The 72,089-nt window shown below is 37.7% G+C and overlaps 1 protein-coding gene across 1 annotated transcript; it reads left to right on the top strand.

Moving 5' to 3' along the window:
• Positions 1-44,530: 44,530 nt before the first annotated feature.
• LOC149408863 (uncharacterized) lies at positions 44,531-51,022 on the top strand. The gene is made up of 4 exons (XM_089650366.1): positions 44,531-44,871; positions 45,671-45,899; positions 45,950-46,970; positions 47,073-51,022. The coding sequence occupies exons 1-4, from the start codon at positions 44,531-44,533 to the stop codon at positions 51,020-51,022; spliced, it is 5,541 nt and encodes a 1,846-aa protein (XP_089506492.1).
• The last annotated feature ends 21,067 nt before the right edge of the window (positions 51,023-72,089 follow it).

Genomic DNA, 72,089 nt, shown 5'->3' with positions numbered 1-72,089 from the left:
ACCAAAACACCGTCTCGGAGAAAGATGTTGCAAAAAATATACATTAGCCCGGAGTGAAAGAGGTCGAAAAAAAATTTTCTTCGAATTTCAAAAACCCTATATCATTTAATGTTGCTGTAGATAAATAACTGTTGAAAAATATTTTTTATTTTTTTTTGACATATGATCTTCAGGTGGCGTAGAGGACCTGAAATTTTGAAAAAATGATCGATTCTAGAAATTTTTTAAAAATTTAAAACAAAATTATTATCATATTTAACTTTATTATTTGCATTAAAATATAAGGAACATTAAAAAAATATATATTTTTTTAATCATTTCAGCCTTCAGTCGTGTCATATGCGTATAGGGTAGCTCCCTGAATTCCAGAGGAAAAGTGTAATTTTGTTCCGAATTTCGGCATTTCTTTTCTCGATTTTATTCTTGCTCGAATATATCCATCGTGTGCTGTACTTCCGCAAACAGCCAAGCTAGCTTCAGTGACCAGCTTCACACCACTCTCCACAGCTTGTGTGTGACAGGGAAAATTTTCAATCCGGATATTTATATGTTCGCTCATAATTTTGTCCCATAATTCACTGTCACCGTATTTTTTTGTGAATGGTGGCTCGAATATTTTTTGTGTCTTCCAGTTTATCAAATCATAATAATCGTTGGCTTCGAAGTTTAGTTTTGGAGTCAAGAATTTCCTTACTTTTTTCTCCTTTGCATTTTGTCGGGCTTTAAGAATTCTTCTTACTGCTAATTCTTTTATATGCTGTCTTTCGTCTTGTAGCATCGCTTATAAAATATTTTCAGAATGAGCGAAGAAAGAGTTCCGCTCGATTATTCGAAAAACAATTGTTTTCAGCTCATATTTTAAATAGGAGCATCTTTTTATCATACGAAGGACATGTTTCGGACCATCTTTACATGAAGGTTTTGTTTTTATGGTGAACCATATTGGCGCATACACTTTTATCACAAACGTAGCAATCTCAACCAAACTATGAGTTGGAAACTTTGTTGCTACATATAGTCTCATTATTCTATTTGAACAGGTTAGCCAACGAGAGTGTGCCAGCTCTTCTGGTTGCTTATTAGCCAAATCAGTTTTTACGCTGCCTTGGGTTACAGCTTGACAAATTTCATAAATATATTTTTGATCATTGCTTAGAATTTTCACGTCGATATCGGGTAAGACTGTCGTAATTTTATCAAATTTCACCACAGGGAGGTCTTCACAGTGCTGTAACATCTTGCCAATGACTCCTGCGAACGTATTGGGACCTGAAGTACTGCCATCCAAAGTATTAAAAAGATGACGCAGTGGTAATTCGTTGGCATGCAACAAACATATAAACCAGTGTAATGGTCTATTTAAATGTCTTTCAATCAATGCGATTGCTCCATTATTGAAGCCCGTGTTTACAGCCGTTCCATCGCATCCAATGGCTACAATGGTTGATAAATCTCCGAAGTACAAATTTAAAAATTCTACAATTGAATCCTTAATAGAATTAGCGGTTCCAGAAGGAGGCGCGACATGGCCAATGTACTGAAAATCTGGCTCGGAGAGCAAAACAATATGTTCTTCAGTAATGGTTCTCCTGTGGTACCTACTTGTTATCATGTTTTTCCTGCACAATGGTCTTGTCTTTCCGACCATCAAAATATAACCCACTTATTTTACCGTCAGAACTCCCGAAGCTCGAAATCTGCCTTCTTTGCAACTCTTCTCGAACTTTTCGGCGCTCGGGTCATAATTTACTTCTATCTATTACTTTTGAGAAATCTTGTTTAGAAATAAAACCAATATCTTGAAGAACTGCACTGGCGATGGTTGATGCTGATCTGTCGGAGACACCAGTCCTGTCACAGGCAGTGGCAAGATTTTTTAATCGATGCCTCATCTGATTTGTTTGTGATTTCAATGTGGATGGCGTGGAGTATGCCGGAAAAAGTGTTTAAAAGTCTGGATCTTGATTGCTGTCTGATAATCTTACACTATCATCCGAGGTCTCTGGAGTCTCTGGAGAGGGGCTCAGAGGTTTCTCAACAGTCTGTTTTTGAAGTAATTTATTTTGCCTCATCAGTCGTAATTGCCTGCGCTCCAAAGCCTTGGTTGCCATTATATCTTTTCAGCCGATATACATTTTGCGGCTACTTCTCTGATCTTGCAGGAATTCTAGCTCCTTCTTGGGTATTTTCACTAAACATTTACAAAAATCGACACAAATGCACTTGCAAACAGCAATATCAAATAGTTTTTTTGTTGCATCTTCATAAAATTCAGTTTTCTTTTTAGGTACTCGACATTTCTTTAAGCATTTGTACTTGTGATAATACCGGGTTAGTTGAGTTACAATTTGACGTTCAGTTACAATAGAAATAGACGCTTTATTCCACAACGTAATTAGATCAATTGCAATTATTTCACATATATCTTTGAAAGAAGGATCTTTTCCATTTGATAACCACTGCAAGTCATTTCTAATACACAAATAATACTTTATTACATCCGAATAAGTTGGCAACACATTGTCTTTTAATTTTTCTGGGTCACCAAACATAGAACACATTGTATTTTTTCTTGTTTTAGGCTTATTACAAATAAATCACAATCAAGTTTTCGCAGCTGTTCCAACGAACGTGCACTCCGCGCTTATGTCTGTTAATTACTGATTGACTGCAGCTGTTGTTACGCAAAATAGTGTCAAAGGGTGAGGGGAAGAAGGGTAAGTTAGATGGCTAAAACTAAAATACATTTTGTGACGTTTAAGCTGGATTAGATGATGTGCTTGTTTACTAACAAAATCTGAAAAAACACTTTTTTGTAGAACTTTAGGGTCAGTGCGCCACCTGAAGATGAAGTTGGAATTTGATGATATTTTGTGTACTTTATAGGGTACTACCAAGGCACCCATTGGTAATATAGGAAACACGAAATTCGAAAAAAAGTTTTTTCACTCCGCCCTAATATACATGTCAATAATCTCAGCTATAACCCTTTTCACTTCACTCCCACCACTGAACTAGAAATAATAGAACTAATCTCATCTCTTAAAAACAGTAACTCTGCCGGGAAAGATCAAATTTCAACAAAAATTATTAAACACATTCAAAAATTTATAGCCCCACATCTTAAACACATTATCAACTTAAGCTTTAAAACTGGAATATTCCCTAACTCTTTAAAACAGGCCAAAATAATCCTTATCTTCAAAATAGGTAATAAATTATCTTTTTTTTATTTCTTTGGCATTCACTATGTAACAATTTCTAGACATTTTTTGTTTTTAATGAGTTTTTATTATTCACAATGTACTTTTGTTACGTATTAACTTTTTTTATAAAATTAGCGACCGGTTTCGACACGTCCGTGTCATTAACTAGCTATTTTAAAACTAAATTTTTAAGTAACCCCCTCCCCCTCCCTCAAATCCCTCCCACCAAAAAACCAAACTTAATAAAACCCCATATTTCTGCACTTAAAAATTTAGTTTTAAAATAGCTAGTTAATGACACGGACGTGTCGAAACCGGTCGCTAATTTTATAAAAAAAATTATACGTAACAAATGTACATTGTGAATAATAAAAACTCATTAAAAACAAAAAATAAATTATCTGTTAATAATTATCGACCGATATCATTACTCAGCACAATTTCTAAAATTGTAGAAAAGGCGGTGAAACATAGACTCTGTTAATTCCTTGAAAATAATAAAATATCATCGGATAACCAATATGGCTTCCGCAAAGGAAGGAATACCTCTGATGCAATAGCTGCTCTCACAAAAATTGTTTCCCAAAATCTTGACAAAGGTCGCAAACCACTTGCTGTTTTCCTTGACCTCGCAAAAGCATTTGATACGGTTTCCCATCCCTTACTACTTAAAAAACTTCAACAGATCAGCATTACAGGAATAGCCTACACATGGTTTAAAAACTACTTAGCAAATCGTACACAACAAACCCTTATCCACTCTGACAAAATATATATGAGCAAAAAATTATCCATGTCCTATGGGGTCCCTCAAGGTAGTGAACTAGGGCCAATTCTATTTCTCATATATATCAACACACTATGCACTATGAATATTGGAGGCGAGATAATTTCATTTGCCGATGAAACAGTCTTAATATATGAAGATGAAACATGGCAATAAGTTACAAACAAAACTAATATTGGCCTAACAAAAGTTAAGCATTGGCTAGACACAAACCTCTTCACATTGAATATTGACTAACTAACTAACTAACTACTAACTAACCATCACGCCGTTTCCCCGCAGGGGTAGGCAGAGAGGACGGACCGCCAAACAACTCGGTCTTGGCACACACTTCTTGCCTCATTCACATTCATACATCGTCTCATACATACTCTTCTATTATTCTGACTCTTGACATGGCCCGACTCGAGTACCTGATTCACTTGATCGTGCCATGTCTTCTTCGGGCGTCCCCGACTTCTGCTACCATTTGCATTCGCATCATATATCCTCCTTACACTCCTATCTTCGCTCATTCGCTCCACATGCCCAAACCATCTAAGCGTCCCTTTCTAATCTTACTCATTACGCTTACATCAGCCATGCACTCTTTGCGGATCTTCACATTCCTCACACTATCAAACATGGTTTTACTACACATTCGCCTCAGGGATCTCATTTCAACAGCATTCAATCTACTTTCATCCTTTATTTGCCAGTTCCATGCCTCACTTCCATACATCAAGGTAGGTACCAGCACTCCGTTGTGGACTGCTAACTTCACTTCTGTGGACAATTTTTTGCTAGCGCCAACGGCGTTCAGTCCTCCATTAACGTAATTAGCTGCATTTAACCTTCTTTCAATATCTCTGTCAGCCTTCCCATCTCTCGTAAACATACTTCCTAAATACACAAACTCATCCACCTGCTCCAAGTATTCCTCATTCACAATTATATTGCACACTGTTTTCGTACTCTCTTTTTCAAACACCATTACTTTAGACTTACTTACATTCATCATTAACTCATTATTCATGCATACTTCGTTCATCCTAGACACGAGAAACTGTAGATCTTCTATACTATTAGCAATTGAATATTGACAAAACACAATATATGACGTTTTCCATACCCAGACATAGCTTTCCCAATAACTGCCCCAAACCTACAATCCACTCGTGTTCACTCAACATACAGACTCCTGAAACCTCACCTAATATTAAATGCACGTGTTCAACTCTTAAATCTTCAAAGGAAGTTTAATACTTGGGAATAATAAAAATCACCAATATTAATTTCAACTGCGTGTACACGCTAAAAATCGCTATACATAAATAATCAATATTTACAGTTAGTTTATCGAATTAATCGAAAAATATAGTGAATTTATAACCGTGGAACAGTGGTGATCTTTTTATTGCTTACTCATATCAAAACGCCCTCGGATCAGTATCTTAAAGTGATTTTAAATTTGTGTAGTGCTTCAGTGAAAGTGTTGTCGCATTTAAACGCAAACAGAATACTGTACTGTCAGGCTGATATCATATATTATATATGATATTGTATTTCAGATCGAGCAGGAGTTGCAATTGTTTCCGCTGTATAACAAGATGTTGGCTTAATTTCACAGAACGATACATCTCGCGTTGTGGATAGGAGTAAAATTCGTCGAGCTCGAATGAAGAAAAGAACTGCCCTTAGGTACTAGTAAGAGTAGTAAGTCATTAGTAATCGATTCCAATCAATTTGGTTTAAACTTCGACGGACGGAAGGACAAAACTTTAAGCATGGAGGACAACCGGCGAAAAATAATAACTGAAGAACACGTTAGTTTAGTAAAAGAACCAGAACAGGAAAATCTGAAGCAATAAGTAATGGAATTATTTCATTACTGTCTTCGAAAGATATTTCTTTGGAAAAAATGTTGCAATTGGATGCGACGGAACTGCAGTTAATACGGGGTACAAAGGAGGTGTTATTCGGCGCCTTGAATCACATCTCAAACGGCCTTTACAGTGGATTGTCTGTCAATTAAAAAAAAAAAAAAAATAATAATAATTGGATAATTTTTATAGCGCCGTTTTTGTGAAAAATCACCTCAAGGGCGCTGTACAATTTATTTCCTAGGAACTACATTTGTTATTTATACCAACTGTGCCAGCACGAGGTTCGTCATCCGTTCAGGCATGTGTCTGCCGCTAATATAGCGCTGACATGTGTCTGCTGCCAATAAAGAGCGCTGACACAACATCCTCACATAGACAACAAACCTTGGCAGCACCGCTGTGACGCTCGACGAAGACAGAAGATGGAGACTCTGCTGCAAGAGTCCTAGGTAGCGAAGGAACTGTACCAGCTTCTGCAGGGAGAGAGACTACCCCGTCCACCAACTGTGCCAGCACGAGGCTCGTCATTCGTTCAGGCATGTTTCCGCCGCTAATATAGCGCTGACATGTGTCTGCTGTCAATAAAGAGCGCCGACACAACATCCTCACACAGATAACAGACCTTGGCAGCACCGCTGTGCAAAATCACCTCATCCTAGTTTACCTTAGTCTCTCCAGTCACCTCCCAGCCTTTCATGCCACCTAGTGCATCCTCTCGACCCTTTCAGACTCCTTCCTGGCTCCAATACATTCTTTCTATTGTCGTGATCCGATGATTTCACACCTCTGTCTCAGACCCTTAGGGCTCGCTTATCGCAGGCTATCATAAGCAAAATCTTGAACCAAAGTCAAAGTGAAGTTTATGTGTGTCATCTGTAACAAAATACATAAACAAAAACAGAAAATAAAAACAAAAACTTTAAACAAAATATGGCTTATCTGTCCTCCAGGCAGACATCCTCGGTTGAAAAGGTCCCGTAAATCCCGACACCACTTAACACTTGAGTCAGGTATAAAATCTTCGACTGCATTGAGAAATCTTTGTTCTAGCTTCACTTTTAAAATTAAATCGGTTTAAAATGCTATAATAATTGCAAATTCCGGCTAAACGGTAGAAGTTACGCGCATTTCGTGAAATAAGAAGGTAAGCACTATATAAAATACGGATGCTGAACAATTTTCAGCGATCTCTTAAGGGCGCGCAGGAGCGCCGAGAAATTTTAACGATAGGTATTTGTAAAAATTATTTCTATTTCGTTCATCTCAGCGGGGACAGCAAAAGCGCTATCGGTGTATTGGTGAACCCCAATGCGTGTGTGTGCGTGGCTGCAGGTGTTGGAAGCACGAATCGTCGCGCCGCGCCCGATAGCGACTTCGCGTCATATTATCGCGATCAGTTCTCATTATTTCATTTACTGTTATTCATTTATTCCAAAAATTAAGTAGGTGCCCAGGTACATATTCGTAATAAAATAGCGAGGTCTACATTATTTAATATTGTATTGTACTTAACTTTATTATTAATATTACTTACTACAAATATGTACGTAGATACATTTATTTTGCCTCCGTGGTTGAGGGGTAAGGCTCTCGACATCGAGTCCGGAGGTCTCGGATTCAAATCACGGCGTGCGCAAGTAAATTGATTTTAATTAATTTATGTTGTGTCACAATATTAAAAATAATATTCATTAAAAAGAATATTAATTAAATATAATATAAAATAATTGTCTGGAGAAATAATGATACACGCGGCGACTTAGTTACGTCCAAATCAGCTATCAGCTTACAGGGTTTTGTAATACTAGTCCAATTAAGTCGCCAATTGGGGAATCCACAGTCTCACTGGCTCCAGACGGGAGTAGTTTGGACTCTTGTGCGGTATTCACATAAAAAAGTCACGTCGCAACTCGCAACTAGAGCGCCTGCTGTTCGCTCATCACCTCAGTCACATCGCGACTTGTGCGTAGTTATATACATGTGACTGCCTGCTCCGAGCTCATCTTCTGCACACGCACAAGTCGATGAGACTTGTGGGTGCGTGTATACAGGTTGCTGCACACATAAAAAAATCATGTCGCAACTCGTAACTAGAGCGCCTGCTGTTGACTCATCATCTCAGTTACATCGCAACTTGTGCGTAGGTATATACATGTGACTGCCTGCTCCGAGCTCATTTTCTGCACACGCACAAGTCGATGAGACTTGTGCGTGCGTGTATACAGGTTGCTGCCTGCTGCAACAGATAAGTCAATACGCGTCGCGACTTGAGCGTGCGTATTCCTATATAATAGATATCTTCTGCGCTCATAGTTCATTCATCTTGTTACTATTAGTAAAGTAAGATGCACGCTGTTTTGGTTTAGTAATATCGGGAGATTCATACCATCTTTTTTTATAAAACGGCAGCATAGGCGCAGTAGGTCCTTTTTTAATTAAACATATAAATATCGCTAAAAATGATGTTGTTTTTTGGCTCTCCCTGAATAAAGTAAATTCATCAGTTTTGACTGTATGCATAAAGTGCATTAGTGCAAGTCGGTACATTAATTTGTTAACATATCTAGTAACCTATAATAAATATTATTCTACGTCTTAGGCTGCGTATACGCCAGCCGAACAACGGATTATGGGAAAGGAACGAAGCAAAAGCAAACTGCCCGAAACGCTGCGCCGCTTGCGGTTACTTCGTACCTTTACCATAATTCGTGGTTCGGCTCGCGTCTCTGTCCGCAAAGAGTGGCGTGCACTGATTTTTCAGTGGGCTAGAATCCTAAGATTGAAAATACGACATTAATGATGTTGTCGTAGCTGAAAATTATTTTTTTTCCGAAATTTCAATTTTCAAATTCTGTGCACGCCACTATTCGCAAATATATACGTAGCATAATATATGTGTATTTAGAAATTGAGTTACATAAAATCGACTACTATATTACCTACCTTCAACTAAATTTTTTTTTTCTTACAGATAAATAATGGGTAAAAGAAATGGAAACAAAGCGCGTTTGTTTTTATCTATTAGACGAAAAAAACCGATTATTAGTATCAAACGACAGATTCATGTTGCACCACGTTCGACATCTAGGTAAGTCGAAATATCGCTTTCCTGTTACTCTTACTACTGAACCTTCCTAAGGTTACCTTTACGTACGTAAAGTTTTTTTTCCCGTAAGTCGCTCACATAAGAGAGTTATGGCAAAATTACCAATGGGTATCGTTTACATTTGATAATTTTGCCATAACTCTCTTACGTGAGCGACTTACGAGAAAAACCTAAAGATTTATGCTATGAAAGCCGTGTATTATGTAGCATGTATAACGGGAAAATGGGATGGACAAATTTAAATAAATAAATTATTTGCATTTACAGGGATATGGATGTCATCGATACTACTTTTGGAAACTTAACTACATCTTCACTAATGCATGAAACTTCCATGGATGAATCATTTGCTCCAAATATAGACGAAAACGCAAGTTCATCATCATCAACAACGCTTGATGATTTGGTGATAGAACCAGACCATATTGATGAAACCCATAATTTCGAAGGTCGCAGAATTGTGGATATAAAATATTTGTTTTCGGAGATATCAAATATAAAGAACGAACACACCAACTGCACATTTTCCAATTTAAAATTTGTGAAGGAACGACGAAATGGTCTTCTAAGCCAGTATGTTTTCGAGTGCAAAATGTGCAAGAAAATAGAATACGTACACTCCGAAGACCCGAAACGGAAAATGTCTATAAATACTGCTGTCGTCGAAGGAGTGATGTGTACAGGAAATGGGTATTCACAATGGAATGAAATTTGTGGGTTTTTAAATATGCCAAATATGGATTGTAAGACTTACACGAACATAGAACAATGTTTAGCGCCAACAATTGAAGAATGTGCCTTAGAAGAAATGATCGCAGCTGGTGAAGAAGAAAAAAGGCTATCCATTTTAAACGGTGACGTAGACGAGGGTGGCTATCCTTTGGTAACGGTGGTTGCAGATGGCTCCTGGGCAAAGAGGTCGTACAAAAGTGGATTTAGCTCCTCATCTGGCGCAGGGTGCATAGTTGGACTACGAACTAAAAAGGTTTTATTTCTGGGAGTGCGAAACTCATACTGCTGCATATGTGCTAGAGCTACTAAACTACACATAGTTGCTTCTGAGCACAGGTGCTTCATAAACTGGCGTGACAGTGCTAATGCCATGGAAGCCCACATTATAGCAGAAGGGTTCTCGATAAGCAAGGAAATGCATGGATTGAAATTTAACAAACTAGTTGGTGATGGCGACTCCAGCATCATGAAAAAAATAATGCAACAAATGCCATATGGTCCTAACCTTATAGTACAAAAAATAGAGTGCAAAAATCACTTACTCCGCAACTTTTGCAACAAAATGAAAGCACTTGGAAAAAAAACCAACAACGCTAAAGGCTTTGTACCAGTTCATATAAGGAAAAAGGTTGAAGCAAACGTTTTACGCATGAGAAGAGCTGTAGTTGGAGCAGTAAATTACAGGAAAGAGCAAGAAAACACAGTACAAAGTGATAAAATAAAAAATTTGAAAATGGACATAAAAAATACCGCAAATCATGTGTTTGGTGATCATAAAAATTGTGCATCGTACTATTGCAAGCCGGAGAAGTATACTGATGATCCAAATTTAGTAAGCGATCTTCGAGATTGTGGAATATGGACTGATATCCAACAATTCTTATTGTCTCTAATAGCAAATGCAGAAAGTCTTATTATTGACGTGACAAATAACACTGTGGAGCAATTCAACAACGTGATACGTGACAAAGGTATTCACATTTTGGCGCTATCGGAGACTTGGCACGAAAATGCAGACTCACTTTCAATCAAAAACCTTCGATCAAGCGGGTTCTCGGTTTATGAAGCTGCAAGGCCCATTAAAGATGATACAACGAACATTAATTTTACAAATCATGGGGGAGTTGCAATTGTAGCGCAAAGTGGTATTCGTTTAGACAGTATAGGGATACGTCAGATTTATACTACTTTCGAGTTCGTCAGTTGCAAGGCTTCTGCCAATGGTGCATCCCTCGTCATAATCTCCATCTACCGTCCCGGGTCGTGCGCACCGACTGCAATTTTTTTTAATGAATTCAGGTCTCTCCTAGAATGCACCTCCAACTACAACTGTGATGTTATCATTTTAGGAGATGTAAATATTCACCTAGAAAAGAAAACTGATCTCATGTCCAAAAAATTCACCAAAATCCTGTGTGACTTCGGCTGCGAGCAGTGGGTAAACTCAGCTACTCATGATGCAGGAGGTACACTTGATGTAATCATTTCCCGAGTTGGGTCTCCCCCGAATAGAACTCACGTGACTGACATTGGACTATCGGATCATCGTCTTGTCACATCCGTGTTTGCCTTCGATCCTCCAAAATTGGAGTTTAAATCCGTTATCTCTAGAAATTGGAGAGAATTCGACTTCGAGGCATTTTGCAATGAACTGAAAATCTCACCGCTCTGTGATAAGGAAAATTTTTGTAAATACCAGGTAGAAGAGTTAGTAATTCTTTATAATTCTACGCTACTGGCATTACTTGACAAAAATGCGCCTTTCACAGAGAAGGTCTGCCGCATTCGAAATGGCTGCAAATGGTTCGATGCTGAATGTCTCAAGAAGAAAAGGGAAATGCGAAAATTCGAGAGGTTGTACAGACGAAACCCGACTTTCAGCAATCGGCAACTTTGGATTGCGAAACAAAATGCTTACAAGGAAGAAGTAACGCAGAAAAAATCTTACTTTTGGTGTGAACAAATTGAGGCAGAAAAGGACCCTCGAAAACTGTGGCAAAATATAAAAACTTTATGTGGAGAGAGCAACATCAAGATTGATTCCTCTCTTGAAGCGGATAGCCTTGCGACATATTTTAGGAGTAAAGTCGAAAAAATTCGGGCTCTCGGTGGGGTAGGATTGCCTTCTGTCGCAGCAACAACTCCGCTCACTGGTAACTTCACTACTTTTGCAGCAGTAACTGAAGAAGATGTCGTACGTGCTGTGAAGTCTTGCCCAAACAAGCAATGCGCTCAAGACCCCATACCGACCTGGCTCTTAAAGAAATGTCTCCCGGATATAGCACCTGTAATTACCGAAATTATCCGGAAGTCTCTTGTAAATTCACTTGTACCGGGATCACTTAAAAAATCAATTATAACTCTAATACTAAAAAAACAAAATCTTAATACTGATAATACAGATAATTACAGGCCAATATCCAACCTACCATTCCTATCAAAACTGCTTGAGAAAATCGTTGCCAAACAATTAGTGGGGTACTTGAACTCCGCTGGTCTGTTTGCCAAAAATCAATCCGCTTATCGACGGTTTCATTCAACGGAAACTGTTCTTTTGCGGGTTGTTTCAGACTTGATCATCGGGATGGAAGCAGGTAAGTTGGGTTTGATATCTGTTCTTGACATGAGTGCGGCATTTGACACAGTAGATCATAGTATTTTACTAAATGTGCTTGAAACCGAATTTGGCGTTCGAGGTGATGCACTCCAATGGATGACATCGTACCTGTCTGGACGAGTAGCCTCAGTAACTTTCAATAAATGTACATCACCTGAAACTCCCATAGAATTTGGAGTTCCCCAGGGTTCTGTCCTAGGCCCCATTCTCTTCATTCTCTATACGAATCGTCTTGAACGACTAATTCACTCAGCTGGCTTTGAATCACAAGGCTACGCAGATGATCGTTTGATTTTCAAGTTTTGTTCTCCGGACGAAAAAGACGTCCTTAAAAACCAGGTGGTTAGCCTCATTAACACAATCTCAAGTTGGATGTCTGTCAATAAACTTAAACTAAATCCCACAAAGACAGAATTTATGTGGATAGCTTCCCCTGGAAGGCAAGCTCTCCTTGACTTCAGTCCAATCCGTATTCAGGATACGGATATAATCCCTTCTGCAGAAATAAAATTTCTAGGTTTCACTATGGACAATATCCTTTCTCTTGAATCGCAAATTTCAAAAGCTGTGAGTTCTGGTTTTTTCCATTTAAGGCAGATAAAATCAATCAGGAGATGCCTTCCCTCTGATGGAGCAAAGTCACTCATAAATTCGTTCGTCGTCTCACGTATGGACTATTGCAATAGTGCATATGCCGGCCTACCTCAGAAACAAATCAATAGAATCCAGTCAGTTTTTAATGCTGCGGCAAGAATGATTTTTGGTGAATCTAAGTATTGCCGTATAACACCACTTCTAAGGGATCGCCTTCACTGGCTTCGATGCCCTGAAAGAATAGAGTTTAAGATCTGCTTAATGACCTTCAAAGCATTGCAAGGAATGGCGCCAGCATATATATCGGAACTATGTATCCGACAAAACTTAAGCAATAGACAGCTTACTCTAAGGTCAGCAGATCTAGATATTAGTAATCGTCTAATCGAACTTTCTAGGTCAAATCGAGCTGTTTACTATGATCGTTCTTTTAGTGTAACAGGCCCTCTCATCTGGAATAGACTTCCCTCAGCTCTTACTAATCTCCAGAATTTGGCTGAATTTAAACGAGCTTTAAGAACAAAATTATTTAAAAAATCTTACCATTTATAAATTTTAACTTCTTTTCAATATTTTATAATAAGCCATATTCTAAAACTTCCGGTAATTGTTTGGTTTCGGTTGTCTCCTTATTGTACCTTTTTAGTGTCTGCTCAGAAAATTCTCATTTCTGAGCACAAACTGCCTCCTGTTTTAAGTTATGTTTTAGTTTTAATATTCGTGTTTTGTCCTGTCCTACTGTTATTGTTATTCTAAGTTTTGTCATCACTTTGTATAAACAGTGTATTTAGTGTTATAATATTAGATCTGTATTGGGTAAGGCACACTGTAGGAATAATTTTAAGAACTATTAATACTGAATTACCATTTTTTTTTAAAGTTTGTTATACGAGTAGTTAAGCGCACTTGAAGTGAAATGACACTAAACTGCGCTATATAAATTCCATGTTATTATTATTATTATTAACGTTATCGCCAAATTTATAGGTGGAAAAAGGGTAAATTTTACTACAAGAGGATCTTACCTAGCAAGATGTTTTGGAGCAGTAGCTTAGTTTAACTCGTGGTATAGTGAATTGGCAACCCATTCAAGAATACAAAAGAAAATCCAAGGCCACAGTCCCGGCAAATACACGAAGCACTTTATAGAGAGAAAACGACGTTCGAAAGAGAATACACAAATGTGTCGAAAAAAAAAAACTAAAGTATAATGAAAATACGACAGAAAAAAGAAAAAAAGTTACAGGGCCCGATGAAAATTATGGTCAATTGGAATTAGAACCAGATATGCCACCTGAAATATTTGAAACGAAAAAAGAGGAATTTCTCAAAGAATTATCTTCAACGAATAAGGAAGAGCTCGAACGGAATACGGTAGGCCAAAGCAATAACAATCTGTGGGCAATTGAAAGACGTAAGCGGATAACGGCGTCTAACTTTTGAAAAATATATAAGCTTCGGCAAAAAACTTCAGTTACGGGAGTATTAAACTCTTTACTGTACTCACAATTCAAAGGAACTATGGCCACAAATTTTGGAAAAGAAAATGAAAGCCTAGCAATAGAGCAATTTTCAAAAAAAAACAAGTTTGCAGGTATCCGCTTGTGGGCTATTTATCGATAAAACCAAAAACTTTTTAGCGGCAAGTCCGGATGGCCTTATCGGTGAGGATTCTATACATGCAAACGAACTCATTTTGCGACCGCAAAGTATCACTGGAATTATTGGTAAATCTTTAAATATGTGTGAACAACTTCCTGTCGTAAAATTTAATATCATTCAATATTCATTACCATGTATGACAAATACACAGGATTTAAGTACAGATCAGCTGTATCTATTGAAAATGTGTAAAACTATTGACCATAAAAAAATATGGTAACTTTGTATTAACAGTTAACGACATTTGTATTAACGACATTTGTATTAACAGTTTACGCACCTATGTGGTTCAACATTAAGACCAAACCATTATGTATTTCCGGTGCAAGGCATTTACACGAAACAATAGTGCTTTCACGGTATTTGCCCAACGATTTAAAAGATATTATTGATCCAGTAATCCAGCGTAATGGCTTTTTTGGGCATCACGAAGTAGGTATATTGTTAGCCATGTTAAACGACAACCGATAATACGTAAGAGAGTTGGCGTTGAGAAAAATATTGAAAGCTCGGCAAATGGAAATGCAATCAGACTTTATTCGTACCTTCAAAGTGCCTGTTTTTGATTTTTCAGCAGATGGTTACATATTATATTGATGTTATAAAGTGGGAAAATATAATCGAGCCACCACTAACCAAATTTGTAAGTGACGAGACAATTTTACAAGCTCGGGTTCGAGTCCCAGATGTGACCGTTTCCTTTTCTGATTTTTCTGTTTCAGATTTTCGTTTAGAAATCACTAATATTGTCTTCAATATTTAAATTTTACAAGCCATTACCGATCACACGATAATTGACGATGTCATACTACCAATGATAAAGAATTTTCCTTTCCACACTCAAGCTACAGAGAGATGTGTAAAAATTGTAACAGAAGCCTCAGCCGTTGTTTGTGGACCCTTGAGGCGAGATGGATGAATAAAAACAAGGTTAGAGTCACGACACCTTATGCCTATTTTTAACACCAAAATGCAGTACCGTTCATGGTAACTTTTGTAATTTTCAAGTTTTTCAATGCGGTAAATAATATTTGTACATTTTTTTTTATTTTTAATATTTGTTCCATTCTAACAATCTACGAATGTATTACCTGTAAAATAAATGGTAAAATACAATTTTTTGTGTGTTTTATTTGGCGTAGGTATATGAGCTCTAAATACTTAGGTAAAGTCGTAAAAATGATAAAATATAAGGTTTTGGCGATGTCCAGGTATTGTGAATATATATTTTTTTATTATTTTTGTTGTAATTGTTAATATATGGAGCATCTTTCTCAACTATGCCGATTTCGAAATTCTCAATAAAAAAATTTCACTCCACGTTAATGTACATTGTTTCTTGTGCATGAATGTAGTGTTGACGTTAAATATTTACTATTATTTTTTGTCAGTTTTAATCTATTAATAATGTCATATTGTGAATATAGTGTTAAGTCATCGGAGAAGCGAAATTATTTATCTTTCACCGCGTGAATTTAATAAAACTTCCACGAAATTAATGTTTTTTAATAATTATCAACGTTCAGATTATGACAAAATGAATCAAAAATGTCCGATTTTTTTGGTTGTTTTCTGGGAAATATTATAATAATTTTTTATTTCTTTTCAGGGTAAAAGAAACTCTCATGAGCTCGCTGCAGGAATATAGAAATGTATGTTATATTCTTATGAATCAAAAATGTCCGATTTTTTGGGTTGTTTTCTGGGAAATATTATAATAATTTTTAATTGTATGAACGAGTTAAAAAGTGAAGTGACAGTTTTTTCATGTTTAGATTAAAATATTGCATTTTTTAAACATTAAAGTATATTTCAAATAGAAAAACCAAAAACGTAATTTTATCTAGTTTATAAATTGATATTTGTTTTAACGACATCTTCAAAATAAATAAAAATATATAAAATTTTAAATACCTTGGACAAATTCCGAAATCAGCAATTATTATTATTTCAAGTTTACACAACAGATAAACAACCCTCTTTGATGATGAATTGGTAAGTCTTATTATAAACTAATTACCAACCCTTATTTCTTGTGGATTTCTTAGAGAGGTAGATGCGTTCCAATGCGTGGTAAACAAAATAACACAATTATATTTTGAAGTAAGGGTATTTAACTTGAACACTATAGGTAATTGTAATTATTTTAAATTCTTCAGCAGAAGAAATTGTTGGAGTCCGGACCTTTTAAAAAAATATATATTTAAACATTAAAAACATTACAACCTATTATACAAGGAATCTAAATTATTTAATATTCGTAAATTATTTATATTACAAACTATGAAATATTTATTTAAAAACAAAAACAAAACAAAATAAACAAAAATAACAAAATTAACACAACACTAAACTAAACAAAATAACAAAATTATATTTTGAAGTAAGGGTATTTAACTTGAATACTTAATAATACATCCAAGTATTATTAATAATAAAATAATAATAATACTTGGATGACTTGTATAGCGCCGTTTTTGTGCAAAAACACCTCAAGGGCGCTATAGGTAATTATGTTAAATTCTTCAGCAGATGAAATTGGGACCCTTTAGCAAAAGAGGCCATAAATTATGAGACTTGACAATGTGTTCAAAAAATATATATATTTAAACATTAAAAACATTACAACCTATTATACAAGGAATCTAAATTATTTAACATTCGTAAATATTTATATTAAAAGCTATGAAATATTTATTTAACAACAAAAAACAAAACAAAATAAACAAAAATAACACAATTAACACAACACTAAACTTAACAAAATAACACAATTATATTTTATTTAATTATATTTAATGTTGACGAATGAGGAAAAAATAAAAGAGAGATGGATGAATTATTTCGAGGAAGTCTTCGAAAGCGAAGTGAGTGACAGTGATTCCAGTGGCAAATCAGATATGAATGACGATGGAGTGAATGTTACCGAAATTAGCATGGATGAGATAGAAAGCTCGATTAAATGTATGAAGAATGGTAAGGCTGTTGGGTTTGACAATATTGCTGCTGAATATTTTAAAGGAGGTAGCCGTGTAATTCTCACATGGTTGTGCAATCTTTTTAACCAATGTTTAAAGGAAGGTTACACGCCTTTAGATTGGAGAAGGGCTGTGATCATGCCATTATACAAAGGTAAAGGGTCACGTATGGAATGTGGGAATCATAGGGCTATTAGCCTGCTTAGTTCAGTTGGCAAGCTGTATGGTAGAATTTTGATTGAAAGAGTAAGAAAGGAAACAAAGGATAAAATATGGGATGTGCAAGGTGCTTTTATGAGTGGAAGGGGGTGCATGGACCAGATCTTCTCATTGCGTATGCTCACTGAGAAGTTTCTGGCAAAAAACCAGAAACTTTTCTGTGCCTTTGTAGATTTACAAAAAGCATACGACCGAGTCGACAGGAAAAAGCTATGGAAGGTGTTGTCCAAGTATGGAGTGAATACGAATCTGATTCAGGCAATTGCGTCTCTGTATGAGGGAAGCGTTGCATGTGTTAGGGTAAACGGTGGTTTTACGGGGTGGTTTAATATCACAAAAGGTGTTAAACAAGGCTGCGTAATGTCACCGTGGTTATTCAATCTATACATGGATAATTGTATGCAAGAATTGAAAGAGGTGGGATTGGGCGCGAATTTGAATAATTTGAAAGTATGTTGCCTGTTGTATGCTGATGATGCGGTGCTGATTGCTAATAGTATAGATGATCTACAGTCTCTCGTGTCTAGGATGAACGAAGTATGCATGAAGAATGAGTTAATGATGAATGTAAGTAAGTCTAAAGTAATGGTGTTTGAAAGAGAGAGTACGAAAACAGTGTGCAATATAATTGTGAATGGGGAATACTTGGAGCAGGTGGATGAGTTTGTGTATTTAGGAAGTATGTTTACGAGAGATGGGAAGGCTGACAGAGATATCGAAAGAAGGGTAAATGCAGGTAATTCCGTTAATGGAGGACTAAACGCCGTAGGCGCTAACGAAAAATTGTCCAAAGAAGCGAAGTTAGCAGTCCACAACGGAGTGCTGGTACCTACCTTGATGTATGGAAGTGAGGCATGGAACTGGCAAAGAAAGGATGAAAGTAGATTAAATGCTGTTGAAATGAGATCCCTGAGGCGTATGTGTGGTAAAACCATGTTTGATCGTGTGAGGAATGTGGAGATCCGCAAAGAGTGCAAGGCTGATGTAAGCGTAATGAGTAAGATTAAGAAAGGGACGCTTAGATGGTTTGGGCATGTAGAGCGAATGAGCGAAGATAGGAGTGTAAGGAGGATATACGATGCAAATGTGAATGGTAGCAGAAGTCGGGGACGCCCGAGGAAGACATGGCACGATCAAGTGAATCAGATACTCGAGTCGGGCCATGTCAAGAGTCAGAATAATGGAAGAGTATGTATGAGACGATGTATGAATGTGAATGAGGCAAGGAGTGTGTGCCAAGACCGAGTTGTTTGGCGGTCCGTCCTCTCTGCCTACCCCTGCGGGGAAACGGCGTGATGGTTAGTTAGTTAGTTAGGTATTTAACTTGAATACTATAGGTAATTATGTTGAATTCTTCAGCAGAAGAAATTGTTGGAGTCCGGACCCTTTCCAAAAGAGGCCATAAATTAGGAGACTTGACAATGTTTTCAAAAAAAAAAATTTAAACATTAAAAAAATTACAACATATTATACAAAGAATCTAAATTATTTAACATTCGTAAATTACTTATATTACAAACTGTGAAATATTTATTTAAAAACAAAAATAATTTCAAAATAAATTAAAACAGAATGAGCAAAAGAACAAATAATATATTTTACACCACCCAAACCAATACTAAATTAATGCAGACACATACCAGTTTCATTGGTCCTCGTACATTTAACCTTCTACCACTACAAACTCAAATGACAAATAAAAAGATAGAATATAATTTAAAGAGGTAAAATTATGGCTGATTGACGCAGATATTGAAACGCTCTTACTATAAATTTATTGATCCTTTCTATAATTATTATTATCACTTGCTGAAACTTTATAAACTATTGTACATAATGTTTTCTCTTTACTTTTTATAATAACTATAAACAAAAAAAAAACTTTTTCTACTAATGTATATTATACTTTAGGTACTTGAAATATAGTAATCGTTTTATATTACCCACACTCAGGCAGTGCCTTAGTGGGTTTTCATTTCTTGTGTGTACTATTTGGTATTATATATTGTGTCATTATATACTATCTATTAATATGTGGGAAAAATGGAGGAAGCGGTTGATCCGCATGCCTTCATAACAAAGGCGAAACAAAACATAAGTGACTTACATACAATCGTAGAAGAAAATAAACTTACCAAAGAAACCAAATCAAAAATGATTAAAGAAATAAATAACATCATGGAAATGATATCGCACATGGCAATAGAATTAGCTAAATGACAAGAAAAGTGTGATATTCAAGAAAAAAACCAAGCACAAAAATACCCATTTTCATACTCTTCTGCAGTAAAAAACTTAATATCACAAACGCAAGAAAAACGATTTCCTATAATAATTAAAAGCTTAAAAGAAGAAGACACTGAAAAAATGAAGAGAAAATATAAAAGATTAAAATATTGCAGTTGGGAATTCGAGTATGCGAAATTAAAAAAACAACAAAAAAAACCTTATAATAACATGCCCAGAAAAAGAAGACGCAAAAAAATTAAAAGATAAGATAAATGAAGTCGACAAAACCATAATAGTGGAGGTACTTCTGAAAACGGATCCATGCGTAATATTCAAAGGTCTTGACAAAGACTATACCGAAAAAGAATTCTTAAAAGACATCATTGAACAAAACAACGACATCAAAATGATATGTGAAAAATACCAAGACAAAGAAATATTACAAGTTAAGGCCATCATTACAAACAAAAAAACTAACAGCATAAAATAAAAGTGTCAGGCTTACAAAAACTCCATTAAAATTGAAAATCTCCTACTTACGAACCCATTTTCAGTTAGGGTTTTATTGTATAATGTAGCAAATTCAATTCTTTATAAAATTATCGTAAAACATTTAAATATTTGTTCCTGAACTTCGTAAAATAAAATTAAACACAATTTTTTCTTGCATAAATCAAAACAGGCGGCCGGTGGCAGGAATTTAAACCTTATCGCCATCTACATACACAAGGAGTGTTATTGTTAGCGGCCCGATTTCAAATGTTACACGACTTGGTGCATCGCCCTAACCACAAGCATTCTTGCAAATTAACTTAAAATGGCTTTAAAACTAAATTCTGAAGGTACTACTGCGTCATACTTTCAGTTTAATAATAATCATTGGATAATTTGTAGAGCGCCGTTTTTGTGAAAAATCACCTCAAGGGCGCTACACATAGTGGTATTGTTGAACAGATTGAAGGTGAGGGCGCTAACAAATACGGGAAAGGATTTCTGATGATGGAGATGAAGTTCCACAAGGTCCTTGAGCTGCGTGGAGTATTCCGTCTGTAACATCTCTATGCCTCCGTCAGGAGTCAGCCTAAAACTGAGGTATTCGTCCGGTGAGTCGGCATAGATGCTGAGTAATCTGGAAACATAATAAATGTCGACAAAAAAAATTTTATAAAATGAAATAATTTTTTTTCATTACTATGGTAACACCGATTTTAGAACTAGTATTTCTGCGAGCAGTAGACCTTGCGTACAAAAAAGTGTGTCTCTAATCTTCTTGTAAGGTTTGTAAGTAGGTACTTTAATATACTACCTAATTAATTATAAACCTTGTGTAACATTTTAAATAAGGAATTTGATTTTTCCAAAGAAACATCACAATCTCAATTACAAGTCTTTTTTCAAACTTTCTTCAGGCAGGTAAATTTTAAATGGTAGCAAGAATAAATGTCAGATTACGATTGATTTCTGAATCTGGCAGATTGACAACGGATAGGAAAAATGGCATAACTCAATTATTCACAATTTTTTTTAATCCTCAAGCTAATTTTTCCACTTTTGGGAACAACTCATATGGTCTCATAGAAATCGTTACTGTCATGCTGAGAAATATGATCTAAACGAGGTTAGAAAGAAAAAACTCCACACTTCCTATTTAAATCTGGAAGTTAACCACAGAAGAAATAAATTTGCACCTTTATGAAACCAAAGGTTCCGAATGTAATTTGAAAAAAAATTATGAAACTTTGTTAATTTTTTATTAATTATTTTTCTATGAAACTACAAAAAAGTGAGGTGACAGTAAATTTGTAACACATTTGTCTAATAAAATGCGTGTGTTTTTTTTCATTTTTCATTACCAGTAATTTTAGTTATTAAAAACGTAAGGTAAGCTTTAGATTTTAAAACAGCAAATGCTATTATGTAAATTTACATTTAACCATAACAATACTTTTTCATACTTTCAATTTCAACTTTTACAATTCATACTTTTAGTAAAGATACAGGGGTTAAAATTCTTCACCGTAGTAATAAAGGCAAACAATTAGATAATTTAGAAGCACTTGATATCAGAAAATCCCTCAATAATAACTTCAGTATAATAAATAACCAAATAAATCTGTCTTATAGTCCTATTCTAGACATATTTCCAGTTAACCGCTCTGTTCTTCCTGGAATTCCCGTAATTACCCCTTCCACTTTGTCCACCCCTCCCTCAAACACTTAACATTTTTGTGTTTATATGTCAATATTTTGTGTAGTAGATCAGATTTTAATATTCTCCTGACGAAGGAAGGGTTCTTCTGAAACCGGTAGAGTGAAAATAAAACTATAGTGGTCAAAAACAAATTTATATGTAAAATAATTAAAACACTTTGTTTTGACCACGATAATCTTTATTTTTTTATATAAAGTCAACATGTTTCAAGAACGATGTTCTCTTCATCAGGACAATTAATGTACTAAAAACTAAATTGTCAAGTATATAGAGACAGGTGTGGGTAGAAAAGGAAGTAGTGAGGGGGGGTGGGGTTTAGGGGTGGGGTGAGAGGTGGAAAGGGGAGGTGCTTAGAAAATCAAAGACAAAAAAATACAATGGAAATATGTTTAAGACAGGGTTATTCACAAAATTAGTTTGATTATTAATAATATTTTAACTTCTATTGACATTTTTCCTAATTTCTAATATTTCTAAAAGGTCTAACTGAAAACCACTAACATTAGTGTGTAAAATTTTAAAACCAGTATTTATGTCAAATGAATGGTTGAATTTAATTAGATGGTTAGCAAATTCCGAATAATTATTGCTATTTAGACATCTCAAATGTTCCTTAATCCTTGTTTCAAAATTTCTTATAATAAGCAGTTTTTAGTTTTCAGATACATTCAGAAATATTCTATTTATTTGGATTTTAGTGCAAAGCGGAAATACTTCGAGGCACGAGGAGTTGATGCTAAAAGTGTTTCGTCCACACAGTTTTTTTTTTATTTTGATTTAGCATCTAATAAATGGATGACATTATTTTGTGTGTAAAGCGTTCTTGTCCTTATTCTATCCGCCCATGTAGTGAAATGGCGCGATGGTTAGTTACTTTAATTGAAATACAGAGAAACAAATCATATTTACCTATAATTGTTGGGGCTAGTTCTGTCCAATTTATATCCATAAGAATATAACATACATTTCAATATTCCTGCAGCGAGCTCATTAGAGTTTCTTTTACCCTGAAAAGAAATAAAACATTATTAAAATATGAAAATGTTTTATCTGTTTTTTTTTATTTAATTTTTATTTTCGGAATAACACGAGTAAAACCTCAAATTGTAATATTTAATTATTAAATACAATATAAGCGATATACATCATACATAATGATAGCAGCCAATAAAAATGTGCGGTTAGAAAATGAAGACAATGTTGGTACAGTAGAACCTCGTTAATTCGAAATCAACGGGACATCAAAAATCAAATTTCGAATTAACATTTTCCCACGTAATTCCAAATTTTAGAAATAAAAACAAAAAAACGAGTTTCTCGGTCGCCCCTTCAATTCCGGGTAGTATCTTATGAGTAAATTCGTATTGATACGAATTATTCTTTTATTTTCGCCGCCAGACCTTTAAATTCAGATATTCTAAATAAATTTGTAAAAATACGTATATTTCCGCATAAATCATCGGTTTACCGTCGCAGCCGGCCCTTTAAATTCGGATATTCAACTTAAATTCGTAAAAATACGATATATTTATGCGAAAATCGAAATTTCGCGGCTGATTTCCGTCATGGCCGACCCTTTAAGTTCGATATTTGGTGTAAATTCGTAAAAATATTATATTTTTCCGTGCAAAACGTATTGACCGGTCGGTGGCCGAGTTGACATCGCGCTTGGGTCCCACTCGGGCGTAGTGTGTTCCTCGGCTGGCTAAGTCCTCCATCACAACACAAGCAACATTTTCAGCTTACTGTGGTGGTAGTAGGAGATTTTCAAATATTGTCAGGTTATTCGTAACCCGGGAATGTTTGTCTTTCTTTAAAAAAAAAAAAAAAATTCTCGGCTCTTCAAACTTGGATATTCGAAATAAATTGGAAAAAATACGACATCCCAGTGTAAATCGATTCAGATTTACAAAATAATTATACTAATTAGGACGATGTATAACCATGTAAAAATACATTTTCGTCGTTTAAGCACCTCGGCTGTCTTTAAGATTCAGATTTTTGAAATTTTATGATTTATTTTTGCAAAAATCGATATTTTTCGAATTACACGAACAAATTTTCGTACACGGACCAAAATAAATTTCGAATTACGAATTAACGAATTTCAAATTAAAAAACCAATTTGTGTGAAAAAAATTTCTGTGGATATTTTTTTGACGAAAATTTCGAATTACGCGTTTTTTAGAATTATCGGGGTTCGAATTAATAGGGTTCTGCTGTAGTTCTTATTCGAAGTATGATTCATGTCCTAGAAGGGACTTATTATATATTTTTTTAGATTTTTCTGTTTCAAATTTTCGTTTAGGAATCGCTAATATTGTCTTCAATATTTGTATCTGTTGCTTTTTAAATGAATTTAGTTGAATGTGTACCTCTGCGCTTTGAGTTTATGTGACTCCAGTTCACTCTTGAGCTGTTCCACTTCCTGACAGCTGACAGGGAATCCATCCCGAGTGGTTTCCGACAGCTGACAGCTCATTTCCAATTTGTTCTGCTCCAATCTTTTGATTTTCCTCCTGAGTTCTATTATCTGAAAGTCATTAGGTATTTATTATTATCAAAGTACTGTAATGGCAAAGTGCTAATGATTTGTGGTTGATAAGAACATTTTCTAAAAATCAAACATATAATTTGTCGATGAAATCTGGTTCATTGAACTCAAATATGCTTTGAATGTGTCATTTTCAAAATTGGAACTGATTGTGTGAAGGATTCAAAGGAGTGATAAAATAAGTATCTACCTATAATATAATATTTGACAGTATTTTTTGAAATTGGAATTATAAAATGCGGTGATTTTTTGTACGGGTCTGCGATGCAATATATAATACAAAACGATGGGAATAATTTCGTAAAGAAGTAAGTGAATTTTAAAATTGAACAAACATCTTCATGACATAATTTGAAACAATACAATTACATACGTAATATATATTTATACATATAATTAAAATATATACCTAATTCAATTTACTCTTTGCAACAATTTGTACGTTAACCATGGATTTTTGTATTCTTGATTTTTGTCAAACAAAACATTAGAATATAAATCATTGAGGATAGTATTTTTTATTCAGAATCGAAATGCATTTAAAAAAACATTTTTTATGTACCTAAGTAGGTACTTATAGCATATTTTTATGTGAGTGTGAAGAATTCAGACAAGCGATTAAGTACCCTAAAATATTATATTTTCAACAGAAAATAATTTTTTCGACATTTTTAAAATTGGAACTGATTTGTCAAGAATTCAGAGTATCCCGTGATTTGGGATTTGATATGGGCCTGGGCTAGTATGTAATAATGTTACCTCTGCATCCAAATCCATTCTAAAATCTTCCTGGGCTTTGGCTGAAGGGTTTTGGGTCAGATGCACGACCTTAGTTTTGGGGGCACCATATTCTCCCTTGAGAGCCCCCGACTCGAGCTGCTTCTCCAGCTCGTCCATCCTGGCCCTCAGCAGGGTGTTGTCCTTCTTCACATTCTCTACTTCGTCCTTCAGTCTGGTCAGCTGGTCTTGGAGAGCTGGAGTAGTATTTTTATTTTATTTATTTATTCAAAAAACAGTTTTTAAATAAAAAACATACTCTACACATCTCACTAGGGCATTCCTGTATCAAGATGTGCAGCTTTACAATAATATCATTTAAAAAATACATATATGTAAATTAAAAATGATAACAACATTAAATTTAAACCAAAAAAAAGAAAAGTTTATGACACGGACGTTTCGAGACCGGTAGACAAAAATAAACAAAATATTAATAACAAATGTATGAAAAAATAAAAACAAAAATGTCAACAAAAGAAGCATTAGTAAGTAAGTTGGCAACAATAATATTATTCTGTTAACTATTGTACAAGGTACCTGTGCTGGCTTATCAGGCACAAGCATAGGGTAACCATACTAACAATTATAAGAAAAAATAAAATAACTAAATAACAATATGTAAATAATAACCGATAGGTAAGTAAATATTATAATAAAAGTAAGTAAGTAAATAATTTAGCTAGACAATAATTAAAGTAAATATTAATACGACAATTAAGTAGATAATAATAATAATAATAAGTAACAAAATAATAAATAACCAAAAGTTATTTTAGAAGTAAATAAGTACATGCGCAGTAAGTAAATAAGGATTGTATCGAAACAGAGCTTCTACAACGAATTATGATATAAGCGACAACATGGGTGATCCAAAATCATCACTCTCAGCTAGTACGGAGATCTTGACCATTTTCTTGAATGAATTTAACGTACCTATAGTTTTTATATTTTCTCCAAGCATATTATATAGCAACGGAGCTTTATATGAAAAACTCCTTTGTCCGAAGGATGTTCTGGTATACACCGGCTGATACATTAAAGAAGAACCCATTCTAGTGCTGCGCACTTGTTGAGATCTTTTGGCAGTAATAGTGTTGTTGAAAAATTTACAGAGAGCCTGTATTATGTACAACTGCCTTATTGTCATAATTTTGCTTTCACTATATAATAACTTTGATGGATACATAAAATTTCTCTTATACATTATTTTTTAAATTAATTTTTGCGCAACATTCAAAGGCTCTAAGGTAGTCTTGTTACAAGAACCCCAACAGACAACATTATATGAAAGCATTGATTGAATAAGAGCATAATATACAGTTTTTAATGTAACTTTGTCCAATATGTTTCTTAGATTTTTGAAAATGTAGGCTAGCCTTCTTATTTTGTTTCTTAATATAGTAATGTATAGAAGTAATGTATACCTAGTATATTTAGTATATTAATTGTATCGTTGTGTATAAAACATATTTTTTTATGGTTGCAAGTTAGTTTTATGGTTACAAGAGACGCTGATAGTGGTAGTCTCGTATAGAAACATTCGATGCAGATGATAATTATGAAAATAGCTATCTTGAAGTATCCGCTCCTGGAATGCGGATAAGTAAAAACTAACTAAAACTAACTAACCATCACGCCGTTTCCCCGCAGGAGTAGGCAGAGAGGACGAACCGCCAAACAACTCGGTCTTGGCACACACTCCTTGCCTCATTCACATTCATACATCGTCTCATACATACTCTTCTATTATTCTGACTCTTGACATGGCCCGACTCGAGTATCTGATTCACTTGATCGTGCCATGTCTTCCTCGGGCGTCCCCGACTTCTTCTTACTAATTATACTATTTGGCATAATTTTTAATATTATGCATTATTGAAAGAACACTTTGTTTCACCTTTAAAATCAGCTGACTTGATTTAAGACTTTTAAAATTTTAACTGGATTTTAACTTATAGTTGCCCTGGTGTTCAAGAAACCTTCACCACCAACACAAATGTAATATTCCGTGGACACTCAAAAAACAAATAACAGAAAACTTTTTACATGCAATCCTAGGAAACACTTCATTACAAAAGAGTAGTGGAAGCCTGAACAGACTTCTACAACATGTCATCGATGCTACAAATATTCAATTTAAAGCTCGATTGGAGAGAAGAAAGGATTGACTTATTTTAAATTTAAATCAACTCAATTATTGTTAATCTTATTGTGATATGTATTAGATATGAGCACGTCAGCAGAATGCTGCTCGCTCATTAAATTATAATAATAATTATAAGAAACAACTATGTATTTACGTCCGGGGTTAGCATTTAAATTCATATTTGGTAAAAACTAAGCCATGTTTAATATTCTTCCCATGATATGTACTGTTGGTATCATGGGTAATGATATTGCGGATGCCTTGGCAAAACAAGGAGCGTCCAACCCTGTTGTTACCCTCGTAAACCACATTCTCTTATCTGACATTTTTTCCATCATCAAAGAAAGATCCCGCAATGTTTGGGCAGAGTATTGGCACATTGCTAGTCAATCCAAGGGACTATTCTCAATACAAAGGACTATTCCATCAAAACCACCGTGGTTTCAGCAATTCCCTTATTTTTCCAAAAAAAAAAATTCTTCACTCATTCGAATGAGGATCGGACATTGTTCCGTTCCTTCCCACCTTTTTAAAATTCACGTCCTTGACTCCCCAGATTGTACATTCTGTGGTCTAGAAGTGGGAACTTTAGATCACATATTTTTTGGTTGTCCCTCTCTAAACAAATATCCTCTCTTCTATCAAGCCTTAACTAAAATTGCCTCCCCTCCATTCAACATTTCATCTCTTTTAAGTCTGAACTCGACTCCAATTTTCATTATAATTTTGAAATTTGCCTATTTAAATAAAATTAATATTTAAATTCACCTTTCATTTCTCAATAATTTTAAATGATGGCCAAGAACACCCTTGAAGGGTGAAAGCCAGAAATTTTTATAAAAAAAAACTCCACTCGAACATAAAATTTGATAAATTGTATTCAAATGTAAATCCATTTTAGACAGTTACAGCTGGAAGATGGTAGCGTATTTATTGAATAGAAATTTGTTAATTTTTATGCCAATTTTATGTGAGAGTCAGGTACCTATTAATTTTATTCTCATCTGTGTCTGATTACATAATTTTATTAGATACATTTATATAATATTACGAATTCATAAATTCATTCAAAGACGATATGTTCTTGAAGACAAAGTAACAAACAGTAAAATAGATTGAGATAGATACACACTCGATTTTCTAAAATTAACCATTTTGTCCGGAAACGGAACTAACGTGTTTTTGTTTGATCAATTTTAATCTTATCTATTATTCGTACCAACTTTCTCTAGGTCGCTTGGTGTTGTGTATATTTTATTTTATTTGGAAAACCAACAGTTATAATAATTACAAAGTATGGTGTATTAAGTGTTAATTATTTAACCAATAATAGGTTTTCACTTAAGTATTTTAATTATTTAGTGAATATATAATATTTATGTAAGAAAAAAAGTTACATTAGCATATAGGGATGGGATGGGGAAGGGAGGGGTATGGGATGGATCTTGATATTGTGAATATGTTTTTACATTACCCCTCATAGGAGACCCTGAGGAAAGTAATTTTCCTCAGGGCCTATGTCATCTTTAATGATGCTGTGTGGAGGGTCTTTTTTAACAAAAAGAAGGAGAGGAAATTCTGGGAAGGGAAAAGGTACGAGGAGTGGGTAAGAGCATAAGGATCAGTATGTCCAGGAGTGACGGACGTATGAATCTATTCCTCCCGCTGCGGCGCAAGGCGGTGGGTCAAGAGAGACCAGTTGGGGAGTTCAAAGGGTCAAGTGGTCAGGCGCATCCCGAACACACCTCTCCCGATGAACCCGGGCACCCCTGCTCAATCACCAAACGTAGCGACCCACTTGGGCTGACCTATGTTAGACGTGTTGGTTACCCAATAATTGATTCTCGGGGCGGTGGTACCCAACCCCGCCTCCCAAATTGTAATATACTCTACTAAGGTATCTACTAATTCTGTAATATAACATAGGCAGATCAGAAATAGATAATAAACTGATACCAAATACAGACTGAAACTGAAACCACTCAATTGAACAAAAAAAACACCACGTAATATATTTATAATTGTTTCAGAAAAACACTATTCAATATACACTGTGTCCGGAAACTCGTAGTACAAGCGGGAAACTGGAGAATCTACACCACATGGGGAACCCTAATAAACATAAAGTTTTTTGATTTGAGCATTTTCACAAAAAAAAAAAAAAACAAAAAAAAAACTTTTTCGGCTATTTTAGGGTTAAAGTTTTTTCTGGTGTTAAGGGTTGAACAACAGATTTTTTAACCCTGCAGAGCAGAAATATTTTATGATTACACCGGATTAAATGAAGGGTGATTTCAAAATAATGCTTCAAATCCGAGTTTCTTCATTTGTTTTACTTTCAAATAGTTTTAATTAGTTGGGTACTTTGATCTTCAGTAATAATTTAAAAGAATTTGATTGAAAAAAAATCAACTTCTTACTCGATTTACTCGATAACGAAAGCTCAAATCAAAAAAAAAAATACTACAAAATCGACTCCAAATGTGATGTAGATTCACCAGTTTCCCGCTTGTACTACGAGTTTCCAGACACCCTGTATTTATAATTACTTTATATTATCCATATAACTAAATTTTAATAATCTGTAAATGAAATTCTCAGCATGGGAGATCCCAGTGAGGATATCATCATATCTGTTTGTTACAACAAAAAAAGATAATAAAACACATTATTATTTACTTGAACTAAAAAGTGCTGAACTAATTAATTTGGAATAAAAACACATAAATTTGTTTTTGACCACGATAGTTTTATTTTCACTCTACCGGTTTCGGAAGATCCCTTCCTTCTTCAGGAGAATATTTAAAACTAATCTACTACACAAAATATTGACACATAAATACATAGAATACATAGAGTGAAAATAAAACTATCGTGGTCAAAAACAAATTTATGTTTTTTTATTATAAATTATGATGAGCCACAAAGTGAATGCTTTTTACAATTACGTAATTAATTTGGCTTTGAATGTGTCTAGATTTAAAGAGCTGAACTAATTTGGCTTTAAATGTATCCAGATTTAAAGTACTGAACTAATTAAGCTTTAAATGTGTCTAGATTTAAGGTTCTGAACTAATTTGGCTTTGAATATTTCCAGATTTAGAGTGCTGAACTAATTTTGCTTTGAATGTGTCTAGATTTAAAACTAAAATATTAGCACGATCTACAAACTCATTGCCCAGGCTGTGCCTATGAAAAATGCGGCAGTTATGAAAAAATTTATCAAATTTAGCTTAGCTATGCGTAAATCAGTGTACCTTATATACAATTTCGGGTGAAATGCAGATCACGCCAAACTCTGGGAATTTAATAAAAATGCACTTTCTAGATGAGAAAAGTGTGTAGAAACTCATTAAAAAAAGAATTAAGGCGCGGAAGAATAAATTGAGGGAGATACAGCCGATCAAAGTTTAATAAAATTGCACTTCGCGATCTGAGGGTAAAATTCGGTTTATGGGAGTATAACCGAAATCGAACTTGATTTAGACTAATTTAGGGCTGGGGAATCCGAATCTGAAAGAATTAGGTGGGGGTCGGCACTATTAACTGAGTTATAGGGTTTTGAAACTTCGTACGCGATACATAGGAACCATGTTTTATTTATCAATTATGACTTAAGAAAATCAAATTAACAACTATTTACTTTTGAAATTTCGGTAGTGCCAACCAAAAAAAAAAGTGTTGCCATATAATAATAATATTTTTTTACAAAATAGGTTAGGTGTTTAGTTTGGGTTAGAGTAGGCAGAAGAACATGGGAAAAAGGTATTAGAATTAAATCACAAACCAGTCTATACAAACCTAGCGTAGCCCACAAACTACTTGAAAACTGGGATATAACTCTAAAGGGGACGCGAGCAGGCGTTATTAAAGGGGCAATTTTGTGTAACAGGAAATAACATGAAAAAAAGATATTAGTATTAAATCACAAACCGTCTATACAAACCTAGCGTAGCCCACAAACTACTTGAAAACTGGGATAAAACTCTAAAGGGGACGCGAGTGGGCGTTATTAAAGGGTCATTTTTTTGTTATAGAAAATCACAGTTAGGTTAGGTTATATATATATATACATAAATTAAGTATTTACAAGATTTTAAATAATAAACTACCAATCTGGCAAATGGTATTTAATTTTCAGAATTTTTCATGCATTGATATTATTATATGGCAACACTTTTTATTTTTTGGATGGCACTACTGAAATTTCAAAAGTATTAACATAGTTTTTAATTTGATTTTCGTGACAAAATATGGCGGCGGGCTGTCCGAATATGGTGATAATATCAGATCGCGAAGTGCAATTTATTAAACTTTGATCGGCTGTATCTCCCTCAATTTATTCTTCCGCGCCTTAATTCTTTTTTTAATGAATTTCTACACACTTTTTTCATCTAGAAAGTGCATTTTTATTCAATTCCCAGAGTTTGGCGTGATCTGCATTCCTCCCACAATTTCAATAACATATTAATCGGAAAAGTCTTCCCTGATCTAACACCGGACATGATGTCAAACTTACAGGGAAATAAATATATACATTTAAATTGCAAGGAGAACTTACCGATTTCCATGGTTATAAGTTATCAATAAATATTACAATGTATTTGATTAATAATTTTTGAAGAAATCGTCAAGAGTTTTAAAACCTGTCAGCCCATAAATAAATCACTCTCTGTCAGCCTGTCAGAAGCATAAATCAACTATCTAGTCAGAAGCATAAATCAACTATGTCAGAAGCATGTCAGAAGTCAGTTCCGATTTCAAAATCCAAGCGAACGTTTTTAGTGTTGCCATTGTCATAGAAACTTTTCATATTTAAGTACTGTTTTCAATAAAGTTTTTGTAATAATTAGAAATTATTTAAGTGCACATTTTTAGCCTTTTTTGGTTAGCAATGTATATTTCAGCCAATTATTTATGACTTAAATAATTTTAACTGTTCAAAAATAAAGAATCTCAACATTCAAACATTCTTTTATGAGGAACCGGTTCTCTTTCTCTAAAAACTGCTACACGTTATATTTATTTTTTATCCAACAAACAATTGAGTACTTACTTTCAGTATCACCTGGTGAAAGACTAAAATTCAGAATCGAAAAGTTACTTGAAATGGCTTTAACCATGCTTGCCAGGAACTTTCTAATCTTCCTCTTTCCAATCTACTTGCCTTCTCTACTCTCAACTCACCAGTTTATTGTAAATGCCATATTCCCACTGGTTTGGGTAAGTTAGTACCCAAATAAAGCTCTTTGACCGTAATTTTCAATGATTCGTAATCGCTAAATTATTCTTTGGTATCATTTTTATACGAGTAATATATAAACACCATTATTTACTGTTGGTGTTATCAGTATAATGTTATCTATGGCCATTTCCTAATATATTGTCTGTGCTACACAAACCCTAGCTGTCACCACTTGTCAACAGATCGCCAGCTGGGCTGGTTTAATAAATAACATATCAAATACAAACGTGTTATAATATTCGTTCACCACAATACAACATGGTGTCAGGTGTGTCTTAATAAATATATTGTGAGTGAAGTCAAGTCAAGTCACATCAAGAGTCAATAATTTGTATCCAAAACAAATTGTCAAAAGAAATAAAATGTCGAGTCATATTGTGCCTATGGTGATTGTTCCAAATATGGCGGGTGAGTGGAAGAAATTTAAGCAATCATTCCTTATTTATATGATGGCTAATAATTTTAATGAAGAAAAGGAAATTCAAAAAGTGGCCAGGCTTCTACACACGATTGGCCCGAAAGGGGTAGAAATTTTTAACTCATTTGGCCTCACAATTGAGAAAAGTACGCTCGACGGTATTTTACTCCTTTACGATAAACACTTCATACCCACAATAAATGTGACAGTGGAACGATTTAAATTCTTCACGAGGAAACAAGGCGACAGTGAAACAGTCGAAGATTTTATTGCTTCGCTACAAAATCTAAGTCAAACTTGTGATTTCGGCAATCTACAAACATCCTTAATAAAGGACATATTCATATGTAACCTAAATCGAAATCTTTACTACTTGAAAGAAAGACTTTTACAAGAAACGTCGTTAAACTTGGAAAAAGCGATTAATTTGTCAAGAGCGATTGTTGTATCGAGGGAAAACACAAGAAGTCTTGAGGGGAATATTATACAACAAGTTCTACGAAGCCCTTCTTCATCTTCACTATCAGCCAGAAGCCATTCCAGAAGTCAATCCGGAAGTCCGAGCAATCATTCCAGAAGTCCATCGGGAAGTCCGAGCAGTCTATCCAGAGGTCAATCCGGAAGTCAGGGCGGAGTCTGTACCAAATGTGGACAAATTCACCGCACAAACTGCCCGGCATCATTAGCTAAATGCTTTAATTGTCTCAAGATTGGGCATTATTCGAAATTTTGTTTTAATAGGAAATTGAAAGGTAGGAAAATTAATGTTAATACATTGTCACAAAGTAAAATACCCAACCACGACTATACAATTGATACATTAAATTGTAACAATATTAATTCAACATTGAATTCATGGCACATTAATTTAAGAATAAATAATGTTATAATTTCATGTCTTATAGATACCGGTGCCAATGTAAATGTTATGTCTTTTACAAATTTTAATAAACTTGGTTTGTCAGAAAAAATTATCACAGAAACAGCATTTAAAATAAATTCATTCGGTGGTACATACTAACATTCCTACAAAAGGAATTTGTAAGTTAAATTGTTTTTATAATAATGATAAAAATATGTCCATTCCCTTTGTCATCACTGAGTTGAAATCATGTCAAACTATATTAGGGCTAGCTACTTGCAATGCAATGGGAATAATAAAACGTGTGTATTCTAACACGAATAATTCTGAAAATATTCCCAACAATGATTTGTCAATGTATAATTCGAACAATTTAATAAAGAAATTTAACGATGTTTTTCAGGGTCTCGGATGCTTACCTCACGAATGTCATCTAACAGTTCGATCTGATGTTCATCCTAAAATCGATGCACCAAGAAAGATTCCATTCAAGCTGCACGATAAATTAAAAGAAGAATTAGATAGAATGGAGGAAATGAAGGTCATTGTCAAGGTTACAAAACCAACACCGTGGGTGAGTTCCATAGTTGTCGTAGAAAAAAAAAATTCACAGTTACGCATTTGTCTAGATCCACGAAATTTAAATAGGGCTATTTGCAGAACGCATTATCCAACACCTTCAATGGACGAAATTAGGTTTAAAATTAAAGGAGCGAAGTTTTTTTCAAATCTAGACGCATTTTCAGGTTTTTGGATGATACGCTTAGATAGTGAAAGTTCAGATTTATGCACTTTCCAAACACCTTTCGGCAGGTATCAATTTTTAAGACTTCCGTATGGAATTAATTCAGCTCCCGAATTCTTCTCTAGAATAATGACGGAAATATTTGCTGATCTAGAAGGGGTGATAGTTTTCGTTGACGATATTTTAGTATGGGGAGAGAATCTTGAATCTCATGAAAGGAGATTAGAAAATGTTTTTAAAAGAGCCAGAGAAGTAAATTTAAAATTCAATCTAAATAAATGTCACTTTGGCTTACAGGAAGTTACTTTTCTAGGTCATATCTTTAGCAGTCAAGGGATCAGGCCAGATGAGTCAAAGATTAGAGCTATTCGAGAATTACCTACTCCCACTTGTAAGAAAGACTTACAACGGTTTTTAGGTATGATTAATTACTTGGGATCTTTTATCAAAGATTTGTCAAAAGAAACAGAACTTTTAAGGACTTTGCTAAAGAAAGACGTCAGCTGGCAATGGGATGCCAATCACGATCAGTCCTTTGTCAATTTAAAGAAAATTATAAGTTCATCTCCAGTACTTATTAATTTTGACATTAAAAAACCGTTAAAATTATCAGTAGATTCTTCGCAGAGCGCAGTGGGCGCAGTTATTTTGCAGGAAAGTAGACCGATTGCTTATGCGTCAAAAACACTAACGTCCAGTCAGCAAAATTATGCACAGATAGAGAAGGAATTATATGCAATTTTATTCGGTTGTCAAAAATTCCATCAGTATATTTATGGCCACGTAGTAAATGTTGAAACAGATCATAAACCACTAGTCACACTTTTTAAGAAATCACTTTCTGAAGTTCCCGCAAGGTTACAACGAATGATGATGTCTCTACAATGCTACCATTTAGACGTCAGATATGTACCTGGTAAATTTATGTATATTGCCGATACGTTATCTAGAGCGCCGTTACCTGATACAGAAATAACAGATGCGGAAAAAGAAATTGACATACATATCAATTTACTGATGTCAAGTCTGGCAGTTTCAGAAGAAAAACTGAAATTAATCACTGCGGCGACGAAACAAGATCAGTCTTTATTAACTTTAATGAAATATTATAAAACCGGTTGGCCGTCAAATAAAAATGTAATTGAACCCTGCGTTAAACCATACTGGAATTTTCAAGCAGAAATTCATGTTGTCAATGATCTGGTATTTAAGGGACCTAGTTTAATTATACCGTCAATTTTACGTCCTGAAATTTTAAAAGATGTACATAAAGGTCACTTAGGTATGTCAAAAGCAAAAAGTCTAGTCAGAAATATGATTTTTTGGCCGAATATTAACTCTGATATTAAAAACATTGTCGATCAATGTCAGATTTGTACTAAATTTAAACCTAATAACCCGTCACAGCCTCTTTTGCCCCATGGTATCACTAATTTTCCCTGGGAAAAGGTAGGTGTAGATTTAATGCATTTCAACAACTCAAATTATCTCATTGTTACTGATTATTATTCAAAATACATCGAAAATTCAATGTTACACAATTATAACGCGGAAACTGTAGTCACACACTTAAAATCTATATTTTCACGTCATGGGATACCGTTAACGCTTGTTAGTGATAATGGACCACCATTTCAATCAGCCATTTTTAAAAACTTTTTATATGAGTGGGATATTGAACATATCACCACTAGTCCAAACTATCCTCAGTCAAATGGTCAAGCTGAGAGTTCAGTAAAAATAGTAAAGAATATTTTAAGAAAATGCCTTGAATCCAAAACTGATCCGTATCTTGCTATGTTACATTACAGAAATAGTCCAAAAAATAATTTTCCATCCCCTGCAAGCCTCTTAATGTCACGTCAACTTAGATGTAATTTACCCGTAACATCCAGTCAACTTAGACCAAAAGTCGTGCGATTTAAAGAATATGAAGATAAATTTAAGGGTCGTCAAAACAAAATGAAAAAATATTTTGACAAAAAGGTTCGGAACTTGTCTGAGTTGAAGATAGGCGATAAAGTAGTTTTTAAAAAAGATGTGTCAAGTTCATGGTCACCAGCTACTGTAGTAGAAATTGTTAAAGGATGCCCAAGGTCATATATTGTTGAAACTCCCGATGGTTCAAGATATCGCAGGAATAGGAAACACTTAAATTTAGACAGATCACGTCAGGAATCATCATCACCGCTGAATGGAAATAGTTCATCGGAGAAAGGTGTACGTTTTGACAATGATTTTCATTCCATCCCGTTCTATCCAGGTCCTACAACTTCTGATGAGCTGACAAACAATGAGGCAAGCATTCGAACTCGTTCGGGCAGAATTGTTAATAAACCTGATAGATATAATCCATCTGATTATAATTAAATTTGGTAATTGTATTTCACTTACAGTTTATTACTATGTCATGAATTATGTTTATTTGAAAAGAAAAATTTATGTTTGTAATGTTCATCTTGTCTTGACTTGTTTTTCTTTATTAGGAAAAGAGGGATGTTGGTGTTATCAGTATAATGTTATCTATGGCCATTTCCTAATATATTGTCTGTGCTACACAAACCCTAGCTGTCACCACTTGTCAACAGATCGCCAGCTGGGCTGGTTTAATAAATAACATATCAAATACAAACGTGTTATAATATTCGTTCACCACAATACAACATTTACAAAGCTCAAACCGTGGTGGTGTAAATTCGTCATCTTTTTTCAAACACGGAATTTAGCAATATTGCAACATTTTCATTATGAAGTAAAAATAACTACCGTCTAAATTTGAAGCCTTAATAAAAGAGCACTTCTGACGGCATGGATTATAAGTATAAAATTCTAAGACAAAGCGGTTAAATTTATCTTTTGCATAAAACAGTAATTTATGTTACTCCGCTTCGCTAGGTTAATTTATCAATAAAACTCGCGATCTCTCAAAACACTAGCATTTCTATTGAAATAAAAAATGTTAGTTTATATTATTAAAATGTATAAATGATTATTGCATATTTAAATATTGAAGACAGTATTAGTGATTTTTAAACGCAAATCTGAAACAGAAAAATCAGAAAAGGAAACGGTCACATCTGGGACTCGAACCCAGGACCCTTGTCTTTCCGGGACAATGCTCTACCAACTGCGCTAATAAAACCCTATCCTCATCGGTCACTTTTAACTGTATCATACTTCGAATAAGAACTACCAACGTTGTCTTCATTTTTTCACCGCACATTTTTATTGGCAACTATCTTTATGTATGATCGCAAGATTCAACCCGAACTAAATGCAATCCTAGACAGCGTCTTATAGATAAACCTATCTTATTGTTTTTATTTTTGATGTGCGACATCTATTGACTTTTTCTGCAAGTCTAGAAAATGAATTATTATTTTTCGGAATAACTTATTGAGTAAAACCTCAAATTATAATATTTAAATATTGAAGACAATATTAGTGATTTTGTTCGAGTCCCAGATAGGTATGACCGTTTCCTTTTCTGATTTTTCTGTTTCAGATTTGCGTTTAAAAATCACTAATATTGTCTTCAATATTTAAATATTATAATTTGAGGTTTTACTCAATAAGTTATTCCGAAAAATAATAATGATTATTGCATAATTTGCTCTGTACGACTTGCATAAATTATTTCATAATTTTGTGATATGAATACGAGCTATCAAAATACGTAAGTACATCATTTTAATCATTGATTATTTATGTACTTAAGTATATTAGGGTGGTCCGTAAATATATTTTTTAATTATATTACTGATAACGTAAGTAAACATTAAACTATGAATCTTTATTTTTCATACTAATTTTGGTTCTCGACTCCTCGTGATTAGCCTATCCATAATCTACCCCAAATTAAATAATTTACTACAACTTACTTAAGTTAGTAAGTGACCATCAAGCTGTTCCCTGCAGGGATTGGTCCTTGTTTCATTCACATTCATACATCACCTCGTTTATACTGTACTAACTGATAATTGGACTCTCTTTTACAGTAAATTTGTTGCCAGGGCTTGTAAATGCAAGTAAATCAATCAGTAAGTATGCTCACTAAATGCACAAAAATATTTAAATTCAAGCAATCTATTATTTTAATGTTATATATTAAAAATCCCTATTCGTTGACGGCTCGTCCGATGCCCATGCCTGCTAAGAGAATATTGCTAACCAAAATCAGACTATAATAAAAACACATAAATTTGTTTTTGACCGTTTTTATTATAAATTATGTTGAGCCACAAAGTGAATGCTTTTTACAATTACGAAATCAGACTAATTTGTACGAAAATTAGTGTATTTTGTATTTAACACGTTTTAAAAAGGAAAACAGTTTTCCAGTGTTTTTGCAAAAGACAGTTTTTCAGTTTTAAATCATATTAGTTTTCCAGTGCTTGATTCTAAACGGAACTCAAGGAATACCATCCCTATAATGTATTCAATATATTATAATACTTACATTATATTGCTTCTCTGAGTAAAATAAAACATAGGTACGATCTTTATATTCCTACAAAAATAAAACATTTTCTACTTCGATATTTTGAAAAATTCGAATTAAATTGATAATTCAGCCAGATACTTATGCATATTCCATCGGAAAAAAATGAAGCTTTTCGTTGGGATACATTAATTTCTATACCTACCTAATATTACATAATAATTTTGCCTATCTGTGAACGAATACGTAATGCTACTTTTATCATCGTTTTCTGTATATTATATTGTATTAAATTCTAATAATCGATTGATGCATGTACAAAATAAACAAGAATGAGTTGGCGAAATTAAACGGGCATACGGGGTGCGATAATTTAAGTAAATAAACATGAAGTTATACGCAGGATTATAGTAAACAAAAAGAGAGGTTATAAATGTATAACGAAGCGACAGAACAGTGCCGCATTATTATATAATAGCGTGTGTCGCTCCCCATAGAGAGAAAAAAAATTGCCTTATTTTTAAACGCCTGGGGTCTCAAAAGTTGCGTATGATCTGTAGCTATTCGAAAACGTAAAAATAAATGAAATTGGTGTTCACTATTAGCTCGCTAAAATGGCCGGAAGTTTTGAAAAAAATTTGATTTCGTGATTTGGGAAAAAAATAAAACAATGGGTCCATATTTAATATTTTGTAGCACACTTAATTTTATTTCCATAACTGCAGTACAAAGAACGAAAAATAAATATTTTTTTAACATATGTGATGTGTTGGTTAAAAATATAAAAGGGAAAAATAACACTTTTTATGGTAAAATTCAAGATACTAAACAATAACGTACAACAACATTTTTGACCAAAATACAACGAACAAAAAATAATGGATGCTCAAAATTGAATGATAACATATTGTTAAAACAGTAATTACTTAAAATCTTGCTTTGAATTAATATTTGGCATTATGTTTCTTGAAAGTTGCTTGGCGTAAATATAACCTTTTCTAGCATTGTAACCAGCAACAGAAGACGCCTCTGTGGTCAACTTCACACACCTTTCCACTGATTGTGTGTGGCAAGGAAATTTAGGAAAATCGAACCTTTTTACATTTCCTTCATCACACAATTTAAGTAATTCGTCCGTTTTTACGTTGGTCAGGAGTGGAGGTTCTGTCAGAATTAAATCTGTGGCCTGCCAGTCAATTTATTCTATGTAGCTATTGCAGTTTAAATTAATTTTTGGAATTATGAACTCTCTCACTCATGAAGTTTGAAGGGCCCTATATTTAATGATCCTTCTACATCCTAGCTCCCTTATACATTTATTGTCATCGGTTAACATTGATAGAATAATGTTTTCCGGGTGTGCAAAATATGCGTTCCTCTGAATCACGGGGTCGACAATAGCTTTCAATTCTCCTGAAAGATATCTGGAAATGCTAACCATTTTCCAAAGATTACGGGCTCCATCTATCTAAGACCTATTGCACTTTATGGTAAACCATGTTGGAGCATAAACTCTCACAATAAAGGTGGCCAATATCTGCAAATTTTCTGTTGAGTTTTCCGTTGCAACATATAGCCGTAATATTCTGTTTGCAGTTGTTAGCCACCTGGCATGAGACATTTTCCCTGGTTGTTTCCTTGCCAAATCTACAGTTATCATACCTTTTGACACAGCCAGACATATATTATATAAATAATTTTGGTCCGTGCTTAATTTTTCTGTTATATTTTCCGGTATGGATGATTGAATGGGAACAAACCGAATAATTTTAACGTTCTCACAATTTTTTAAGTTTCTTCCGATTGGTCCCGAGAAAGCTACAGGTCCGCTAGTCGGTCCATCTAATGAAGATAGCAGATGTCGTAATGATAGTTCATTAGCGTGCAGCTGGCAAATAAGCCATTGCAATGGCTTTCCAAGTCTCTGTTCCATTCTTGAAATGATTCCATTTTTCCGGCCAGTGTTTGTATTTGTTCCGTCACAACGAACTGCAACAATTTTCTCCATTTGACGATTTTCCTCTTCCAAAAGAGAACATATGGCATTAGCAGTACCAGATGATGGCGTAGCGTGTCCGAGATACACTGATCCTGGCTCCTGCACAAGCGTTATGTGTCAACTTTTATTCGTCGATAAAATTTTCTTCCTTTCTTGATAATAAACATTGCTTTGTCCTTGCGCCCATCTAAAAATAAACCTTCGATATTTGTCAATTTACGGCTATTTAATAACATATCTCTAGTTTGCTTTCTAGCTCTTCATAATCTACTATGATCTATAACGAAAGATGGACCAGCTTCATTTACATCTTTTAAAACCGCAGAAGCAATGGCAGCTGCTGCTCTGTGTGATACGCCGTATCGATCACAAATTTGAGATAACTTCGTCAAGGGATTCTTCATCTTCGAATATTGTATATTTCGAGGAGATAATGTATCATGAGCCACTGCAGATTGATGATCATCACTTAGCGCTGGTTCCTCATCAGAATCTGAAAAACTGTTGGAAAGAAGCGGAAGAAGAGTAGATGGTTTTTCTAAAGGTCGTGACTTATTCGGATTTACAATCCTTTGCGCCCTTGTATATAGTGTTGAAATCGATATTTCCCATAATCAATTATCTTTGACTACGTTGATAAATCCAATAATTGAAAATTAAAGCAAACTAAATGGCAATGGAAAACGTTTTAGTGGATTTTTATCATTTTTTTTGTTAATTTCGGTATTCTTGTAGATTTACTTGCATTAATAAAATTGATTTTTTTATTTAATTTTTGTCAACTATACGCAGTTTTTAATAATAAACAAACGTTAAAAGGTAAAATTATTGAGAAGAAAATATTAATTACCATTATTTAAAAATACATGTTTTAGGTTTTTTTTCTGTTTTTCAATGCATTTTAGCGAGCTAATAACCATTTTTAAAAAAATAATTTTAAATGTAGTTCTCATTTTCTTTGTAAGACGCAACTTTTGAGACATCAGGCGTTTCTGAATTCAAAAGTTGAAATAATTGACACACCCTATTATATAATATCCTATAATTGTTTCCCCATAACAAAGATCCCTGCAACTTGTATACAAGGAAAGAAATGTATTTAGTAAAAAAAATATTATACCTATTTTCAAAAATCCACTTATATATAGAAAATGATCGTTCAACATCGACAGATGTCAGTGGAGCAAATTTATAGAGTTGTGTTGAATTGATGGTAACATTAAAATTTTCACTAATGCTCCGTAATTTATCGTAGCCAGGGTTTCTATTTAATATGGAATCGAATCTTTTTCCTGCGCACTCTTCATTGCTCCACGATAAAAGAGTCCTTATTTCATCTATAATTTCGAACGATTCGACGATAGAAAGCTTAGGATCAAACGGCGTACGGGTACCAAGAGTCATACGATCATTCTTGCGGTTACGTTGGGAGCCGAATCGGGAGAGCCGTAGCGGGGGAGTCGTTTGGTGGTTGAGCCGTACCGGAGAACACACCGTCATATCGGGCAAACACAGTATTCTCATTGCTCATACGCTCTGACCTCACGGCTCCCGTTCAATTAAGCCGTTGTTCAATTGAGTCGACTCTGTGATGTACGAAAATATTGAGCGAGTACCGTGGGTACAGCTCTTAACAAAATGAGTCATGTCATGACCCATCTCTAGGCCGAGCTGTCCGGATCCATTGGGACTATTGTATCACACTTTGGGGAATATTGAGAGTTCGGAGCGGAGAAGGGGAGGAGAATGGGAAAAGGGATGTTGAAATTCACCTTGTTGTTTAAATCTTGTCACTAAACATTCCTTTTGCTGTGTCAAGCAATATTTTTTCGATTCCGAATGGTTGTCTTTCGCCAGAGCTTTCATTCAATGAAAGTCTTGCCAGACCCTATGGAACGTGCCACAAATATACTATACATTAATTGTACCGGACGTACCTCCACTGACTTAAATTAATTTGCATAAATCTGAATTTACGCAGAGGCAGTTCCTTTACAAACTCATCTCTGCGCATATTCGAATTTATGCAACAAATTTCTCTATAAAAATCTGTAATTTTATCTGCACTTGTGTAAAACTGTAAATCTTATCTGTTGATTAATAAATAAAACCACGGGGTCAAGAAGTCATCATTATAGACAAAAAACAAAGGCTTGACCCCCCAACACCCTCTTATAAATTAAATACCTATCATCTGTACAAAACATGGAAGATTTGCACAAAATTGAATATTGTGCAAATCTTCCCTTTTAAATATATGTTTTCTCTCTTTAATATGTAAATTTGCACAAAATTTGAAATTGTGCAAACGCAGTTTCCTTTACAAAACTTGCCGTTTGCACAAAATTGAATATTGTGCAAAACTGCCTTTTGGATGTCAATTCCCCTTTTAATATGTAATTTGTGCAAACTCACAAAAATGTATTTAAATAAAAATGACCCGGGCAAAGTGGATTGAAGAAACAGTCAGGGACCTAGTCAAAATCATCCCCTTCCAAGTTACGCAACAACGGCGCTCAGTCCTGTGACAAATTCCGGGAACCCAAAAATAATTCTCGGAATTTGTCGCTAACAAAGGGAGAGCTAGGCCCGTTGGTCCTTTAAAAGGCGGACAACTTGTGCAATTTGGCAGAGAGCCAGCAACGATCGGATCATCAACATCTCTCCTGGACTGCCCTGACTGCCATCTTCAAGCCACTTCTGCCCTGGACCTTCACTGCAACCTGGCCTTCTTCTTTCTCCCGGCTCCCTGGCGTTCATCAAGAAGAAACTGTCACAATAGTCGAAGCGTCCCTAGTCAGGGCGCAGGTTCCCCCCTACCTTCCTCCCCCCTGCCTTATACCTTTCTCCCACATTTTCCCCATTTCTCCCTTCCCTATATTTTTCCCATTTTTTACCACATTTTTCCCCACTTTTCATTTTCCCCATATTTTTCCCCATTTTTTCCATTTTTTCAACATTCTCCATACGTTTTCCCGACCTTCCCTTCCAAGGCGTCGAAGCGGCCAGCCGGCCACTCCCGCTATATCGTCTGTGCGGCCGGCGACTACAGTGCCGTCCCGTACATGGTCCTTCGAGCCGCGATCGCCTCTTCACGCCTTCACTCCTTCACGCCTTCCAGTGACGTCCCAAGATGCCGTCCCTGCGGAGTGGCCGCGAGGCTTCAGCCTCCACCCCAGATTCACAACCCGACGTGGAGCTGGTGACAGGCCCTCACCCCGCCGGCCCTGCCGGCCCTCACCCTGCCGGCCCTCACCCTGCCGGCCCTGCCGGCCCTGACCCTGCCGGACCTGCTGCCCCACGCGCTGCCAGCCCTGCTGACACTCACTTTCCCGGCCCTGAAAGCGCACCGTCCTCCGATGCAGAGGAGGATTCAACCACAACAGAGGACACGGTCAGGCAGCTCCGGAAGGCGAACCGGACAATGAGCAGGCAGCTCGCTGTGCTGCTCGCAGCCCTCCCCACCGCGACGCAGTACCTGCCAGGGGCGGACCCCCCTGGCACCCACCTGGGCGCCTACCCTGGTGCGCACCCTGCCGCCTACCCTGGTGCGGCCCCTGGTGCGCATCCTGCCGCCTACCCTGGTGCGGCCCCTGGTGCGCACCCTGCCGCCTACCCTGGTGCGGCCCCTGGTGCGCACCCTGCCGCCTACCCTGGTGCGGCCCCTGGTGCGCACCCTGCCGCCTACCCTGGTGCGGCCCCTGGTGCGCACCCTGCCGCCTACCCTGGTGCGGCCCCTGGTGCGCACCCTGCCGCCTACCCTGGTGCGGCCCCTGGTGCGCATCCTGCCGCCTACCCTGGTGCGGCCCCTGGTGCGCACCCTGCCGCCTACCCTGGTGCGGCCCCTGGTGCGCACCCTGCCGCCTACCCTGGTGCGCCCCCTGGTGAGCACCCTGCCGCCTACCCTGGCGGGCCCCCTGCTGCGCCCACTGCTGCGCATCCTGGCGCCTACCCTGGCGAGCACCCTGGCGCAGCCCTTGGTGCGCACCCTGCCGCCTACCCTGGTGCGGCCCCTGGTGCGCACCCTGCCGCCTACCCTGGCGGGCCCCCTGCTGCGCCCGCTGCTGCGCATCCTGGCGCCTGCCCTGGCGAGCACCCTGGCGCAGCCCCTGGTGCGCACCCTGCCGCCTACCCTGGTGCGGCCCCTGGTGCGCACCCTGCCGCCTACTCTGGCGGGCCCCCTGCTGCGCCCGCTGCTGCGCATCCTGGCGCCTGCCCTGGCGAGCACCCCGGCGCGCCCCCTGGTGCGCATCCCGCTGCCTACCCTGCTGAGCGCCCTGGCGGACCCCCTGCTGCGCCCGCTGCTGCACATCCTGGTGCCTGCCCTGGCGAGCACCCTGGCGCGCCCCCTGGTGCTCATCCCGCCGCCTACCCTGCCGTGCACCCTGGTGGGCCCCCTGCTGCGCCCGCTGCTGCGCATCCTGGCGCCTACCCTGGGGGCGGGTCCCCTGCTGCGCCCGCTGCAGCGCATCCTGGTGCCTACCCTGGCGCACCTCCTGCCGGTTACCTTGGCGCCTCATCTCAGAGCTTCTCGCCGCTGTTTCCCCCGCAGCCGACCGCCGATGAGACTGCCCATCACACCAGCGAGTGGGTCCGACAAGGCGCCGACCCGTTCCTGGCACAGCTGAGCACCCTGCTGGCTGACGCCATCCGCTCCACGCGCGCCCAGGACAGCCCTCGTCCCTCAGTAGAGGAGGACCTTCGGATGACCGCCCTCATTGCCCGGCAGTCCACCGCCAAAGACCTCCCCATATTCTCAGGCGACCCCCTCGAATGGCCGGCCTGGATTGCGCAGTACGAGCAATCCACCTCGACCTGCAAGCTCACGCTGAGCGAAAACCTTATACGGTTGCAGCGTGCGCTTAAGGGGAAGGCGAGGGAAAACGTATACTCGCTCCTACTGAACCCGGACCGCGTGCCCGAAATCATTGCGACCCTGGAGGAGCGGTACGGCGGATCGGGTTCGATAGCCAACCTTATGCTGGACAAGGTGAGGAAGCTGCCCTTCCTGTCTGCCGAAGCCACCTTGGAGGAAATTGCTGACTTCTCCGGGACAATCCAGAACCTGGTGGCTTCCCTGCGGGACTTGAGGACGGGAGGCTACCTCACCAACCCCGCCCTGCTGGCCGACATCACTGCCAAGATGCCATGCACATTAAGGATGGCCTGGCTGCTGGAGCTGCGGATGCTGGGGCAAACAACCCAGTCCACCATCCTCCAGTTGGCAGCATTTCTGAGGGGCGTCGCCGGCGTGATCCCGGTCAGCGGGATGGTGGATCCCTTGAGATCCGGCAAAGGGCGCCGGGAACATGTGCTGGCCAACGCTGTGGCCACACCGCCAGAGGGGAAGGCCAACCGCCCACCACCACCCGTAGTGAGAACAATAAACAAAAACAAAGTGAAAAGTGCGTGCGCTCAGTGCGGTGAGCCACACAGAACCCGGGAGTGTCGCGAATTCATTGCGAAATCGCTCTCCCTCCGGTGGGAGACAGTGCGTACTAACAATCTGTGCCGCAAGTGCCTGGAGGCGCACCACTCCAGGGACTGCAAGGAGACAGTGTGGTGTGGTGTGGGTGAGTGCCGCTACCCGCATCATCGGCTGCTCCACCGGGAGACGGTCGCGGAGGTGAACCTTTGACGCCAGACAGTGGACAGCCGCGTGCTGTTGAAAATAGTGCCGGTTGTGTTGCGGGGCCCCACGGACGGGGAAGTGTCAACGTTCGCTCTCCTGGATGAGGGATCCACCATCACCCTCATCGACGCTGACACCGCAACGCAGATCGGCGCACGCGGCCCAGTCCACAGTCTGCGGCTGCACGGAGCGAAGGGGATGTGTACCTCCGACGCCCGCTCCCAACGCGTGAAGCTGACGATCCGGGGCGCTGGATTGGAATCCACCTTCACCATCACCGCCCACACAGTAGCTGACCTGAGCCTGCCGGAGCAGCGCGTTCCTGGAAGACGCGTCACCCCAAAACTCTTGATCGGGCAGGATAATGCCCACCTTATCGTGTCAAGAGAGGTCCGTGAGAATAGCACTACTCGAATAGTGTCACGGACCGCTTTGGGATGGATCGCCCACGGAGGCTCGAGCCTCAGCAATGACGGGCCAGCTACCACACTGGCCCTCCAGTCGGAGACCGCTGCAGATGCCCGCCTGAGGGAGTTGGTAACATCCAACTTTGCCGTCGACTCCCTCGGCGTCACGTCTGCGGCGAGAGTCAATGCCATGGACACAAAGGCCATGGCATTAATGGCAGAAACCACCCGCCCCCTACCTTCTGGGCGGTGGGAAACTGGCCTCCTGTGGAGACATCCTGACGCCACACTACCCGACAACCGGCAGTGTGCGCTGAAGCGGCTCCAGTCCCTCGAGAAAAAGCTCGCAGCGGACGCAACCCTGGCAGCGGCGTACAATGACAAAATGACGCAGCTTGTCGCCAAAGGCTACGCCAGACGCCTCTCCCCCAATGAGGCGTCGCTCCCTGCCCCACGGAAGTGGTATCTTCCCCACTTCGCCGTCACCAACCCGAACAAGCCAGGGAAGATAAGGGTTGTGTTCGACGCCGCCAGCCGATGCCGAGGGACGTCACTTAACGACCAACTGCTCACTGGCCCTGACCTGCTGTCCTCTCTCCTGGGGAACATCCTCCGATTCCGGGAAGGCGGTATAGCCATCGCCGCCGACATCCAGGAGATGTTCCTGAGGATCCAAATCAGGAAAGAGGACCAGTTTTCGCAACTTTACCTGTGGAGGTCGCCGGACCGGCAACAGCCGGACACCTACCAGCTGGCGTCCATGATGTTTGGGGCTACCTGCTCGCCCAGCAGTGCCCAGTACGTGCGGGACAGGGTGGCCGGTCAGTACGAGCACCAGTACCCGACCGCCGCAGCAGCCATTCGTTCACGGTTTTACATGGACGATTACCTGGACGCAGTGGACAACCCTGACGAAGCTGCTGCCCTAGTCCGAGACGTAAGGGCCCTCCTTGCAAAGGGAGGGTTCCACCTTACGAACTGGGCCTCAAACAGCCTGGACGCCATCGCCGATGTGCCCCCCGAAGACCGCGCCACCTCCACGGTAGCTATCAGCAGCGGGAGCAGCGAGACCGAGAGGGTCCTGGGACTGGTGTGGGACCCATCTACCGACCGCTTCATCTACACTTTCCTGGAAGCGGCCAGTCTAGAGGAAGCCACACGGCCTACAAAGCGGCAGCTCCTCTCCATCGTGATGAAGATCTTCGACCCGGTGGGCTTCGTCTCCTGCCTCACCATACGGTCGAAGATCCTACTGCAAGCCGTGTGGCGTTCGAGCGTTGGATGGGACGACCACATCACCTCGGAGCACGCTGAACGCTGGAGGGACTGGATGAGCCTGCTCCAGGAAAGCAGCGTCTCCATCCCACGACGGTCGCTCCGACAGAGGTCAAGCAGCGTGACCCTGCACCTCTTTTGCGACGCCTCGGAGCAAGCTTGCTGTGCCGTCGCCTACTTCGTGGAGGAAGTGCAGGGCACCCTAAAAGCCACCTTCATTGCCAGCAAATGTAAGGTGGCACCTCTCAAGCCGCTGTCCATACCCCGCCTTGAGCTGCAGTCCGCACTCATGGCGGCTAGATTGGCCAGAACCATCCGGTTGGAGAGCCAAGCGAAGATAGCTTCAACCATCTTCTGGACGGACTCGACCACAGTGCTGTGCTGGTTACGCACCGATCCGCGCACGTACTCTGCGTTCGTGTCCAACAGGTTGGGCGAAATAGATGAACTCACCTCCATAGCCAATTGGAGGTGGGTTCCCACCAAGCAGAACCCGGCCGACATCGGCACACGGGACTTGGAGCTGCCCGACCTGTCACTCCAAGGAAGATGGTTCAACGGCCCCGCCTTCCTCACCACACCGGAGAGCGACTGGCCAAAGGAGCGCACCCTCACAAAGCCAGATGACCAGACCCTCGAGACCCGGCCCCGACACTACGTCGGGCACATCACCACAGCCGGAGAGGCCCTACCTCTGGTCGAGAGGTTCTCGTCATGGCACCGGCTGATCCGGGCTACAGCGTGGGTGCTACGCTTCATCAGGCGCTGTCGGACGGGCCCAAGCCGACCCCCTGAAAGCTCCTTACGAGCAGACGAGCTGGCGGAGGCTGAGCGCAGATGGGTGAGAAGGTCCCAAGAAGACGCCTTCTCCACTGACCTGCACACCATTCGTCGCAGCCAGGCGCTACCTGCCGCCAGTCGTCTCGTCAGTTTGGCCCCCTTCCTCGGACCTGATGACGTTTTGCGGATGGGCTCACGGCTGAGGGAGCTCACTGGAAGCATGAGCGTGGCAAAGACCCCCGTGATCTTGGATGGCTCCGATCCATACGCCCGACTGCTGATCCGCCACTACCATGAAAAGGCGGACCATCCAAGCACGGAGAAAACTGTGGCCGAGATCCGGTGCAGCTTTTTCATCCTGCGCCTCCGTACCATCAGCAGGAAAATCAGCCATGAATGCCCCACCTGCCGCTTACGACGGAGCAAGCCCTCTCCTCCACTGATGGGGGTTCTCCCGCCGACCCGCCTGGCTCACCACGTCCGCCCCTTTACACACTGCGGACTGGACTACTTCGGGCCAATGGAGGTCACCGTCGGCAGACATCGGGAGAAGCGCTATGGAGCCCTATTTACCTGCCTCTCCACCCGCGCCATTCATCTGGAGCTAGCGGTCTCGCTGTCTGCCGACTCGGCCATTATGGCCTTACAACGGATGACCGCCCGAAGAGGTCAGCCCAAGGTGTTGTACTCAGACAACGGGACAAACTTCCGTGGTGCGGACGCGGAAATTCGAGATGCCACGGCAGCCCTGCAGCAGGATGACAGGATGACGGACGCCATGGCTACCAAGGGCATCGAGTGGCGCTTCATCACCCCCCTCAGTCCCCACATGGGGGGAGCCTGGGAAAGGTTGGTGCGCTCGGTGAAAAGAGCCCTGAGCGCCACCTTAAAGGAGAGGGCACCAAGGGAGGAAACCCTGCGCACGGCATTGGCAGAGGCTGAGTTTGTGGTCAACAATCGGCCACTGACTCATGTCTCTGTCGACCCGCGGGACGAAGAGCCCCTCACCCCAAATCACTTTCTCATGGGGTCTGCCGGGAACCGCCCGCATCTGTCACTCTACGACAGCAAGGAGGAGGAGGTATGTCTCCGTCGCCAGTGGCGTATCAGCCAACAACTCGCCGATATGTTCTGGAGGCGGTGGCTCCGTGAGTACCTCCCCACCCTGGGCGCCCGACAGAAGTGGCACCACCCGACTGACCCCCTCAAAGCTGGAGACTTGGTGGTCATCTTAGACCCCGCGCTGCCACGCAACAGCTGGCCGCGCGGACGTATCGTTGAGGCCATCCCAGCTGCCGACGGCCAAGTGAGGACAGCCCGGGTCCAAACAGCCACAGGAACGTACACCCGCCCTGCTGTCAAACTCGCCCTCATCCTCCCCGCACCAGCACCAGCGCCCGCACCGGCACCAGCACCAGCGCCGCCCTCTACAGCACCCGGACCACGGATGCCGCATGGGAGCCATAACCCCCAGCGGCCCAGGGGAACCGGACGTCGAGGACGCCGCCGACCTACACGTCCGGACCGCTAGGCGCAGCCGTGACTGCACCGGGGGGAGAATTGTACCGGACGTACCTCCACTGACTTAAATTAATTTGCATAAATCTGAATTTACGCAGAGGCAGTTCCTTTACAAACTCATCTCTGCGCATATTCGAATTTATGCAACAAATTTCTCTATAAAAATCTGTAATTTTATCTGCACTTGTGTAAAACTGTAAATCTTATCTGTTGATTAATAAATAAAACCACGGGGTCAAGCAGTCATCATTATAGACAAAAAACAAAGGCTTGACCCCCCAACACCCTCTTATAAATTAAATACCTATCATCTGTACAAAACATGGAAGATTTGCACAAAATTGAATATTGTGCAAATCTTCCCTTTTAAATATATGTTTTCTCTCTTTAATATGTAAATTTGCACAAAATTTGAAATTGTGCAAACGAAGTTTCCTTTACAAAACTTACCGTTTGCACAAAATTGAATATTGTGCAAAACTGCCTTTTGGATGTCAATTCCCCTTTTAATATGTAATTTGTGCAAACTCACAAAAATGTATTTAAATAAAAATGACCCGGGCAAAGTGGATTGAAGAAACAGTCAGGGACCTAGTCAAAATCATCCCCTTCCAAGTTACGCAACAACGGCGCTCAGTCCTGTGACAAATTCCGGGAACCCAAAAATAATTCTCGGAATTTGTCGCTAACAAAGGGAGAGCTAGGCCCGTTGGTCCTTTAAAAGGCGGACAACTTGTGCAATTTGGCAGAGAGCCAGCAACGATCGGATCATCAACATCTCTCCTGGACTGCCCTGACTGCCATCTTCAAGCCACTTCTGCCCTGGACCTTCACTGCAACCTGGCCTTCTTCTTTCTCCCGGCTCCCTGGCGTTCATCAAGAAGAAACTGTTACAATAGTCGAAGCGTCCCTAGTCAGGGCGCAGGTTCCCCCCTACCTTCCTCCCCCCTGCCTTATACCTTTCTCCCACATTTTCCCCATTTCTCCCTTCCCTATATTTTTCCCATTTTTTACCACATTTTTCCCCACTTTTCATTTTCCCCATATTTTTCCCCATTTTTTCCATTTTTTCAACATTCTCCATACGTTTTCCCGACCTTCCCTTCCAAGGCGTCGAAGCGGCCAGCCGGCCACTCCCGCTATATCGTCTGTGCGGCCGGCGACTACAGTGCCGTCCCGTACATTACTTTTAAATTAATTAATGTAAATGAGTACCACATATTATTTTCATAAAAATTAGTTGCCCACGCGGGATTCGAACCCGCGACCTCTTTATCGACAGTCGAGGATCTCAACCTCTCTACCGCGAATGTCTTTAATAATTGCATGCATAAACTTCCAATGAATATAATTTTGCCTATTATAACTGCTTATATTACGATGTATGTCTGGAAATTGTCATATCTAAGATGTTTGATTTAGAATAATTTAATGATAAGTAAATTTAAATAATCATAGATTTTTGCACTTTAGATGATATGCTTTCAACATTTGAATGATCCTTGTTCGCGTCACTGTAGGAATAGATGCCGTTTGCCATATATTTTCAATTCTCGACGTTACTATGTCTGCTATCTCGCCAAAAATTGGTTCTTTTGCAGTTTCTAATTGCAATTTCACTTGATGTCTCGTCCACTCATAGTATTTCACTATATCTTCATAAGTAGGTAGAACGTTTTCTTTCATCTCACAAACATCACCAAATAGAGGACATTTGAATACACTCCGAGTTCTTTGCATGGTTGCAACGAAAGATTATCGAACGTATTTTTAACGATAAACGAGCGTGCGACTGATCCGAGCCACGAACGATAGAGCACTGACGTGACTGACGACGTGCGGCTCGACACGCGACAAGTGCAAGCAAGCTCAGTATCACCTCCCGCGCTTCCTCTCTCCCCTTATAATTATAAAACACAAATTCGAACTTCTTTTTATTTTGTGTCAAATCTATATTATACCAAGTAAACTTTCTTGATAAAAATAGGTAGGTATGTTTATTCAAAAATATCGTACATAAACATTACTTCAAATTAGAGTGTAAAACCGATTATTTTCATAAATTCGATGCCGTTGCGGAGGCAGTTACCCTAAACCAAATGGTATAATATTTTACATGGCTTAAATTAAACCTAAAAGGCACCAAATTTTGACTCTTACATTACCGTCCAGTGAAAAAAAATATTTCACTCCACTCTAATGATTATCCTTTTATTTTATTATAATGTTTTTACAAAAATATAAACAACAGGTAAGATACAATTTCAATTGGAAGCAATCAAGTTGAGCAATACGATAAACAAGTGTTTAGATTCAATCAACAAGACAGACTTATTTGATTAGGAAGATGCGGCCGTTTATATAGCGGTCCTAATTGCTTTATCATGTCAATTACCGGATCGTGTTCTTGATCGGCAAGTTTATTCGCTGGAGGTGCTTAGGTCCAGTTTATTAATTAACAACATTCCAATTACTAATTACTTAAATAATATTAATTACTAAACAATACTAATTATGAAACAATACTAATGACTAAACAAGGTGAAGTGCGGGGTGTAAGGGACGTCCTGCACTATCTTCTTGTAGATGATGGTCGTCTGGAGTAGTTCGCGTGATTTCACAGTACATACGATGATTGGCGCAGCTAGCTGTACTGCAGCACTGCCTTCGAACTATGAATTGTAATAATAATAATAATAATCATATTTGGATGATTTATATAGCGCCGTTTTTGTGCAAAATCACCTCAAGGGCGCTGTACAAATATATAATACACTTCTACTAACTATATATGGAGATAATATACAGTACCATACTTACCTGGTAGGTCATTTGAGATTAATACTTAATTAACATTAACTAATTGTTAATTGGCGAAATTTAGATACAGAATTTAGGACATAATTGGAAAATTGAATAAAAGTCTTAGGAATGGTATATTTAACTTTTTTTAGTTTAGACCTGAATTCTGTTGGACTTGTTATGTTTTTTAGTTTAGACCTGAATTTTGTTGGACTTGTTATGTATCTTAGTTCCGGAGGGAGTTTATTCCAAGCCCTCGGCCCAGATGCTCCGAAAGCGCGATCACCAAACTAAGGACGGGTTGTTTCGGAGATTTTGAACAATTCATCAAATTTCAACGTTCATTTTTTTAAGTTCTGTGAAAGATTTTTCAAATTCTGTTTTTATTTCAGTTTTGTCAAGCAACTAGCCTACAATGATATCATAACAGAACTTGAATAGGACTTTCACAGAACCCGTAAATGGACGTTGAAATTTGATGAATTGTTCAAATTCTCCGAAACAATCCGTCCTTAGTATTTGGCTTGCGTTTTGTTTCCACCAGTCTGCCTACAGCTGATGATGTTGCTGATCTAAGAGTTGACTGCCTCAGACCAGTGTTTTCCGGGACGCATAGTTCAGAGATGAAGGGTGGGGCCATTTCATTGATGGATTTAAACACCATCCAGCACAATTTGTACTGGCTTCTTTCAGGGCACTTGAGCCAGCGAAGGTTACGAAGGTGTTCTGAAATCTGCGAATATTTAGAAACCCCGGTTATGAGCCGTGCTGCTGCATTAAACACTGATTGAAGTTTGTCAATTATCTAATTTCATCTAGTGTGACATCACGAGAGATGAGTGTATACGTTTTATCCAAGTCCACTTTGAATGTTTTTACTTTGTAATTTTTTGAGATATCGAAATATTTTACTGTCGTTATTATCAATATAATTCATTTGTAGTAAATTGATGACAGATGACAGGTTCTCAAACTTATTTCGACCACCGCCCACTTAGAGATTTAAACAAAATCTAATGGCCCCCATATTTTTTAACTTACCGTTTTACATTACCATCTGTTGCGTATCTTAAAAACAGTTATTACAAATATAATTTTTAAACATGCATTTTAACCTATTTCTGAGATCAAATAATGTTTCAATTAGAGGAAATAAAACTCATACATAGAATCATATTCCCTCACGCTGTTCAAAAATTCCTCGTCCTCCGGTGCTATACACTCGGTTAATATTTATACATTGTAATTACTTAATGCAATGCATAAATGTATTGCGGAGGAATAAATAAAATTTTAAATCTGTGTTTAGTATATTTAGAGAGATATTTAATTAATTATAGACGATGTTCACTCAGTTGATAGCACCGGCAAGGAAAGGTTAAACCACGAACTTACTGGTTTGTTAACCCGAAAGATACAGAGTATGCCCCAGGATTCTCACGCATTTCGACGAGTTTGTGACTAAGTTACCTACCATTTAAGTATGGTACTGTATATTATCTGCCTGTACAAAATATAAATAAGAATAATAACCTATGTACGTATATAGCATCATGTTCATCAATCGAATGCATTGTACATATAGCTTTGTATTAGTGATCGACGAACCGGTGGATGCAATCTGTTACACATAAATTGATAATATTTTGACTAGTCTATAGTTAGTGATAACTGATAACATTGATCATTGCAGAAAATTATCATATACATATACTTATACAGCGCCTTTGAGGTGATTTTGCACAAAAACAAATCATCCAAATGTTATGTGTTAATAGTTCGAGTTTACTTAAAAGTTGCCGCATTCAGTAACTCGCAGCCGATTTCTCTTTTTAGTTGTCACTAAATCAACGTTCACACATATACTACGACGACGGGAATGAAATCGTTGAACAACCGATCAAAACACTATAATCCAGAGTGCAGTTGGGATATTCGCTTCTGCAGCCAAAATTTTTGGTAGCCATTCTTGAATTTAATTTTTAATTCTAAGTTTGTTGTCAGTTCTACAAGTTATTCCACTAGCAGGGATGATTCTGCTGTATTTGTATACTATTGTCAGCAATAATAAAACGCTAAGTAAATTGTTATGATGAAATATTAAATTGTCTTCACGGTCTATTACAATAATAACATCCAATATTCAGTAAGGTTATATCGTGCATTGCGCTGTTCCAAGTCTCAGCCGCTTGCCATCCTTGCTCGTCCCGCGGGTGGCCGCTAGGTGGCGGTGGAGTCGCTCTCGCCTTCAACCAGTAGCGCCTCTGCCGGCCATATTGTGAACCACTCGCGAAGTGTAGATGCCTGATTGGCTGACAGTGATGAGAGTGGCGCCTCTGGCGGCCAATTGGTGAACTAAATACTGTGGCGGCCATAGACATATGAATATTAGTAGACCTGCCCTAAGTGATTAAAAGCGTATTATCCCCACTCCCCATACCGGTTCCATTGAGCCGGCTGGGCTCGCGTATGGCCTCAAATGAAATTTGAAAACGTGACGTCATCATTCTTGTGTGAACTATGGTCGAGGCGTCATCGGTTCATTTTACGAAATAACACGGCAAAATTTTGTCTTGTACTATGAAAACTGGTAAACATAGATGTGAAAAAAGAGAATAAACCCAATTGTCGTATTACATTCCATAAATAAGCATTAATTTACTTTATTTTAAGCATATTCACATCGTATAATATGAATCAGTTGTTACTATCACATCGAGAAACGTCTGGACGCGAAACACAAAGCTGGTTGGTTGCTGGGAAGTAAATTATGAACATTTATAAAAGTGTCTTAACTAAATACTTAAACGAAATATTCGACTCTGAAAATGGAAACGAATTTTTTTGCCGAATTTGGACTTCGCAAATTTGTTCATAACGTGGCGAGTAATTTGCGCTCCCATGTAAAAATGTCTATTCATTCAAAGCAGATTTTACTTTTAAGAAGTAAATGGTGATATTATAATGCGAGATGCCTATTTACTGTCAGATTGATTTATTGACGAATCACAGTCAGCTTCACTCCCTTCGTTCTTCAACAGTTGATTTTACCCCTCGCCCATATCTTCTCGTCTATTAATTCCTATGTATGTGGTGGCGGCAGTATTTGAATGCGCTGCTAACACGGCCATACTGACCACTGCTTTGACCTCAAAGCAGTTGCTGAAATAAAAATAAAATAATAATTAGACTGATTGAAACTTGTTCAGCTCCACAACCGTATTGACGAAAACATTTTACTGTTTGCCCTTCCTGACCGTTACTCCGAAATTTGTTCAGCCGGCCAATTCCTCATATTCTCATATGTGAACGTCACTCTGTGAGTGCTGCCGTTGGGTCTGGTACCCAACACGTCAAAGCGATCGTTCGGCAAGACTTCATCCACTTTATAAGGCAAGCTCCGAAACCAATCGTTCAACTTTTTTTTTTATCATCCAGGAATTCCTCTAGTGATCCTGATCAAAACCGTATCGCCAAAACGATATGAGGGTTTCATGAATAGTTTCACGTAGAACAATTTCATCTGCCACCTTTGATACACATCAAAATGTTCCCATTATTCAGCACGTATGACGTTAAAGTCCTGCCTCTCACCAGCCTATGTGAGATTATTTATCCATACCGTGCTTCAACACGTACAACCGTAAGGTTCTGCTTCTCACCAGCCTACGTGAGATTATTTATCCATACCGTGCTTCAACACGTACAACCATAAGGTTCTGCCAACTATTTATATAAACTGCCATGAACACCAACGAGAGACTATTATATTCAAATCTGTATTAATCAGCAGCCCAGATTGAAACATATAAGGAAAAACCCTAGCTATAGGACAAACGGTAAACCAGCAAGATATTGCGGTTACCTACTCCAAGGAAAAACTACAAGTGTCAAAACTTCCACAGATCCAAATTCAAGATCTTTCAAACACAAAAGGACACGAACGAACTATCCCTATCATAAACCCAATTGAAGAGAGTCTACATATACTCGTATCATTTACCAGTGGCTGCATTATCGCCGTAGTTAAATTACTAATATGGAAAATCTCTAGATAATGTTTAATTTGCGGTTGGAGCGGTATAATTTACCGAAAGATAAATAATCTAGGCGGACGAATCGATGAGACTTTTCGTTAGAAATAACGGAATTAATGTGAACAAGTTTTAAAGCAAAAAATATTGAAATATCAATGATAAAAAACACATCAAGCAATTTCTATTTATACACCCAGGGTCATAAGAGGAATAGTAAATAAATACATTTTTTTGGAATAACTTAATGAGCAAAACCTCAAATTGTAATAGTTAATCATTGAAGACTATATTAACCTTTCCCTTACTGTGCTAAAAAATACACGCGTTACAGTGCTGTGAAGTCAATACACATCTCAAAATAACCGATTTAATATCGGAAAAATATGAATATTCATAGCTAATCGATTATTTTTATTATATTTTATGTCAAAAGTGATAATAATTGTAATTTAATTGCTGAAAACATGAAAAAACCATCGGCAGATGCTAAAGAAACGTGCGAGAGGTCCACATCTAACGACGGTTCGCGGCCAACTGGCTAGCGGCTAGCGGCGCGGCTGGCGGCTGACACAGCTGTGCGGTCGTAGGTATCGATGGTCTAAATACTCTAAATCAAAACTACAACTGCAGAAGTGTGGATGTCTCATGTTTCCACATAGCGAATTAAAGCGGGACATCAATAGCGTGTCATTTCCTCGCACACTCTTGGCGTATTAAGTATCACACGGTTGATTGTATTGGTGTATTTGTTCCCGATTTTTAACAAAAAACTCAGATTTTTAATTGAATTGGAAAACTATGTTATATACTATTTTTTAATTCAGTGCATAAATGTATAACGGAGAAATACCTTAAATCTGATCCCAGAATCTATTATATTTATAGAGTTATTAAAGTTATTAGAAGCAATGTGTAGTACCTAAATACACACCACAGATGAGGAAAGGTAAACTAACTTACTAACTAACCATCATGCCGTTTCCCCGCAGGGGTAGGCAGAGAAAACGGACCGCCAAACAACTCGGTCTTGGCACACACTTCTTGCATCATTCACATTCATACATCGTCTCATACATAATCTTCTATTATTCTGACTTTTTACATGGCCCGACTCGAGTATCTGATTCACTTGATCGTGCTATGTCTTCCTCGGGCGTCCCCGACTTCTGCTACCATTATCCTCCTTACACTCCTTTCTTCGCTCATTCGCTCTACATGCCCAAACGATCTAAGCGTCCCTTTCTTAATCTTACTCATTACCCTTACATCAGCCTTGCACTCTTATATTAATGACGTATTTTTATCCAATACACTATCTAGATTGCATTTAGTTCGGGTAGAATCTTGCAATCTTACATAAAAGATAGCAAGCAATAAAAATATTAAAGCCGTTAATATTTTTTTCAATGATTGAACATTAATTATTGCTGGTATTTATTACATTATAATAGATAATATCGTTTTCGTTCTCTTCACACAAAAATCAATAAATTCAAAAACAGCTGCGTTTAAACTTTAAACTGTAGTCGGTTATAAATTAAGTAAGTGTGATTTCCACGGAGTTGTAAAAAATCAAAGACTGGGTTATGCGCACAGGTGTCTGTCTCAACTGCCCCCAGCTAGCGATGAGTCGTCCATGAACGAGCCGCACAGTTGAGCCGTATTCGTACGACTTCCCGCAAACCGTAACACAGCTCAATTGAATGGTTACTCTAAAATGATCCAAGTATTAATTTTATTACATATGAGACGTGAACGGCGTCTGATAGTACGACATATGGACTTGGACAAATGGACATGTGCACCAATATATACTAACTGCCTGGCAGGTTATTTTTCTCGTGGTACGAACGGCGTACGGGTACCAAGAGTCATACGATCATTCTTGCGGTTACGTTGGGAGCCGAATCGGGAAAGCCGTATCGGGGGAGTCGTTTGGTGGGGGAGCCGTACCGGAGAAGCCGAATCGGCGAGTCATATCGGGCGAACACAGTATTCTCATTGCTCATTCGCTCTGACCTCACGGCTCCCGTTCAATTAAGCCGTTGTTCCATTGAGTCGACTCTGTGATGTACGAAAATATTGAGCGAGTACCGTGGGTACAGCTCTTAACAAAATGAGTCATGACCCATCTCTAGGCCGAGCTGTCCGGATCCATTGGGACTATTGTATCACACTTTGGGGAATGTTGAGAGTTCGGAGCGGAGAAGGGGAGGAGAATGGGAAAAGGGATGTTGAAATTCTTGTCACTAAACATTCCTTTTGCTGTGTCAAGCAATATTTTTTCGATTCCGAATGGTTGTCTTTCACCAGGGCTTTCATTCAATGAAAGTCTTGCCAAACCCTACGGAACGTGCCACAAATATACTATACATTACTTTTAAATAAATTAATGTAAAAGAGTACCTACCACATATTAATTTCATAAAAATTAGATGCCCACGCGGGATTCGAACTCGCGACCTCTTTATCGACAGTCGAGGATCTCAACCTCTCTACCGCGAATGTATTTAATAATTGCATGCATAAACTTCCAATGAATATAATTTTGCCTATTATAACTGCTTATATTACGATGTCTGGCTGGAAATTGTCATATCTAAGATGTTTGATTTAGAATAATTTAATGATAAGTAAATTTGAAAGAGATGAATGCGCAAACACTGTGGAGCAATATGATGCGTTCTCAAAGAGAGTGCTTGCGAGAGACGGGGGCTAAAGTCATTGACAGAAGGACGACAGATAAAAGATAAATGCTGTATGTCGTTTATATACAGGGTGTATCGGCACTAACCCGACAAACTTTAACCAGCTATTCCTTAGCACATTTGGAGTAAAAAATGTTATGTACACTTTGCTGTCCGGTAACATTTTTTTTCTTTTAAAAACAAAAAATAAATAAAATTTCCACACTCCGCTACTGCCCACAGTATAGGGGTAAAATAATTGGCAACGCCGCGCTACTGTCATCTCTTTCACACATATTCTGTCTCAAGTCCCGTGTGGTTCCCGCCACCCCGTCTCGTATCAGTGGTCAGTGCTGTTTTGGGAGTTCGCATGTCATCAAGTTTCTAGTTTCGTTTTTGTTTTGTTATCTAAGTTTTTACTGTTGAAATATGCCCCTCAATTATCCACCTGCCGAGCAAGCAGATATTGTTTTTGTTTATGGATTTTGCAATGGAAATTCACGAGCAGCCGTAAGGGAGTATCGCATGAGGTTTCCTGGAAGACGCGTCCCACACCATGCTACCTTTGTCCAGGTTTGTACCCTATCAATTGTTTATTGAAACTATTTACATTCATTGATAATGCCAAAAAGCGCTTTTGAAATTTAAACTGGGAACATTAAAAACATAACAAGGGGCCACCAACTTTAAAAATGTAAATTGTACTTTAGGTGATTTGTGTTCAGTGGTCACTAAACGGCGTTTTAAAAAATTAATTAATTTTAATCTCTAATAAATGCATCATTCACTGCAATTGAATTCACTCCCTTTCTCACCATGGGATTATTTAAATTACTTGAATTCAATTTCACCCCTGTGAATCCAAGATATCAACCGTACCTAGTTAAGAAAATTATAATTTAAAACACTTTGTTATACATTTTACTATAAAAAAATGAAATAAATGAAGAGAAAACGTAAGTTTTCTGATATGTGCCTAAAATAAGTGTTCTTTAAAAATAAAATGAGTGAAAAAGCCCGCGATTGTTTATTTGACATTATTACTGAGCTGAATAATAAAAGCAGTTGTTATTTGTTGTTTTGTTTCAGATGTATCAACAATTGCGTGACTGTGGCATCGGACGGATTGAAGGCGCCGGCGGAGGACACAACATCGTTCCTGTGGCAGTTGAGGAGAGAATCCTGAACTTAATTACCGAAGACCCCACGCTGTCCGTGCGTCGGGTCGCTCTGATGATAGGACACAGGGAACACATGGCGGTATGGAGAGTTCTGAAGAAGCACGGGCTCAAACCTTTTCACTATAGGCGCTGCCAAGGCCTCATGGAGAATGACCACTTTTCCAGAGTCGTGTACTGCAGAAGAATGCTGCATAATGTCATAAGAGATGCAGACTTCATGAAAAACATATTGTTTACCGACGAAGCACAGTTCACTAAAACAGGAGTGCTAAATGTGCACAACTTGCACCATTGGGCTGAACAAAACCCCAAGCTTGTTCGGGAGTCGTCGAGCCAGGACAGATTTTCCATCAACATGTGGGCAGGAATCCTGGGAAATCAAATACTCGGTCCAATCGAGTTGCCTCCCAGACTAAATGGACCGATGTATTTGGAGTTCTTACAAGTGCAACTGGGCGAGATTCTGGAAGATGTGAACCTCGAATTACTACGGAGAATGTGGTTCCAGCACGATGGAGCCCCACCACACTATTCGATTGCCGTGCGGAACTACTTGGATGTCGAGTTTCCTGGTCGTTGGATAGGCCGTGGAAGTCCGGCCATTGCTTGGCCACCAAGATCACCCGACCTGACCCCCCTGGATTACTACCTGTGGGGGGCTCTCAAGGAAAAAGTGTATGCTAAGCCAATAGCCTCAAGAGAGCAACTGCTCGAACGAGTGATGGAAGCCGCTGCAGAAATTAAAGCAAATCCTGCAAACTTAAATAATCAAAATATAACAAGACTACACGCTTGCATCGAAAATAATGGTAGTCACTTCGAACAAATGCTCCAATAAAAAAATTAACATAAACTACATGTCCGCATTTTCATTTATTATTTATTGGTAAAATTCTCACAATGTCATTCATTTACACATCAATATTACCTACATATCAATATTTAATAAAATCTGTAGAAGAGTATGCCCGTCGGCATTCAACAAGTTTTTCGACAAGTGTGTCGAAAAGCGTCTTCTCTCTTTCCTACACACTAAATATTAATGGTTAAAAATGAGACGACTGATGCTTGTAAGCGCGCCAATACGTAAAAACAACGAAACTCGAATAAGAATTGCCAGGTGGGTTTTTTAATCGCTTTAATCTGACTTTAAACAATAATTAAACACGTAAAAATTATTTAATATAATATTACAGTACAGTACTTTGAACCTTCGCAATAAATTTATTTGATTTTAAGTTTAGTTTGTAGAACTCCATTTCAATTTAGAGATTTTTTTTATTTTAACAGTCTTATTAAAAAATTTATAAAAACAGTGTGTTTATAAACAAGTTCTGCTAGTTGTAATTATTATTACGCGTGACAGCTGTTTCACCTTCTGACGGCATTATCAAACTTTGGTAAAGCCACTTACAGACGACGTAAGTGATAACTTTCTTTTTTTATTATTCTGGCTTTATTGATTTCCGAGTAAATTGTCGTAAATTATTATTTGCTAATCCCAATATTATTTGCTAATGCTAATAATTAAGTGAAATTTTAAACAATGCAATAATAGGATTATTGCATTGTTAATTTCACTTAATGTCGTTGGTATTTCCAACTGATGACTCAGGGGTTTATTTCCCTGAATAATTAAGTATTTTGGGGTCTAATTATTATGCATTTCATTACATCCGATAATTTAAACAATTTTTATGTTGAATTGGGGTAAGTTTTATGGCTAAGGGAAGGAGTGGAAGGTGAGGAAGTACCTGGATATTCAGATCTGGTCACCAAATACGGCTAGTCATTTCAAGCAACGTTTAAATTCTAAACCTGGATATTCAGATCTGGTCACCAAATACGGCTAGTCATTTCAAGCAACGTTTAAATTCTGAACCTGGATATTCAGATCTGGTCACCAAATACGGCTAGTCATTTCAAGTAACGTTTAAATTCTAAACCTGGATATTCAGATCTGGTCACCAAATACGGCTAGTCATTTCAAGCAACGTTTAAATTCTGAACCTGGATATTCAGATCTGGTCACCAAATACGGCTAGTCATTTCAAGCAACGTTTAAATTCTAAACCTGGATATTCAGATCTGGTCACCAAATACGGCTAGTCATTTCAAGCAACGTTTAAATTCTGAACCTGGATATTCAGATCTGGTCACCAAATACGGCTAGTCATTTCAAGCAACGTTTAAATTCTAAACCTGGATATTCAGATCTGGTCACCAAATACGGCTAGTCATTTCAAGCAACGTTTAAATTCTGAACCTGGATATTCAGATCTGGTCACCAAATACGGCTAGTCATTTCAAGCAACGTTTAAATTCTGAATTAATTAATCAATTACGAAAAAGCGTGGGGTTAAGAATATTTTTTTTAAATTATAGTTGTAATTTATTGTCGATTTTTTAAAAAAATTGCGATATTTTAAATAAAATTTAATAATTATTGTTTAAATAAATTAGCAATCTGGCAGCATTCATTTGCAGGTGGTCAATCCAATGCAGTCATGACGTTTGTGTGAGTGCTTTCCTTTGTCTCAGTGTGTTGCGCAGCAGTTTTATATGAACCGTTTTTTGATTCATCGGGATTGTTTTTAAAACTATACATTCTTTGTACCTTCAAATTAGTGGAAATAAACTTAAGTGTGTCAAGCTGCTCGTTATATTCCGGTAATTCTGGAAGGCTTTTAACATAAGCAATAATATTCATAAATCACATTCCGCGAAGTTGTAAATAACTAAATTTATTAAAAAATATACGTTGTAGGATAGCCTAGCAAGTAACATTTTGACAGAGCACTTACGGTGATTTAAAAAACAACGGCGCTGTTCAAATAATCCAATTATTATTATTGATAAGTACCTAAGTGAGGAAAATTGTTTTTAAAAGTGCTCAGAATTATTGGACTTCGATTATAAATTCAGGAAATCTACTAATTAGTTTCTTAGTTTCAAAATTAGACTATTTAATACGTGAAACGCGTAAGAGGTGAAACCAAAGCATTCCAGAGGTGAAACAATTTAGATACAAAAATAAAACTGATGTGTACAATACAAGAAGACAATCAGTGATTCGCATACGAAAAATGTGAATAATCATTATTGTTAAATAAAATATTTCTTTTCTGGTACTGGATTATGTAATACGGGCTTCGTTCGCAGCAACACGCGAGAGTTGCGATGTTGCTTTCAAATTTTGACAAAGGATAAAACAGTGGTGACATGTGGTGAAAATATGTTTAATTAATTTTTTATTAAAAAAAAACGTTACCGGACAGCAAAGTGCACATAACATTTTTTACTCCAAATGTGCTAAGGAATAGCTGGTTAAAGTTTGTCGGGTTAGTGCCGATACACCCTGTATAATTGCTATCTTAAACCAGGCTAGCAGTCCACAGCAGAGTTGCATTAACAACCCTCATATAGCGCAGCGAGATATGGAATTGGGAGAAGGACGGAAGAAGACAAAATGCAAGATGATTTAAGAAGTCTGGAACATCCCAGGAAGACGTGGTTCGATAAAGTTAATCAAGAGTCGGGCAATGTCAATAAAGAGGATATATTGAATGTAAGATTGATAGATTGAAGCAAGGAATGTGTGCCAGTACAGTTTAGTGGCGTTTTGCATCCGGCTGCGAGAAAATGATGGTTCAAGTCTGCAATAAACCGAGAGAAAAAACGGCGTTATATTGCCTTTGGCAAATAAAGTACATGTTTAGCTCTTTCACAAAAAAACTTTATTTATAGGAATACGACAATTGAAGAAGAATATTATACTAACAAAATCTAAACGGAACATGAAACAGAACAAGGTACAGAAAATAAAAAGATAACGAACACAACTAGGAATCGAACCCAGGATCTCTTGTCTTACTAACATTATCTTCATTTTCTCACTTGAAGTTAATGTTCGTAGATCTTATTCGAATACAGTCAAATATGATCGAAGGAAATACGGTCATATTTAAGTTATCACAATAGTTGGTGGTGTAATGATCAGCGTAGTTGCCTTCCAAGAATTTGATCGGAGTACAATTCTCGGCCGTGATATTTTTTTTATTTTTATTTTAAATAGATATATTTATCTATTTTTTTTGTTAATTAATTAAAAAAACTTCTAATGTAACATAATATTTATCGTAATGCCTTGACGAAAACATACATATTATAGCGATATAACCAGAGATGTGCTTTATTTCAAATAAATCCATTTCAAATGGAAATGCAAAATGCAAAATGGGTATTTTGCATTTTGCATTTTAAATGCTTTTCTAAAAACCATTTTGCATTTTGCATTTTAAATGCTTTCTCAATGCATTTTCCATTTTAAATGCTTTTTTGCAACATTCTTCCTACTATCTCCACTCATCTTTTTTTCATAAGCCCCAAATATCAGTCGGTTCTCAACCTCGCTATGAGAGATAATTTACATATGTCAAGTTGCTCCCTGGTAGGAGCCCTGGCAATTGAGTGATACCATTACAAAAAATTACTGATTCAAATACTGAACATGGGACCATGACGCTGTAATAAATGTTGGATAGCAGTTTCTATGTTTTTACGTTGGCAACATTAGTCAGGCGCAAATTTTTTTTGGTTTCATAATCTGTAGTCGTGGTGTTTTTGGATTTACCATCATGTAATATGTTTGTTCTACATTGATGTCCATTATTAAATGACAAAATTATTTAAAAATTCTATAATTATTTTAATTGTTTGACCTGAGAAACCATTTTGCATTTTCAATGCATTTTGAAAATAGGTATTTTGCATTTTGCATTTGAAATGCTTTTCTAAAAACCATTTTGCATTTTGCATTTTCAAATGGAAAAGTTTTGACCCATTTCCATTTTGAATTTCAAATGGTTTTGGGTACCCATTTTGCACATCTCTGGATATAACAAATTTGTATCATATCTTGACAACAAAAGTACCAGAAGCGCAATTGATCGAGGAGGTATGTGATGTGGGAGTGTGGTCGCGCTGCCCGCTGTCGAACCAGATAGGCCATGACTAATGGAGCGAGCAGGGGACCGGGGGAGAACTGGTGGAGATGCCGCGGCCGGATCGACACCCCCGCTACTCGCTATTTCTGCAATCCTGGTGTCTCCACACAGGTGAATTGGCATTGATGCCCTTATGTGAACGATTACGCATATGATTGGCGTATTTATGCAGAACAGAAAGGCATTCTGGCTTGTGTGGATTTTTAACCTCACTTGCTGTTAAATGCGTGAATCATCAATATGTTTGGATGTGGCCTATACAGATTGTATGTTTTAGTGTCACACGGAAGCTAAAATCTTCGTCTTCCCCCTACTATGTGCTAGGGGGTGAAGAGTGGAAAAGGACAGTGTGACTACGGTATCTCTCTAATTCACGCCCATTAACGCTTAGGGTCGTGTGCCACTAACATAAGAAGTGGGAAGATGAAAACAGTGGAATATTCAGCGGCATTTTTTAAATTTATTTCTTTTTAATTATTAGTTTTTTGTATACATACATATGTAACATAATCATGAGTAATTAAGCCTGCAACATTGATTAAAAAACTGTAAAAACACAATCTATAACCTTTACGAGAGTTAAAATACTCGTGTGTAAAGGCGGGAACATAGAGAAGTTTATTAAAAATTAAAATTAAGTTAAAAAATTATAACACAATATATACGTGCATAGATAAAAAATAATAATATTTATAAATATATATAATAAAAAATAAATTTAAAAAAAAGAAACTGTCAATTAAATATTCTTTATCAATTTCCAATGCAATTCTAGGTAGCCAAACTATTTAAGATATCATTGTTTAGTCTATTTTTGAATTTATTGTAGTCAGGTTCCAATCTTAGTTCCATTTCCAATTGATTAAACCACATCACTCCATTGTATGTATAGAAGTGTTGTGCAAAACTGGTCTGCATTAATGGCGTACTTAAGCGACCCACTGTGTTATGTCTATTGCTCTCTACGCGTACCATGGCGTGGTGTGACTTCTTAAAATCTTTGTGTATCTATTTGAAGCAGCGTATTTTTTATATATGTATTTTTTAGAGGTGGGACTTGAAAGTCTTGAAAAAGTTGAGAGGTTGAATAATCTGATGGTTTCCTAGTAATAATTTTTATTACTTATTAGTCTTTGGGTAATTTCCAGTGGCAAAATTGAGGTTTTGTAAGCTCCTCCCCACGCAACGATACCGTATTGTATTATTGAATGGGCTAGTGCGTAGTATATATTTTAAAGAGTTTTTAAGTTTAGTATATTTCTTAAATTAATAAATATGTATATGAGTTTTCTTAATCGATTTTTAATATTGGTTATTTGAGTCTTCCACTTAAGGTTATTATCTATTATTACACCCAAATATTTTTTTTATTTTTTATTTGCTATGCATAGACAATCATTATTTTGGCATGTTAATATTTTAGTGGCGCATTTTCTTGAATGAATTTTAATATTTATGGCGATAAGAGGTATTTTTTTGTTATTTATACTAAAAAGTATATAATAGGTTTTTTCAATGTTTAATGTTAATAAATTTTCGTCGAACCATTCTTTTAAGGTATTGATATCACGATTAGCAGTTGTTTCAAGTTCATTCCATGAATTTGCTTGGAATATAATTGCAGTATCATCTGCATATGAAATAAGTTTTCCTGTTATTGGTAATTCAAAGATATTATTTACATATAAGATGAATAGAAGAGGGCCCAAAATTGTGCCTTGTGGTATTCCAAAGTCGCTTGTGCTCGGTTCACTAAGAATATTTTTTATTTTTACATATTGATTTCTAGAGTTCAGGAAACTTTCAATCCACGTGTAAGCGTTATCAGTAATTCCGATTTCGGCTTGTATAGTAATTTTTTGTGACTTATGCTGTCAAAGTGTCGGAAAGAGACGGAAATATGCAGGTATTCTTCGTCACTTATCTCTCGTCTCGCCAGTTTCTCCCGTTTTATGACTCTTATGATAATATCCCAGTTGACGTTATTATTACGTTTGCAAATTATTCTCATAATGTGACTTCATCACAAATTATATTTATCTGCTAATTTCCGAAATAGGTAAGAACTAAATTTACCTACAACTATTTATAGATTGAGGTTTTTTTTAATACGTTCGGTAAAATTTAACACTTTACTTGCATTTTAAAAATAATTTAATAGACCAGCGCCGTTATAAGTATATATGTACGTATTATAATAATATCAATACTAATGTGTCAGCTTGCGCACAGTATCAAACTCATATTGTTACACTGTTCTTATATTATTAAAAAAACAGCACGTATTTGCCACATTAATGATTTTATAGTTAAGTTAGGTTTACCTAGTTTACCCCTACCTAGTAGTAATTACGTGAGTTTGAGAGAATGAGAGCGCGAATGCGTGTGCGCATGGTTTTAATAAAGGCGCCATTGCTATTCTGTGGTTACGGGTGACAGTCGGGTGTATGTAAAGGGCTTATTACAGATATATATAACGTACGTTATGAATCGGAGCTGGAATTCTTAATTACTTACCCTAATATATAAAGGATACCACAATTAATCACCATAGTTTAATTGGTTAATCTGATGTTCCCCTAAGATCAATGTTGTTTATATTTTACTGGCTAAATTCCCCGGCAGAAATCTTCTTCTTGTTTTGAAGGTCGAGTGTGCAAAATTTCATCAACCTCAGAATTACATTTTTAAATAAATCATATCCACGAAATTTCAATAATATATAGTTTGTATATTATGCTGTCCGTACATACTTATCATGAATTTATGGACATCATTGTTGCCTTCCAAGCAGTTGACCGAGTTCAATTATTGGCCATGGCATTTAAAAAAATATGTATTTTATCTTTTACTTTAAAAATTGTGTTTAACTTTATATGGCGTGATTTTTCACGGATCTAGGAATTCAATCGAAAAACAACAAAATACCAACAACTTGTTTGTGGAGAATTTGATTACAAAAATGTTAATTATATGTATGATTGATGATGTTCTTTTTTTTCGTAACAAAATTGTAAATTATTTTTGCAGGGTAACATAAGTATTGTACCTAATTAGCTGTGTTCTATGTCGCAAATATTGTATTATTTTCCTTGAATACATAGGTTTTTATAAATAATACGGGACCTGTTGACTTCAGCTGTCGCACCCTATTAAGTCAATTGTTATTTCTTGCGAGCGAATTATAAAGTTATTATAGAATTAACTACAGATGATAAACTCATTACTGGTTTGTTTGAAGTTTGTACTCTCTCAACGATGCTGTTTATAAACGTAAGTTATTCAAAGAAATACCTTCATTTCAAATTTTGCTTTAGGAGTGGGTTAATGGATTGGGTAATATAAATTACATTTACTTGATCACGGTAGGCAATTAAATTAGCTTAATATAAATATATTAATGACTAGCGCATACCCCTGAAATCAAGGGATATTATTATTGTAGGATTTGCGAAACAAAACAAAAAAGTATCATTGCATTTCAAAAAAGGAAATATACCTTTCGTATGTTAGAAAATTTGAAAAATTACGACATCTATTCACATCTGTCGAACATTTTAACAAAACAAATACACATTTCGAATAAAGAATTATAATTTGATTCAATACTTTTGGTATCGCTTGTCGGATATGATTTATCTGAATCTCTTCAAAATATTCGTAATCTGGTTGAAAACGGAATTGCAGGCCTTTAAAGAATGAATTGATAGTTTCCTAATATACTTTCAGTAAAAAACGAATGTGTTATCGCGATGTCGGAACACGTGTTCATGAAAAATCTAATATTTTCGCATTTCGTTATTCTATATTATCAGGACAAATGCAGGTGCATGAACCCGTGTTGAGATATATTAGAAATTTACTAGAAATTAAGTTCAATAGGAAATGGCCTGCAATCCCGATTATAACCGGATTTCAATAAATCAGCACTTGGTCTGGCTCTAAACAATTAGTTTATTTATCCGTCGACTGTTGAATAGAATTATTATTATTATTATGAAATTGCCAACACAGCTGTCGTACGTGATATTGTCAAATATATTTACCTGCGTTTCTACGCTTGCAATTTAAAAGTCCTTCACCCTTTATCCCTGGGAGGTTTATAACCTGCAACGGGACCTCGCTACAAGACAAAGCGGCACCTTTCCTAAATTACTCCGGGAATTTGAATTTGTGGGGATACCTGGCTGTATTATCCTGTCCATGTGTATCAGAAGGCTCGTTGGCTTTGTTGACTTATCCTCTTACCATTAATGTTGAAACGGTGAAATAATATCGTTATCTACCCCTTTTATTGGAGTTTAGTATTGTTTCAGAAAGGTTCATTATGTTGTTTTGAAAATCGGTATGTAAAGTTATTATAATTTTATAACCATCATGCACACACAATTTTCAAAAAGTTTTATAAACTTATTCATCTCCGTTGGGTGCAACGGTCAAAAATTTAAATGTTTTGAGCCACACATCCTTAATTCATCCGTATAAAATAATAAATATCACACACTCTTTTCTTCATCCACATTCAAACATCAAATCGTAAATAAAAAAAGTAGGCACACACTTCTTCCTTCATCCACATTTAAACGTCAAACCCAAAATATAAAAGTAGGCACACACTTCTTCCTTCATCCACATTTAAACGTCAAACCCAAAATATAAAAGTAGGCACACACTTTTTCCTTCATCCACATTTAAACGTTAAATCATAAATATAAAAGTAGGCACACACTTCTTCCTTCATCCACATTTAAACGTTAAATCATAAATATAAAAGTAGGCACACACTTCTTCCTTCATCCACATTTCAACGTCAAACCAAAAATATAAAAGTAGGCACACACTTCTTCCTTCATTCACATTTAAACGTTAAATCATAAATATAAAAGTAGGCACACACTTCTTCCTTCATCCACATTTAAACGTCAAACCAAAAATATAAAAGTAGGCACACACTTCTTCCTTCATTCACATTTAAACGTTAAATCATAAATATAACTCATTCGTTGCGGACGTGTTTTAACCGCTCCGGTTTGTTTGATCCTTTCAGAAGGTTTCCCTTGCTAAGAGATCGCTGAAAATTGTTCATCATCCGTGTTTTATATAGTGCTTACCTTCTTATTTCACGAAATGTGCGTAACTTCTACCGTTTAGCCGGAATTTGCAATTATTATAGCATTTTAAACCGATTAATTTTTAAAAGTGAAGCTAGAACGAAGATTTCTCAATGCAGTCGAAGATTTTATACCTGACTCAAGTGTCAAGTGGTGTTGGGATTTACGGGACCTTTTCAGCCGAGGATGTCTGCATGGAGGACAGATAAGCCATATTTTGTTTAAAGTTTTTGTCTTTGTTTTTATTTTCTGT

Source organism: Hesperophylax consimilis, unplaced genomic scaffold (genome assembly GCF_061612785.1).
Source record: "Hesperophylax consimilis isolate HC1 unplaced genomic scaffold, BYU_Hcon_1.0 scaffold_47, whole genome shotgun sequence".
NCBI classification, from domain to species: Eukaryota; Metazoa; Arthropoda; class Insecta; order Trichoptera; family Limnephilidae; genus Hesperophylax; species Hesperophylax consimilis.
This window is presented reverse-complemented; position numbering and strand designations above follow the sequence as displayed.

Coding starts and splice junctions, on each gene's coding strand:
- LOC149408863 (XM_089650366.1), top strand. CDS start 44,531: ATGCCGTCCCTGCGGAGTGGCCGCGAGGCTTCAGCCTCCACCCCAGAT. Junction 44,872..45,670: donor GCCCTCCCCACCGCGACGCA/GTACCTGCCAGG, acceptor TACCCTGCTGAG/CGCCCTGGCGGACCCCCTGC. Junction 45,900..45,949: donor CCCTGGCGCACCTCCTGCCG/GTTACCTTGGCG, acceptor TTTCCCCCGCAG/CCGACCGCCGATGAGACTGC.